The 72,089-nt window shown below is 35.1% G+C and overlaps 1 pseudogene; it reads right to left on the bottom strand.

Annotated features, from left to right (window-relative positions):
- Positions 1 to 41,002: 41,002 nt before the first annotated feature.
- Positions 41,003 to 41,752, bottom strand: LOC104854977 (annotated as a pseudogene).
- Positions 41,753 to 72,089: the final 30,337 nt, after the last annotated feature.

Raw genomic sequence — 72,089 nt, 5'->3', positions numbered from 1 at the left:
TCTGGATTGGGGCACATTTGTCAGCTTGTGTTAGTCCAGTTGTAGGAACAGTTTTGCTGAGTCATTCTAATGGTAATCTTCTATTCTAGGTATCTTATCATCCTTGACTCAGTATTTGGTCAAATTTCTAAAGTCCCTCCCTTGCTATCTGCCATTAGGTGGGGTATAAGGAACACCTCAAGGAGGTGAGTCGCCTCCTCTCACCCATGGATTAGGTTCATTAATTCTCATTGCAGAAAAAGTATTTCAGGAATTTCAGTGTGAGATAGAGGGAGATGTGAAGTAATAAAAAATAAGAGACAAAATAAGAGAAAATAGGAAACTGACTTTGAATTGAGAAACGGAAGGGGATACAGATCTGATGAAGAGAATTAGACTGGCTCATTCACAAAGAAAGAATCCAGGTTTATGCATTTACTGAGGTATACTAGAGTCTGAATGATTACCATCTCAGCTCTATTTTGCAAGGTGGTTCCAAGCCCTTGTTTCTGGACACGGCAATTTGGTCTCCGTGATCTTTGCTTAGGAAGGTCTCAGTCTTGTGGAGGCTGTGCTAGAATTCAAGATAACTGTAGGTTTAGAGCAATGACTAGAGACTTCTGGGAATAGTGAATATATCAGTAACTTTTTACCTTAGTGTCCTCAAAGCCAAAGAAGAATGAGAAAGGTTATGTAAGTTTGGGATTAATCAACTTGGTTTGCTAACTTTTAGAGAGACTGTCCCTAAATAACTAGCATGCTCGTATGAAAGCTGAGCAAAGATCTGACTCAAAGACCTAAGGTAATAAAAGAACCTGATGAAATGTAAGCAAAAGTTTCTTCTGTTTTATTTGCCTATTGGACATTGGTAGACACAAGAGGCATTATTTTCTTAGAAAAAAAAAACCTTAAGCATTTGACTTCCTCAGAAAAAGTGCAAATCACACTCTTGATGAGTATTAGGTTAAGGGCCAAGGAGTTTGCTTGTTCTCTCTCCTCTGTTGGTCTCTGACTCTGTCATAACCACCCTGGCCAGGCTTTGCAGTGTCCTGTTAATTCAGTTTAGCAAGATTTTGCTATCAATCAGTGATGTCTCCTCTTTGTAATTTTCCATCCACTGACCCATCGCTCTGCTCACTGGCTATAACTCTCCATATTTGTCATTGCTGTATTTCAAGTGCAGCTTGATCTTTCTTTTCTCTTGCAATTGTCTTGACACCTGTCACAATGGTCCTAAGTAAATTCTTTCTTATTATTTGAACAAATGTCAGAATAAAGTTTTTTTCTTTAAGAAGACTCACTAGGATTTCAATCAATATGTGTTAGTCACCAATGCAATTAAACTTAGTCGGGAGAAATTCCCCCTAAAGAAATGAATTGTTAGTGTTGTTTATATCCAAGGGAAATTTACTTATCTTTTCCATTTGCTCAGAAAATATTGGTTGAAATGTTTTTCTGTTCGTGTAACTTTTGAAATAGATAATAAAAGGGCCTCCATTAATCAGTCCTACTTTGAAGTAACATTTTTCTTTTTAACTTATCTTTATGTTAATTGGCAAATAGTACTTTTGTACATTCATGGAATGCAATGTGATTTTTGATATATGTATACATTGTGAAATTATTATATCAAGCTAATTAACATACCCATACATATTTATTTATATCAAAAACGTTTAAATATTTCTTCTTACAATTTTCAGTATACATTTCTGTTAACTAAGGTCACCTTGATATGTAATAGATCTTGCAAATCTCTCCTATCTAATCCGTTGTAGCTTTTGCTCAACTTCCTGTCAGCCTTCCTGGCTGCAGCCTTTGGTAAGGACCATTATTCTAGTTTTACTTCTTAATTAAAATATTTTATATTTCACATGTAAGTGAAATCATATTCGTCTTTCTGTACCGGGTTTATTTCATTTATTATAATGTTCTCTCTGGTCACTAATGTTGTCAAGTGAAAAAGTTACTTCTTTCTTTTTATTGAGTTTATTGGTACATTTTAGGTATACAGTACAGTTACATTCATCATTGGGATCTTGTACCTTTACATGATAGGTCCGGGTTTTCATTTTTTCCCCTTGTTCCTGCCCTTCCTTCAGCCCCTTCTCCCCTCCCCATTTACAAACACTTTATTTCAATTTTTTCATTTTCTCATATTTTTTCATTTCCCTTATTACCTTTCCCCTACCCTTCCCACTTCCCCTACACCTTTAGCCCTTTTCTTCCTATTTCACATTGTCATTTATCTCATTAGGATCTTATGTACCTTTATAGTTTTTCACTTATTCAAGAAGGAAGGAGATGAAGTCTAATTATGATTTTTAACTTTCACTTTCCTGATGATTACTGATGTAGAATGTCTCTTTTTTCTGTAAACCTCTTGGCCATTTGTGTGTCTTCTTTGAAGAAATCTATATTCAAGCCCATTATCTATATTTAGATTGAGTTTTTGTCTTGTTACTTAGTTGACTGAGCTTCTTATATATATTTTGGATATTACTCTATCACTAAATGTGCTATTTTCAAATATTTTTCCTCTGTAGGTTTTATTATTCAAGAAGGAAGGAGATGAAGTCTAATTATGATTTTAATTTTCACTTTCCTGATGATTACTGATGTAGAATGTCTCTTTTTTTGTAAATCTCTTGGCCATTTGTGTGTCTTCTTTGAAGAAATCTATCTTCAAGCCCATTATCTATATTTAGATTGAGTTTTTGTCTTGTTACTTAGTTGATTGAGCTTCTTATACATATTTTGGATATTACTCTATCACTAAATGTGCTATTTTCAAATATTTTTCCTCTGTAGGTTTTTCTCTTCATTGTTTTATTGTTTTGTTTTCTTTTCTACACAGACAAATTTTTTCTTTTGGTACTGGGATCGAACTCAGAACCTTATGCTTGCAAGGCAGGTATGGTGTGCCACTGAGCTAAATCCACAGGCCCAGATGACTTTTAATCTGACACAATTAAGCTTTTCTGTTTTTGTTTCTGTTGCTATGGATTTGAGGTCATACCCCAAAAAATCACTTCTTTGGTCAATGTGATAAAGCTTTTCTCCTGGTTTTCCTCTGCAGGTTTTACAGCTGCAGGTCTTACTCTTAACTCTTCACATAGTGTAAAGTTCACATTTGTAAGGTGTAAAAAAGTTCCATTTCATTCTTCTGCCTATAAGAGTCCAGTTTTCCTATCATCATTTATTGAAGAGATTGTTCTCCCTTCTTTGGGCCCATTAATCTTGGACATCAGTTTGATTGGATTAAGAGACTCTTACAGGTGATTGGATTCTGAAGGTGCTGACCTCACTGATGCTTATCCAGCGCGTGGATAAGTGCATAGCTGAGTGGACTATTGGAGGGTGGGGGACATGGTTGTAGCCATGCAGTAGATCATGGCAGCATGAACTTGGCAACTATATTGAGCCCATTCCTCTGTGTTCTTCCATGCCTTCGGCTTCCCAAGTGCCATTGGTTGAGCAGCTGTCTTCTCCCATAAGCTCCACCACCCTACAAGACTGAAACCATGAGCTGAAATAAACTTCTGCTTTCAGTTGTGGGTATTATGTAGATTTTTTTTTCAAAAATGGGAAGCACTAACTAATGCACTTATTATGTTTATAGAGTAGAAACTGACCATAAGTACACGAATTTATTCCTGAACTACTTTATCCATTCCATTGGCCTATGCGTCTCTTTTTGTTACTATTTTGCTGTTTTGGTTATAATAACTTTATAGCATATCTTGAAATCAAATAATATTATGTGTTCTTCTTTGTTTCTTTTGGTACAAAATTTTCTTGGGTAGTTCAGTCCTTTGTGGTTCCACTCAATTTTTATGTTTTCCTGCTTCTTTGAAAGAGTGCACTGCCCATTTTGTGCTGATCACTCACTCGGCTTTTGGGTAGAGAGTGCCTTGGGCTAGTATCTCTGATAGAGCACCATAACTGGGGGGAACATATTTCCTTGTGCAGCTAGTTCTGAGGCCTACTTTCCTTTATAATCAACTCCATGTTGTTTAGCCCAGCTATTGTAACCCCAAAGTTTTCTCTGAGGCATGACAGGACTGAGCCTTCTGGACAGCATCTCAAAATGTTGGGATGCCTGTGCTAGTCTCTGTTTTCTGACTATACAAACCAAGACCCCAGGGTAATTTTCTCTGCTGTGATGCTACACCAGTGGGGCAAAATAGTCAAGTTGGACCATTCCATTTATGCTTTTATGTTTTACTTCATTTCAACTTCACACGGTCCACAAAAGTATCTTAGTCTTATTACCAAGGTTTGAGACCTTCACAAAATTGTTCCTGGTTGAGGATATTTGCTACCTTAGCTATAGGAGGTACTAAAACCTGCAACCTATTTTGCTGACATCAACTGAGGTACCATTTTTTGTTGGGGACTAGGTTATGTGAAGAATTATTGAGGGCTAGATTGTATGACTTATGCCCCACAGTCCTGAGGCTGACGTGACTTGCCTTGGGAAACAGACAAGCATGTGGAAGGCTGTGTACTTTCTGGATGTGGGGAGAATGGTCATAATCACAGTATTTGTATGGCAAGATAACATCTCCTGAGAGTAGTGTGAGGAATGCTAGTTCCTTATTAGCTTGGGCAGGCATCCAGGTATAGGAAAGAACTCCTTCCCCTTTCACACACTCCCCTCATAAAAGTTTAAACTGTTATTTTTCAAAATACCTTTTCAACTTCTACTGGTCCACCAATGACAGAGCTCCCCTTTCCCTATGCTTCTCTCTTGCCTAAAAAAAGTGGGTCCACTTAAGAGACTGTGAAGTCTGTGCATTAGAAGTAGGTTTTTCCTGGTCCCCTTGTACTTTGAATATTGTCTCTGTCTGTCTTTGCTCCCCATCATTTCCCCATCACAGGTGTTCAAGGGTCTGATTTTTAGTGCACATTTTAGAGTCACTTCATTTTCTTTTTCTTTTTTTAGATTTTTACTTTACTAGTCTATGTTTGTAGCACATGAAGTCTATAAAATAATTAACATATATTGATTCTTTTTCCTCTTCCCCTTGCACCTCCTTCCATCTCTAGATCCCTTTCTTCCTATTTTCATATTTATGACGTGTTTGTATTCCTTGTGGATATTTGCTACCTGTAATGGATACATCTTAAATCATTAATACACTGAAAATTCTGTTTCAGAGGCTTCTTTCCTAGTAAAATTTTTATTTCCTTATGTGAGTCTTTGGCTTTGGTAAATGCAATAATAAGACTGCTCAGAACTATGAAACCTGACTTCCAGGAAAGGTGCTCCAAGTCTATATGGCTATGAAAGGTGGTAATTCGTATCAGCTACATCAACTGCTACAACTTCTGTTGGTGTTTCAGAAGCTGTGACCTGGGAAGTATTGAAGGTAATAGATCTGATATTTATTTTACAAGATAATATTTTGCTGGACTTTGACTCCTTCCCAGTGTTGATCACTATGCATTTATTTATACTCTATCTTTTTTTGTTATTCATTTGTGGAACATATTCAATATTTTCTCTATCTGAACTATTTTCTCCTTCTTTCTTGAATACTAATGTCTGTCCGATAAGTATATATATATTTCTCAACTTGGTCTCTTTAATTTTGGATGCATAGAAGGCTAACCCTTAGTGAATCTGAAATCTTTATTTCTGATATTTTTAATTTGTGTTTCATCCCACGTTTGTTTTTCTAACATTCCTCTGGCTTTTGTTCCCTACACAAAAATCTATGAATTTGATGATTCTGGGCTTTACAAATGCAGGAATCTAAGAATCTTGTCTATCTTTGCCTCTCCGGGAACAACGTATCAGGCCTGTATCCTAACAGTATACTATCATCTTTCCTGATTCTACTTCAGTATCTCTCGTGTTCTGCTTTTTTTTTTTTTGAATCCCAAATCCAAACAACCTAAGCATTATCAATAAAGTTAAAGCTGGGCAGGGATTTAGTTCAGTGGTTCTGCCGCCTTCCTTGCAAACACAAAGACCCAAGTTTGATCCCCGGTACCAATAAATAAATAAATAAACAAATAAATAAATGAATAAAGTTAAAGCTATAATACTCACTTCACCTACAATGATTGTGTCAAGTTGGAATTCAAAATTAGTCTTTGTTTTGTGTTGAATATTCTGTCAACACTCTTGAATTTATCCAGATAATCTGTAAACAACTGCCACTCTTCTGTCAATCATAAGGTTCAAAGGCTGACACAAAATCTAAATTTGATCCTATTAGTTGTTAAGATGGGTGGGAGAGGTGAAACATAGCTGGAGTCTCTGAGTTTGTCACTTCAAATGTAAGAAACTTTGCCCTTTTATCCGAGTGTGTTGAAAAAAATGTGTGTTATGCTTTGAGAATGTTTGTGAAGCACTGATTTTCCATTTTCTGGATCCTATTTCCATCTAGTGGAGTCACATTACATTTGTTTGATTTTGCCCTTGTTAGGCCTCATGACCAATTTTTACCTAGTAACAGTCAGAAGAGTTTCACTATTTTCTACTACCTGTAAAAAGAACATCTTGACCTGGCTTAATTTTTTAGCAAGGTGTTAAAGATTCTTTCTTTCTAGTTTAATATTTGCTATTCTCTAATTTATCAATTTTCTCCTAAGATAATTTTCTCCTAGTTTTAACTATTTATCATTAATTTTTTTGTTTTAACTCACTATTTCTGTTTTAAAAATAAAATTTTAAAGGCCAGTCCTTTTACTGTGAAGAGTGATTATTCCTCCTTTGTCTATTACTTTCTCTGGCTGGTTCTAACTCATCAGCTCCTCTTGTGTTGCCCAAGCTTGAATCTTTTAGTGTGTTGATCTATATTTACCTATGATTATAATTATTTCATTGATTGCACTATCTCATCCCCCTCCCCAGGAAATGACAGTTTATGGGAAAGAGCTCTGGAAATGAGAAGAAAGTGGAAGTCAGGAAGGAGAAAATGATGTAAAATTAAGATGTGACATGCATATATACCAATTTCTCAAAATGAATGTAATTACTATGTATCAAAGCTATAACAAAAATATAAAAGTTTCTTTTTTTCTAATGTGTTTAAAAATCTAGCATACTCCTGTGGGTGAAACAAAGATTTGGGTCTCTAAGATCTAAAGCCATTCATCTAAGTGATAAATAAATCCGGCTTTGATTGGAAATGCATGGTATGGGGTGGCTTCTAATGGTATCCATAAGACATGAAATGAAGAAAAACTCTTCTTACTGTCTAAATGCAATTCAAACAATGTGTAAAGAAACTGAATATGTGTATGCCTTATTGCCCTGGCACTAATATAATTATACCTAGTACTTCTGCAATCATAATCTCATAGGCTATATGGAATGTCACACGTTTTCTCATTATAGTAAAAGCAATTATATAAAATTTACCATCTTAACCATTTTTAAATGTAAAGTTCCATAGTGTGAACTATATGCACATTGGTGTGAAACAGAATTCCAGACCTTTTCATTCTGTAAACATTAAACTCTATAACCATGAAATAAAAAATTCTTTTTTCTCTCCCTGAAAGCCCTGACACCCACTGTTGTACTTTGTTTCTATGACTTTAGCTATTTTATTTATCTCATAAAAGTGGAATTATATAGCAAACATCATTTGTTACTGACTTGTTTCACCTAGAATTAAGTCCTCAAGTTTCATCCATATTGAGGCATGTGATGGGGTATTCTTAGATTTGAAAAATTCTCCATTGTATATTTATGGCATGTTTTATTTATTCGTTGTCATGGACATTTACATTGGTTGTACATGACTATTTTGAATACTGCTGCTGTGAATCTGGTGGTACAATTATCTCTTTAAGATCCTGCTTTTGATTCTTGGGGTATATAAATAGAAGTGGTATTGTCAGGTCATGTGGTAATTATGTTTTTAGGACTGTACAATTTCCAAGTTCCATTGCAATTTCACCATTTTATAGAATCTTGAAAATAGTAGAGATACGGGACGAAGGAGGGTTAGAGTGCAGTACAGTAAACCCTTGACTTACCAACATTCGATTTGCAAACTTTCACAGATAATAGCAGACCTCTCATTGTGAACATTCATATATGTGAACAAATCTGGAAATAGCTTCTGTGTCTGCCACACATTGTCACAGTTGTGCTGCTGTGCACTTACTATACAGTGCAATTCAGTGTGAACATTCATATATGTGAACAATAGCTTCTGTGTCTGCCACACATTGTCACAGTTGTGCTGCTGTGCACTTACTATACAGTGCAATAGTGTACTGTTGTACAGAGCCCAGGATTTCCCAAAGCAAGAGGAAAGGGAGTGGCAATGTGGAGGGAACTTCTAGGAAGCACAAAGCAGTAACAGTAGAAACAAAAGTGAAAATAACCAAGAGATTGGACCAAGGCAAAAATAGAGCAGCAGTTGTTCATTTTATCATTTCTATACTGTATATTCAGGCTATTGTACTATACTGTACCATCATTTTAAGTTAACTAAAAGTAAAAATGGTTTAGTTACAGTATTTGTGTGTGTGTTTCTGTGTGCTTTGCACTGTGTATTTGTGTCAAAGATGTATAAAACCCAGTTTGTGAGACTTAAAAATGAATCTAACTTACAAACATTCTCCTGGAATGGTACTTATTCATAGGCCAGGGACTTACTGTAAGCAAAAAATTATGGTTGATTCAAGTCAGAGCTTGATAATCAAAATTTTTATAGAAACATGGTCAGTAAAGGCCAGGCTCATGATGTTTCAATTAGGAAAAAATAAATAAATAAATAAATAAAACTAGAGTAAATGCCTTCTATATTCTAGGGAATTCCCTAGAGGGAATGCATCTTATATTCAAACAAGGAGCTTGCCTGAATTTTGTCTGTATCATAAGACTTTGCAGGAGAGTAGACTAACTAATCTGACAATGGAACATTCAAGACAGCTGAAAATTCAAGCTCTGAAATATGTACTGTTGGCTGTTTTTAGCCAGATTGATAGTGAGACTTTGGGAAAAAATGCAAAGCAGAAAACTTGAAATTCTTAAATTTTGGCCCAAAAGTAATTGCATGTAAAAGTTGGGGAAAGCATTGAGGTAGTTGATGAAGAGATTAGCACCACTAAAGACAGTCAAATATTTTGTATTGAGACAATAGTAAAGATGCTTTGAGTGCATCTCAGGAAATGGCCAAATCATTTTTAAAAAAAGATTTCAGTTTGAGAAGAAAGCCTTGGAATTCCCTGCTCAGTTAGGGCCACTTGGTGGAATGTTTTCCCGAAGTTAGCTCTTCAGGCACTCAAAAGTCTTTATAGTCATGGTTGAAAAGGCAAGCCTTTTGTGCCAGCTGGTAGAAGGCCTGGGCAGCATCCATATATTGATGATGCTTTAGGTATGTAGGAAGCAAGAGTTATGAAGTCATGAAGGCTTCCATTCAAATTTCAAAGAAATGCTTGGAAGGTGAGGCAAGGAGTCCCCAAGAGGACAATGTGTGACACTGTGGGAGTATGGCCACAGGTTCAATGGAAGTACCAGGAAGCAAGAAATCTCAGGAACATGGAATGCCTGCAAAGGAAAGATGCAGGCAGTTAGTGGGGACAGCCCATGAGAGTAGCCATGTGGATTTCAAGTAGATCAAATGAACAGGGCTCCCCGAGTCCTTCTGAATTAACATCTGGCCACAATCTGCCATGTGTACTGAACATAGAGCTACTAGATTTAATGTTTTCCTTCCTGGTTCTCAGTCTTGCTTTGGTCCAATTCCTTTCTCCTTCACTGGCCCCCTTTGGAATAGAAATGCTATCTTGCAAGAGGCTCACATTTAAGATTTTACCTTGGGTCTCAGAGGTGACTCTACAGATGGATCAAATGTGTTTTGTGTAAGATGAACATTAGCTTTTGAGAGCCATGGGTGCAATATTATAGTTTAGATCTGGAATGCATACCCCTAAAATCTCATGCATTTAGAAACATTGTCTTTGGCAGGTACTTGAAAAATGGAAGTGCTATATTCAGCAGTGCATCAATCCATTAATGAGTTCATAAGTAAATATGCTATTGGAATGTTTAACTGGGTGCAAAGAGATAATTCACTACTGATACACCATACACTGTTAGAGGATATAACTACCTCCCTGGTTTACCCCTCTTTTTCTGCTTTCCAGGAAGTGAGCAACATCTTCCAGTATGCACTTCTGCCATGAAGATTCGAACTTGGATCCAGCCAACCATGGACGGAAATGCCCCAAACATGAGCCAAACTAAACTTCTCCTTCTTGAAATTGTAGTTATCAGGTATAGTGTTCCAGAAACTCATTAATACATAGATAACAAAGAGAGAGTGTTACTAGCATTTTGTTTTGTTGCAACTAAACCATCCTCCCACCTTGCCAACATTGCATAACCATATTCCAAAGGAAACCAGAGCTGCTGCTCCTCTAAGGAGGGATTTCCTTTGCAAATGTGTCAGAGAGGATGAATCACTACAAAGATTGATTCCAGATACCCCATTGCTAACTGCATTTGCTAATGCACTCATCGATATACTTGTGTCTATGGAGCATGTCCTTGTCATTATATATATGCCCAATGGCCTCTTTCAAAAGATACAGGGAAAATAATTAGACTGAAAATTCATCCATAAAATAAAAGTACCAGCTACGAAGAACAGGAACCTGAAAAAGAGACTAATTTTTATTAGGATACTTGATGTTCAGCTCAAGTTGTTCACATTTGTGTGGAAGAGATAATGATATTTCATTATTATTTCCAATTCTGCAGTTAGTCAAGAAAGAACTAAAATGAATACTAAATCATTAATATCTGTAGCTATAAATTTTACTCAATAGAAAAATCACCATACTCAATTTAAAAGGCTTAGGAAACAAAAAGATTTTAAAAAATTGAGCCAGACTCTGGAAGCCCTTAAAAGTGCTTGAAAAAGTACACGGAAACCCAAATAAAAACTGTGTCTTACTCTTATAATCTCAACAATCACAATGTAAAAATATAGTATGTAGTTAAAAATAAGTTGTCATTAAGTTTTTAATTTTTATATGTTTTAGTATTTTAACAAAGAAACATTTTTAAGAATGCAGTACATGAATGCATTTTTACCTCCAACTATTAATTACTTATTTCTCACTGCTGAACAGTATGATTTCTGAAATGATGAATCATATTTTATAAAAATGGGATTAGAGTAATGAAAAGTTCTCCATCACTTGACCAAATGATAATGGCCCATTTGGTTGTGCACTGCTTACAAAATTTGAACCCCTTAAGAAAAGATGCTACTGACTTTATTTCCCACAGGGAAAATAGGGTATGTTTTGTTGTAATATATAGAGGAGAGAAAACTAGACAACATTTGGAAAGTGGTTTTACATTCTTCAGTTCATGGCACATGAATAGAGATTTAATATTGACTACTTCATAGTACAATTTTCTTATATATGTAATAGAAAAATGGATGATCGTGTCATCTCTTTATTAATATATACATACATATATATACATATGTATATATATGTATGTATGTATATATGTATATATATACTTGCTAGATAACACCATAATTAGAAGAATAAGGAATATTCAAGAACAAAATCATTAGGTATTTTCTTATGAAAATCTCAACCAGTTTTCACAATCCCCTCCTCATGACCAGGTCTCAAAATTCCAGCTGATTAAAAATGAAGACCACAAAATAATGTTGGCAGCCAGATGTGGTGGTACATGGCTGTAATGCTGGTACTCTGGGAGGCTGAGACAAGAAGCAGATGACTGTGAGTCCAACTGGGGCAACCTTGTGACTTAGTGTGACCCTATCTCAATAAGAAAAGGTCATGGAGTTCACTGCAAGACCCTGGGTTTGATTCCTAGTACAAGTATTAAAAATAAGAAAAACCAAACAGAAACAAAAGAAAACCAGAATGCTGGTAAAGTAAATTTGGCTTAATATATGAAAACATGTTTTTAAAATTTTGCTTGCAGAAATAAATTAATTGGGTTTCATTTGATGTTCTTTATCTTTCACAGCATTTAAATTTTCTACTATCTTTATTTCACATATTGTTGGGTGCTCTTCATTTATGTAAGCATAGGGGCTTATATTTTTCTATGTATGCATGTATATGTATGCATGTATCTATCATGTGATTAATATAGCTATATAAGTGCATTCATTTTTATTTTCATCATGGTAGGTTAATTTTCTGTAAGTTTTTTTCTACTCTGTTCAGGCTCCAAATTAAATGATCATTGAATTGAAATAGTAAAATGCCAAATATAAAATAAAATTATTTTAAAAGTCATAGAATTTTCAGTTTGTCAAATGGATTATTACTTCACACTTCCTATAATAAACTGTTAAATTCAGGATTTTGCCTTAAACTCTGTTAATCAATAAAAATAAATGTTCTTTTCATAGAATGTTCATATAAATCATTTTCTCTCTCCAAAAAGAATTTTGTAGACATAAAACTATAAAAGGGTCATTATATACCTATTAAAATAAGCTCTCAAAAAGTTTAGAAAAATAAGATGGAAATAAATCCTTTTCTAGGATTTATTATGCTAAATCCAAATTAACTCTGCTTTAGGTTTGTAGGGATTACTGGAGATTGTTTCTACTGAAAAACAAGACAAAAGACCTAAAGAAACAAAGGTATACTTTGAAAATGGGTGAGAGCCACAAAGGAAATGTAGTGAAAAAAGTTTTTCTCTAATTTACATATAATGGAGATTCAATTTATATAAAATTTATATAAAGTGGAGATTAGTACTAAGAGATTTAAAGGTTTACAGTTTGAGTGACAAGCAAAATAATAGCATAATGGTTCCCTGCATGAAAAGTGTACCACATTTTCTTGTGAGGTGATTCTCTAGGCCAGCTTGATATACTACCTGAGGCTGAATTATTAAATTTCATTTAATAATCATTCTTGAGAGTGATTTTAGTTTATTAGCACTTGATATTTAGTGGAAGCTGACTGTTGACATACTCACATTGGACCACAGTCCGGCAGTGCTGAACTCTCACATATATAATGTATAAATGTTAAATTTACTTAACAGTAGAAATATAATTATAACCTTATTCGCTCCCATTCCAAACTCAGATTTTTTTCAGTTCAAAATACTCTAACATTCTCACTAACCAGTAAGTTCAGAGTACACACTGTAAGAAAGGACAATTGCGGCTTTTGAGAGAAAATTCCCCTATAGTCTTTCATATGAGTGCTTGTGGTATATTCCATTAGGCTTCCTTCCTTTTTATTGATATCAAAGAAACAACAAGGAAAACAAAATTATTAGGAAACTAAGTTTTGTAGACTTTCACTTTCAAAAGTCAAAATCAACTGAAACTACCCCCAGCTGTATGGCAAGGAAAGTGGAGGATAAAAGTGATCCTGAAAGCAATAGATTTTTAGAAAACAATCCCAGAATACGTATCTTGGTTAAGAAGGTATACTGTAAAGAGCTGAAGAAATGACCTGAATCTATTATAACTGTACAATGAGTTGAAATAAGCAAGGATGAGATGGAGTAGAATGAGTGTGCAGGAGTGAGAGGTCGAGGAGCAAAGAGTATGCAAAGAAACCAGTATCAGCATACATCCAGAAACATCCTGAGAGACATGTAGTCTTGCAGTTCAGTGATTCATCTTGATAATCGTAGTTTACGCCATTTACCATGGTTGTTTTGCATCACAGTGCTAAGGGCACAATGTATCCTAGATACAGTTAGAATCAGAGAATGAGGAAGTGACTTAAACTCTGTCTCTATGCCAGTAGCAAAAACAGAAGTCTCTTTTCAGGTAGCATAAAAGAGTAATCAGGGTGTTGCCTTTGCTGATTCAAAGTAATATCCTGTAAATAGTTGGCCCAGGAAAATCTAATTTATTTAAGGCTGAAGAGCTAAAAACAAACAGATTAAAAAAAAAACTGGCACTACATCCATAGAAAGAATGAAAAGAAATCTTTGGAAAATAAGCCTATGTACAGATTTTTAAATGTACTTAATAGAAAATATGTTGTTTAAAATAGACAAAACATCTCATTTAGCATTTCTCCACATCTTGAAAAATGAAAAAGCAAAAGGAGCTGGGATCTAGCTCAGCAGTTTGGTGGCCTGCCTTGCAAATGCAAGGACTTGAGTTCAACCCCCGGGACCACCCCCCCAAAATTTTTTTTTAAAAACCAATTACTTCTAAGAAGACTACAAACACAAATTCAGAAGCATAGGGAAAATGCTGAGATAGCTTAAGTAGATGTGAATAGTCTTATTACACTAATTAAAAATGCAAATGAAGCCTGAGGATGTGACTCAGTGGTACAAAATCTTCCTAGAAGACCTTGCTCCACTGCTGATAAAAAGTGAATGATTCAAATATAACAGGTGAAAAACAGATATTGTCAGATTCAGTATTTTATTATCTAAATTCATCTCTTTATATGTAAAAATAAACATACAAGAAAGAGAAAAACTCCACCCTGCTAATGCTGTGTAAAAGGAAGATGAAATTATGATATTAATTTCATACAAATTGAACTTCAGAACAAACAACATCATTAGGGAAAAACAGGTGTTTTAAACAATGATAGATGAACTCGTCAAAATATATAACAATTCTAATGCCTTTAACAACCAAGCATCAGAACTGGTGAGGCAAAAAAAAAAAAGAAGGAAAAATAGATAAATGTACTATTATTGCTAAAGATTCCAACACCTTTCTTTCAGTAACTGGTAAGTCAAGCACTCAGAAAATCACTGAGAATTAGTGCATATGAACAGCATCACCAGTCAGCTTGATCTAACTGACAGTCTTACTTCATTCAACAACAGCAAATAAACTTCTCAAATTCACATGTAATATTCTCTAAGAAAAATCACATTATGGAGTATAAAAACATCTGAACAAATTTAAAAGAATAAAAACCCCACAAATTATGTTATTATATCATACTGGAGTTTAAGTAAATAACTAGAAAATTCTCAAGTATTTTGGGGCTAAACAGTATACTTTTAAATAACACAATATCCAGAAATTTTAAAATACTTAAAATATTGTATAAAAAGCAGCAAGCCAGGAATGGTGGTGCATGCTGTAATCCCAGCACTCAGGAGGCTGAGGCAGGAGGATCGCTGTGAATTCGAGACCAACCTGGGCTACATAGTGAGTTCCAGTCTCAACTACATCGTGGGACCCTGTCTCAAAAAACAAAAACAAAAACAAAAAAACAAAAAAGAAATGAAAGGCTAACTATTTAAGCATAAAGTATGAAACAATAAAAATTAGTAAAGATTTAATTGAAGCCAGTAAAACAATAGAGAAAATCAACAAATCAAAAGTTGATTTTATGAAAATCTCTAAAATTGATGTGGTTCTTGGCAGGTTAACTAAGGGGAAAAAAGACACAAGTTACCAATATCAAAAATGAAGGAGAAATTATGAACTATGATTTCTACTGGTTCCATGGACATTAAAAAAAGAAATGTAAAAAAGCATTAGAAACACCTCTAAACCCTCAAAATTGATAACTTAGATTGTAGAACCAATTTCTTTAAAAAACACAGACAAAAACAAATTCACATGAGGAGAAATAAATGACATGAATAAACCAATATCTACTAAAAATAGTTGAATCAATAATTAACAACCTTCCAAAAAGGAAGCACAAAGCATGATGGTTTCGCTAGTGAATTCTTCAAAGCATTTAGCAATAAGTGATGGAAATACCTTATAATGTCATTGAAAATATAAAGAGAATGAACGCTTCTACTGAATTGGATGCCTTTAGTACTATCCAGAAATCAAAGACAGATAAAGACATTGTAACAGAAGGAAATCATTGATCAATATCTCTCATGAAATCGATGCAAAATCACTAACACATACATGCAAATTAAATCTAACAATTTATTGAAATAATTATATGATTTGGGGGTTCAGACTGTTTTGTTCTACTGCATGCCTAACTAAGCTCAATATTAAAAGAAGAATTTTAAGATGTTTTTCTGACTCAAAAGAACCACTTGGCTTGACAGAAAGTTCTAGAAGGGATACAGTAGAAGGAAAATAGGTGCCACTTAATCAACAAAGTAAATGCTACATCTCTGCCACATTCTGAACTAAAATTATTCATTATCTACAAATTCAAGCTTCAAAGGCTAGACAATCAAGTACCTATGGTGTGCTAGACTTTGGTGCAGGCAGTGAGACTGGATGAGTTTTTCAGGTCTAGTAACTGACAGATTAATTCTGCAGAACACTGACCACTGAGAGTCATCACATACAGAAGCTCTTTGCCCTGGAACCCACTAAGATCAGGTTTGGGGATACCCAATTGTCTGGTGTAATACAACCCTGTCTGGACAGGCACATGAATAACCATGCACCCTGTACAGGATGTTCATCACCAACAAAGAGTATATGGTGACTCTGCAATTGAAAGATGAATGAAATAAGAAAATGTCTATCCTAATTCAGAATTGATGAATGAATTTAATTCAGAGCACCCAGTATACTGACATAACTATTAATTTTGGTTCTGGAACAGCTTAGAAATCAAATATAAGAGGCAATTTTAGTCAGAAAGACATTATAAATATAATCTATCATGAAAATATCAAAACAAATCAAGAAACACAATAAAAAGTTTTAGTCATCTGTATGTCATTCCAGCTTATTATCAAATATCTAGATTGACTGATGTTTTAACAGGATTCTCTCTTAACCAAATTTACCAGTTTTCTTTTTACTTTTTTTTGTTTTCATTGTACATTGATCATCATAATCATACAATTTTATATGTAGACTCAAGCAAAAAAGAAAAATAGTAAATTTGACTATAGTTACATTTTCAATTAATTAAAATAGACTACTGTGATTCATCAGTGGCAACAAAGGAAACTATTAGTTCATTGATTAGAATTGTTTTTCTTTTTTAAAAAGTATGATTTTTCTTTTTTACGTTTAGAATGTGTAACATGAGCTCAGAATCTTCAGACATTTTGCCAAAATTTTCATTTAATTCATATTAAAAATGTTAAACTTATTTCAGACATACTGTGACTATTAAGATTCTGTACCCATTTCATTGACTTGGAAGCCAGCTAAGGAAAGCACACCTAGTAAAGCACATTTCTGGTGTATTTGAGTAGGTCATGGAGGCATGACCTTGGGTAGTATATAGGATCTCTGGCCCATTCCTTTCTGATGTTCCTCAGCTCAGCTTTTGACCTCCATGAACTATTCATCGATGCTCTACCATGCATTTTCAGTATGATGTTTCTGCCTCATACCTGGGTGAATATATTCTGAATCTTCTGAATCTGTGAGCCAAATTAAATCTCTCCATCATGAGGTTGTGACTGTATTTTGTATCAGCAATGGGAAAGTGACTAATAGGGAAAACAAGTATCAGGAGTGATGCCACTGTTGTGACTGTAACTGACCACATGGCTTAGGAGGCTTTAAAACTGGTTTTTAAGAGAAGTTTAGAAAATTTTGAAGATATGAGTTAGGGAAGTTTTAGAATGCTATCAAGAGAGACTAATGTCTAATGCTGGTCCAAGCTCAGAAAACTAGAATGCTGATAGAAATGCAGAAAATAAAAGACACACTTACAAAGTTTCAGTGTGGAATAAGGCTCCATTGGTCTTAGAACTTAAAATTGGATTAGAACTCATTTGTTTTATACCCTGGCAAAAAATATTATCTGTATTCTGCCCATGTTTTAAAACTTAGTAGAAGACTAAGATTATGGATGGAGTGACTGATCTGATGGGAGAGATTTCAAGGCAACCCAATACTCAGACTGTAGCATGGATACTATGGCTGCTTTTATCAGGAGTTATAATGAGAACTGGAGGCAACAATTAGAGAAGTAAACTGAAAAACTTTAATTTTACCCCAAAACAATGATGTGTCATGTAGAGGCCAAATGAGGTGTATTTTCTGAGAAAATTAGCACAATTAAAAAGAAACCAATTACTTTGTACAGGAAGAGGAAGAATCATAACTTGAAGGTATTTCAGAAATCAGCAAGATCCCACCCATTCACTCTCAAAACTGCATAGCGTCAACCTTTCATTTGAGAAGAGAGTCCCTGGAAATCCTACTGGAACCTTTCCTAGGGAATTGCTTCCCTTGAATTTATTTAAATGTGGTTAGCTATCCAAGTACTCAAAGGCTTTTGTATCCATGATCCAAGGGAGCTGGCCTATTGTTCCTACTGGAAGCAGATATTGGCATTTTCCACATGATACTTGAACTACAGGCATGCACAATCAAGCATTGTGGGGTCATGGAGACTTTTTCCCAGATTTCAAAGGAAGGTCTAGAAAGTCAGGTAAGGAGCCCCTCAGAGGGTCATGTGTGAAGCTGGGGATTAAGCCAAAGGTGCAGTGGAGACCCCAGGAAGTCAGAGATACCAACAACAGGGACCACCTCCTGAGAAAAGCTGTAAGCCATAAGGGAATCCACCTTGAGAGAGAGAGAGAGAGAGAGAGAGAGAGAGAGAGAGAGAGAGAGAGAGACAGTATGGGCTACAGTTACTAAGGATGTAGGGATGTGGTAACCTGAGTGATTTTGGTGCTCATATTTGACCACCATGCCCTAACTACTAAACATGATGCTACAGAGCTTAATATTTACCTTGCTGGATTTCAATTATTTTCTATCTCTCTATTCCCCTTGGGATGGGAGTATTGCTCCTATCCTATTGTGTCCTGGGAATATGTAATTTGTCTTTGATTCTTACAACAGTTGATAGCTGAAATTTGGCCTTGAGTCTCAGAGAAGAGTTTGGACTTGAACACTTGAGAAATTCTGAAACCATTGATACTTTGGGAAAAGAGTATGGCATTTTCAGGTTCACACAGCACAATTGGATCATGTTGGGTGGAATTACTACCTTACTGTGTTTATTTGGATATTAATCATGATTCAAGGAGAAGTGCTTGGGTGTCAAGTTGACAAGGTATGGAATGTCATATTTAAGATTGTCAACTTCACTGGATTAGGGGCCACCTAGATTAGTAAAGCACAGACATAGGTGTTTCTGCCTGGATTGGAGGCATGACATTGGGTCCCTAGCTCTTTCCTCTCTGGCATATTTGCCTGTTCGCCTTTGTGGTCACCATGAACTAAGCAAATTTTTCTCACCATGCCCTCATACAGCAATGTTCCTGCTTTGGGGCTAGATGAACATGAACTAAAACCTCTGAAAGTGTGGGCTATATTAAGCCACTCTTTTTTGAGTTGTTTGTGTTGAGTATTGTGTCTCAACAATGAGAAAACTGAATAATATATGTTTTTAGATAAAGCATAAGCCATAGAGTATCAGATAAATTATTAGAGGATCAGAATAAAACACAAGAGAATAAATGTTTAGAAGTATTTTTCTGAGCATGTCAGCTTCTACCAATTATCAGTAACTACTACTTGAAGTTACTCAGTAACTTTTTGAAAATCAAGGTGAAATAAAATGTGAACAAACAAGAGATGGCAGCACATTCCTGCCAGACAGCCGGTCTCCATCTCTCCCTCTGTTGAGAATCCCTTTGGATCTTCTTCCCACCTAGCTCTGCTTCCCTTGTTCCCTACCTTCTGCAGCAACCAGCATGGTTGCTCAAGTACAGCACCTTTGGGATTTTGTGGGGGCTAATACTTTTTTGAGGCTCTTTAGTGCACTTCAGGATGTTCAGCAGCATATTCTACCTATAAAAACCTAGACACTAGGAGCAGGACTCCCTGAACCAGGGATGACATTAAAGACAATGCCACATGTCCTGAGGGGAAAACAAATTGCTCTGCTTGAGAACCACTGAGTTAGTTATCCAGATAAATTGTCACTCTGTTTTTACCAGACCCACAAGCCTCTGTCTATGCTTCAATACAAACACATAGACCTGAATCCACTGCAGTTATTCTGTTCGATTCCTCATGTCTGTAAGAATGCTAATGGAAGAGGCAATGACGAAATGTTATATTAGGATGGTCTTTCAAACCTTGGATGTATGCTAGGGCTTTTATTGTATTCACTCACGTTTTTATTATATTACCAACAACTAGGATTCTTGTTTGGTGTTCAAATTTATTCGATTTACATACAACTGCATATAAAGACATGAAGGGAAACAGTGATAAGTTGAAAGCTTTTATATTGAAACAACACATGCAAGCAAATTTTGTGTGATAAGAACATATTGGGTAGTATAGTTCTGTGTATACATACACACACATACTCACATACACTATAATCATTACTGCTGAAGTCAAGAAAGCAAGTCTTATAGCTAAAAGAAATATTTTTAAATAAGAAAATACCAGCAACGTGGTACCTGCAAGAAGCGAGCTTATAATTTCTTTCCTGGGAAAATGGTTCTCTACATACAGCATTTTACCAAAAGCTGAAGGTAAGAAAATACAGTTCTTGGAAAAGTGTCCATCTGCACCCAGAAAGGCTAATCTTTTAGCTTCCAATTGGTGCAGTCTGCTCAGTTGTCCTGAGGGATGATTCCTAGACTCCTCTATTCTGAGACCCATGGTTCCCAGGACATTTTTGGATGTAGAGACAGAGGGAAGTCATTAGCCCTCAGTTCCAAGTCCCATTTGAATTTCCCACTGTAGAGAAACTGAGAGTGGGCACAGACCTTTCTTCCCTTGAAAACAGAAAAATGGCTGAAAAAAAGTCTCAAGATGATGGAACAATTCTGATATCCCCTCAAAAAGGGCATCATAAACAAGACCTGAGAACTCCAGTTCAGTTTCTTTTCCCAACTAATCCTTCAAATACCAGCAAGAAAATTGGGCCAACTTACTGAAAAATATTTTGTTAAAATATTTGAAAAAATAATTAGGTTAAATAGACAGCTATATTGCAAAATAGGTAAATCATGAAATTCAGAGAAAGAATAAAATCTAAGTATATATTTAGGGAAATTTTTTTCTCTTAATTCTTTTATTGGGACATTTTAGGCATATAATACATTTACACTCATCACTGGGAACTTGTACCTTTATGTGATGTGTATTGATTCTTATTTAATCCCCATACCCCTGCCCGAGGGAAATATTTATTTTCAAAATTTCAAGGACACAGCCCTGATAAAAGTTCATATTTAAGCAACTACAGCATATGCATCAGTGTTTTCATTTTCACCATCTGCTTTCCAATTTGATTTATAATTCTAAGATATTAGATGGATGTTATTTCTTTAACAGTTTTATAAATAAAAGTCCCAGTTTAATGATTTTCCCAAAATAAGGAGACTGAGTCCAAAGATAAGTTTGTACTCTTTATAAATGGAAATCTGTGAGAAATTTGAATGCCCTCTTTTCACATTTCTTTAAAGAAAATTCATTTGAAACAGCAGCAAATCACTCTGTACACCAAAGAATGCAGTGTGCAATGCTTGTTAGCAGCAGAATCCCAAAGGCTTTGCTGTATAATGCTGGATTGCTTAACAGTAGACTTAAATGGAGGCAGAAACCCTATACAGATTTTATAGACCCAAAGAGGTGCTTATAGATAAGAGTTACAGTTATTCAGGAACACAAACAGCAACTGAGACTGCAGGATAGAAAATTAGCCCAAAAGAACGGAAAATCTATAGAAAAAAAAATGCCATTTCTGTTACACAGCTGTAGAAGAGAAGCAAAGGTGCTCATGAGTATTTTTAAATGTACACTAAATTTTTAAATGTAAAAATGAAGCTTGAGGTTATCATTGGGCTTCAAAATCACCTTCCTTATATTTAAAACAAGCTCTCTCCTCATCTTGCCAAATTACTTCATTATACCAAATATTATATTTTAAAATAGTGTATTCCCTTAACATTAAATTTTATTTTGATGATTTTCTTAAAGTAATGGTGAACTAATACCAATGATGAATTGGTATCACTTTAATTAACAGAAGTCTGGGAGAAGCTTTTAAATGCTTTCCGATGGTATAGGACGACGGTATAGGACCAGGCAATGACCATAAGATATCTTTGGTAGACCACAGGAATCAAAATTCCCCAAGAGCTTCACTGGCTAAGATGTAAAGCCCATTATTTTGTTTTCCCAGAAGCCTCTTATGCCTCTCATAAGTCTACTAACAACCAGTGAGTAGGGAAGTCAGGATAAGTAAAGATAACAGCAAAGGCAAACTAGGTTTCTTTGATGGTGCTCAGTCTCCTTTGTATGGTGGTCAAAGGCTCCTCCCTTAAACTTTTCTCCCTTTCTTCCAAGTCACATGTCCTTTGGCCATAAACTTTCCCTCCTCATTTTGTCTTACAATATTAAGTAAGAGAAAAGAAAAAAATATGAAAAAAGGAAAAAAATGAAATCAAAGTCTTTGTAAATAGGGAAGGGTGGAGGGGGTGAAGGGAGGGCAGGGGTATGAGGAAAAAACAAGAACCAAGACATCATGTAAAGGTGCAAGATCCCAATAACAAGTGTAATTGTATTGTTTACTTAAAGGTACCAATAAACTTAATGGGGATAAAGAATTTTCCTTTCATTATAATCCAATATCAATGTCTACCCTAGACAAACATAGAAACTCTTTTCTTAAAAAATCACAAATAAGGTTCAAATTGTATAACTGATAATGTGAAATAGGAAGAAAAATGCTAAAAGAGTAGGGCAAGTGGGAATGATAGGGGAAATGAAAGAAGGGAAAATGAAAAATATGAGAAAGAAAAAAAATGGAAGCAAATTCTTTGTAAATAGAGAAGGGTGGAGGGGGTAAAGGGAGGGCATGAGTATGGGGGAAAAATAAGAACAAAGATATGTTGTGTAAAGGCACAAGATGTCAATGATGAAAGTAACTGTATTGTATGCCTAAAATATGCCAATAAACATAATGAAAAAAAAATCATGATAATGGCTTCATGGTCAAATGTTTCTGAAGTTCCAAGGAAAAGCCAAGCAATAATGTGTTATGAATAGTCTGTCTTTCAATGGTCCCTTAAAATTCCTTTCAAAAACGAAGTGACAAAGAAAATGTGATGCAAAAGATAACATGTTCATAATATTTCATTAAATGGAATGCGACTTTATAAAAGTAAAATAATTATTACATTTATATCAACAATGTACAATATCATTCACTGAGTAAAGGTATCGAATCATACTGCACGTTCTTTCCTCTTGTCACTCTTTATAAGCAGTAGCAGGCTAATCACCTTTCTCTTCCCTGGTGGTTGAGTGTTTCTCCATTCAGTATTCTCTTCTGCTCTCTGATTCACTGTGGTGTGATCCTTCCCTTTATTGAGCAATATGCCTCATGACCTTGCTTTTAAAGTGAGCAAAACTGAATTATTCAAACAGAGGATGTAATGAAATGATTCCAAAACCTTTCAAAAACCTGAATCTCTCTTACCACTTTAGTTGATTTTGCAAGATAATGTTTTACACATATTTATTTTTTTAATTGAAGTGGTTGTTAAGTAATTTAAGACACTATTACTGATATAACTTTCATTGTATGGATATTGTAAGTAAGGCAGTGAGGTGACATTATTTAGCCTAGATTTTGCATTCCAACTGAGGACTCTCTGAGTTTGGAGCCCTTATTTGAGTTTGACCCACACTTGGTCATAATTTCCATTTCGTTTACACATAACCTAGTCAGCTGCTTAAGAAAATAAGGAAAGGGAAAGTAATGCTAATGCCAAGGCTCCCTTAATCAGCCATATCTGCCAGAAAGAGGCATGCAAATGATCCCAAAACATTTGCTCATAATTTTCCCAAATGACAGTTATGTTTACACATCTTTTTAAGAGTGTGACTCTCTCAGCTCCTAAGAAGACATGTTTATATTTTTTTCCATAAAGTTTTTGAATACCCTTTCAAATCTTGGGCTTATCAAACGTCTGGCTGAGGTCTTCATCCATGAAACATAATGGCTGAGCATCACTTGTTGCAGGAACAGTATGTAAGTCTTCTCTCTTCTGATGCACAAAATAGAAGATGGCAAGAAAAAATATGTATATGAAAAGAAGATGTGAAGAAAAACTAAAACAGCAGAACTAGGACATTAACCACATCACCTATTTGAGACCATTTCACCATTCCCATTAAAATTCAGTTGGTGTTCGAAGTTAAAAATTGAATGAGTGGTTGTCCTAGTAAGTTTTATATAGTTTAGCCGGGGCATAATTAATACATTATTTCTCTGAAAAGATCCTTTTCCTACAAGTTTAAACAACATTTCTAACCAAGTCTATTTCGTATGTTTTCTTGATTAGTGAACATGTTATAATCTCAATTCTCTCAAAGTTAATGTACAACAAAAACCAGAGGACAAGGTCAAATGGGAGCAAAATGATCTGAAAGATTTTTCTAAATTACGTAAATGGAGCCCATTGTCCAAAACACTCAACAGTACCATGCTGCTTTGAGTTAGATATAATTTGATTGCTACAAAGAGGGGAAGTACTGGTATTAGAGAATTCATATCTTAATATAATATTATTTTTTCTTTCTGGTATACATGTACTTTATCACTTTAAAATAAAACAAGAGGACGAGAAATTATAAAGTTTCATTTTCCCTCAAGTTTTAAATTTTTTGTATGTTCATACTGACTTTCATTTGCTATGGTCATGTGATATTATTATGTTCTAGAAAAATTCCTTCTTATAATGTGATTTGTATCTTTCACTTGTGCCAATAGATGATCCAATTTTGTAGTATCTATTTTAATTTCCAAGCAAGTCATCCTTTAGCCTATTCCATATGCATATTTCTTAGGATATACTAGAGATAAAAAGTAAAATGTAAGAGAAATTAATAATAGAGTCAAAACAAAAATGTTCAAGTTCTTAGTAGCTAAAGAAAAAAGAAGACATCTTTTTTAAACAAGTATATCGATAATCTATATGCAGGAGGCCAAGATTGAGGGCGGTGAAAATAGAAAGTATTTCAAGTCACTTTTTTTTAATTGAGTTTATTGGTACATTTTAGGTATACAGTACAGTTACATTCATCATTGGGATCTTGTACCTTTACATGACAGGTCTTGGTTCTCATTTTTTCCCCTTGTCCCTGCCCTCCCTTCACCCCCTCCTGCCCTCCCCATTTGCAAACACTTTATTTCCATTTTTTCATTTTCTTCTATTTTTTTCTTTTCCTTTATTACCTTTCCCCTACCCTTCCCACTTTCCCTACACCTTTAGCACTTTTCTTCCTATTTCACATGGTCAATTATCTCATTAGGATCTTATGTACTATTATAGTTTTTCAAGTCATTTTTAAGCCCTGCTCTAAGGACATGCTACTGTCACTGAGAAGCCAAAAGCTTTGGCTGAGGTAAGGGCCTTGGAGATGGCGCGCCCTGAATTCTCCTGCTGGATCTCCTCTCGCTGCTCTCTGGAAACAGGTGGGGCTGCTCTAATCATCACTGGAAGGATTCCCACACCGGGTCCATTCGGACCTCATTTCATCTGATATCAATTTCAGCACAGATGTACCTGACTGTAAAAGGCAGGCTTACACCAGCCTCTGAGCTGAAACAGAGCTTGGAAGTACTGATACCTGACTTCCTCAAGGAGAGGAATTCCATCAAATTCTGGAAAATATTTTGATTGGCCAAGAAGACTGACTAATACTTGACAGTTCTAAAGGAAATTAAATACAATCACTCATCACATTGAAGTACACGATGAACTGCTGAATCATGTGGTTTAGATTATATGCTTTCTGCAGCTTCATCAGTAGCAGCAATACTCATAAAAACAGTAATATCGCCTTCAAAAAGGAGGAAATCTTGCCATGTGTAACATGTGTGTGCCTGGGGAACATCAGGCTAAATTAAATAAGCCAGGCACAGAAAGAAAAATGCTGGGTGATTTTACTTATATGTAGACTCTAGCAAGGTGTCACTCACAGTGGCAGAGGATAGAACAGTAGATACCAGAAGCTGAAGGTGAAAAGGGCATGGGGAAATGACCATCAAAGATATGAAATTTCAGTTACATAAAACAGCATGATACATGTAGCAATGACAGTGTATTAAATGTAAAACTACAATGAGAGTAGACATTAAGTGTGCTCATCATAAATAAGGATAAATATATAAAATAATGTATATGTCAATTAGCTCTATTTTCATTCCACAGTGCATATTTCTTTTTTATTTTCTTAGTACATGTTCAAAGTACATAATGATTCTATTTATCATGGGGAATTGGAACATGTACACATTACACATATTTCAAAACAACATGTTGTATGTGATAAGCATACACTTTTTAATCAATGAAAAGTTTAATGTCCAATTCCCCAAAATAAATGTAAACATTATACATCACAAACATATATGAATAAAAATGTTTAATTTCAATTTTAAAATACTAATATTCACTGAATACTTCATATGTTTTTGCTGTACTTCATCACTGAACATTTATAATAAGACTAAGAGATAATTCTCTTATAATCATTCTTTTAGTCTGAATAATATATGCTAAAAGAAGTCCCCTTTTTGTTATTAAACCTGTTACTTGTTTACCTTATAGGGCCTAGTGAAACATTATTAATCTTTGAATGAAGGATCTTTAATGAAGAGATTTTCCTAAATTATCTAGAAGGGCCCAATGTAATCCTTGAAGTCTTTTTAAGAAAGAAGATTAACTTTACAAACCAAGAGATGTGACAATAAAAGCAGAGGTTAGAACAGTAGATACCAAAGGCTGAAGGTGAAAAGGACGTGGGGAACTGACCATCAAAGACATAAAATAAGCTTTGAAGAAGGAAGTGACCGAGGGTCCAGTACTGTCGAGGACAGAGAGAAGCTGGGAAAAGCAAGGATGCAGATTTTCTTGCAGCAGTGATGCTGAACTTCTTAGAAATGGAGAGCCAAAACTGGAACCCCAAACCCACTAATTCATTGCAGTGACAGCACTGCAATTAAACCTGAATACGGAGTTTTTGTTTAGAACAATAAAATTCATATATTAACATCTTTTATCTTAAAAGCAAAACAAATAACTTGCATGCCATAGGTTCACTGACACTGTCAGAATCTCCAGAAGAGATGCAGTTCTGTCCAGCTCTTGTTTTTTGCCAGTAAGACCCATTTTAGATTTCTGACCTCCAGAACTCTTAAGATGACAAATTTGTATTGTCCTAAGTCCCTAAATTTGTGATGATTTGTTATGTTGTCAATAGAAAACTAATTCATCCCTGTTTTACAGGTAAGGAAAGCAAGGAGTAGAAAATTAATTTATTTGACCCATTTTCACAGAATAATGAGGCACAGAGCTGGGCTTGCAGTGATGGTCTCCTGACTTCAAAAGCTATTCACTTACCTTTTGCTCTTTTTCCTTAACTCCTTAGACATCTGTCCTGGTGAGGGAAAAAGAGTGTGTTATATAATTTAGATGGCAAAAATGTTAAGAATAGTTCAAGTTTCAACAGATAGAAAGGGATGAAAGGTCTTCCAAGGGAAGTTCTGGAAAATCAGGAGGCAGAGCTCAGCACTGTAGCATCCCGCCTTGAGACTGATTACAGAAGCCCCAGAGTACACTAGCTTGAGGGTTTGAGGTTATTTTCTCTGGAGGAGAAATTCTCTTTCCCCTGTGTGATAACCCCACATAAAGCTAGATCAGTTAGTGTGACACTCTTGGCCTCTCTCTCCACGTATACCTTCTTTCTTCAGAAATAGCTTTTTTTACTAATAAGTTCAGGAGAGAAAGAGTCTGAATACCTCATGCCCTTATTCATCTCTATTTTTTAGGATTCTGCAGCTTACATATGTAGAGTGTTTCTGTGAATTTCTCTATGACCTAGGTTTTAAAGGGTCCATCTTTTTTAGACAAGACTTCTATTTTTCACTGCTGCTGAAGACTGAAAGTCGAATTTCCCTTAATCTAAAGTGTACTATTAGTGAATCCATTTCAATCTCAGGCACGAAAGTATTTGATATTTTCTTTCCTACCATTTTATCTCTTTCAACTTCTCAGAACCAAAGAGGAAAAGCAGGATTTATGTATCAAACAATATTTTCCACCTGAGTTTTGCACTACATGTCTTCCTGAAGCATCTTTTTTGTTGTAAATAAGCAATCAGGCTCAATTTGTTGGTGCAGATAATAAAGCATTTAGACATCAAGAAACACTAGGGTGCTAACACAATTCAGCCAAGTCATTTGCTGCTTTAGAGCAACCATCATATTTCCTCTAATTTCCAACAATATGTTACTCATCTGAGATCTCCTCATGGTATTTTTTGCCATCCATATTCCAACCAACATTCTGTTTATTAGCACATATAATTCTCTGAGATGAAGGATGTCCCTGTATGTGTCCTCTTTTTCTGAGTCCTCACCTAATCATTTATGATCTATTCACAGAAATGTAGGCTTTTTCTAGGGTGCATCTCAAAACTCTTGGAGGTTTTCTTCTAAAGCCATTTCCACCTCTTAGGTTGTTTGTGATAGAGGCAGTCCTACTCCTCAGCACCAATTTTCTCTCTTAGTCTCTATAGGCTGCTATAATGAAATATCATGAACTGTGCAGTTCTTAAACAGCCAGTGTTTATCACAGCTCTGGAATCTAGGATGTCCAAAATCAAGGTGCCAGCAGGTTTTGTGTCACTTGAGGGACCACTTTCTTGGATCCTAGAAAACACTTTTTTGATTCGTCCTCACATAGAAACAGTGAGGTGTCTCTGCTGGGATTGTTTTATGAGTTCACTAAACCTATCCAAAGGTCCCATCTGCTATTACAGACACAGTAGTGATTAGGTTTTCAGCTTATGGGTGACACAACCATTCTGACCACATCATTGCCCTGTCCTGACAGTCATTCCATGTGAAAGATGATCCTCTGGAGTAACTCCTGGCTTCTCTTCTCTCTTACCTCTGACTTATTCTTCCTAAAGAAATAGTGATTTACTGTATGGAAAGCTGGAAGAAGACTGCTAAGAAAGCTCAGTTCCCTCCCTCTTTGGCGAAGCCTACCTAGGGATCTGATTCTGTCATCGGCTTCTAGGTCACACATTTCACTTGAAAGTTCAGTTATCCAGCAGAGTCTGACAGATTCCAGAGCTGAACAGTGGACATCATTGCCACACGTTCCCAAAGGTCTCACTAACAGAGCTAATGCCTGCTCTTTTGCTGAACGTCCTTGTATTTCATAGAGTAATAGTAATAGCACTAAACTATCCATCTGTGCAATGGGTATCACTAATGAGTTCACTTAACAGAGGATGATAAAATGTTCCTTAAATAGCCTGCATCATGTGACACACCGAGTACATTATAGTCAGTTCTTCAGAGTCTTCCAACTCAGTTCCAGTGCCTATACTTTTCAAACAAGCCATTCTCTTTAGCAGAAATTGTCTTCTAGTATTTTTTTCCCTGTGTAAAGGCTTTCGTCTACTCAGTGGGAACAATTTAGTTGCAGGCCGCATTACCACTGTTAGGGAGGGTGGAGTTTGGTCATGCAAGGTAAATAGCAGGTGGCAGAAAATATCAATAATATGCTGAACAATAATTTATCAATCCTTGTTCCATGAAGATGCATACTCAGAAAGTTGCTTGATACAATCGGACATAATCTAAATTACAACCACCTGTATATCACTGAGTTTAGTGAGCATATTAGTGCTTAACCAAATGATGCACTTTCCTACTTTATGAATTATAGAATTTCCTAAGCAGGACAAAAATTCCTAAATCTTTTTTACTTGTTCTTAGTACCTGCTTTGAGTACATGATGTTACATTTATCTTAAGGAGTGGATATATAACGTATCTTGATTCTTTTTATTCCCCTTCCCCTCCTCATCCATCTCTTTCTCTAGATCTCCTTTCCGTATTATTACTGTCATCATCATCATCATCATCATCATCATCATCATCATCACGACTGCTAGTTCATGTTTGGGATATATAAAGTTTGCACTTTTTATGTCTCCTTTTCTTCCTCTTGACACCCTTCCCCCAGCCTCAATCTCTTGGTCCCTTTCCTATTTGCAAAAGAACTATCTTTCTATTTTATTTTATTGTATTTTATTTTGTTCTTTATTTGAGCTTTGGATGACTCAAATAAAAGAAACTACCTGGTATTTAAGTTTGTTTGCCTGATTTATTTCACTTAGTGCTATGTCTTCAAGGTGCATCCATTTTCCAAGATTTTGAATTTGTCCTTTATAGTTGAACAGTAAGTAGCCCATTTATACATGCTACATACAATTTCTATAAAAATATAATCACTGTGCTATAAAAGGCCTAAGCAAAATCATTTAGTTAACTGTAAGCACTAAATAGCTTTATTTTGAATAGTAATATACTTAAATGTTTTTAGTGTACTAAGAATTTGCTGTGTATATTGACATGTATTATAAATTTTAAATTGAAGATATTGATCCTTTAATAGAATTGTGTGGTATGGATACTTTAATCAATTTTGTTCTGAGAGTAGATACAATAAAAGGAAATTAGAAACCTCAAGTAGTATATATATTCAGTCTAATTATTTAAAATGTTTTAGTCTTTACTTTTTTATATTGTTATGCAATTGAAAAAATAAGCATTTATTAAACACAATATTCAGAATGAAAGATTTGTAAAGTAACAGAAAAATACCCTGATCTCTAGAAAATTTAAATGAGGAAAACCAAAATATTCTACTTTTATATATATTTTATTCTACCTAGTGAAATTTTTTCTATCAAATAGCCCATCAATTTTGCAAAGCTATTTAGCAAGAGAAGACTCTAATAAAAAAGTAAGAACCATAAACTTCTACACTTAATTCATATTTGTTCTTCCTCTCTTTCTCCCCATGATATGGTGTCTGACTGGCTCCAGCCTCCTGAGTAGCTGGGATTGCACAGGCCTAGCTGTATTTAACTCTTTATGTTAGCAGTTACTGTGAAAATAAAATTTTAGTTAAAGTACGCCCTATTTAAACCGTGTTCAGTGATTTGCAAGTACTGTGGTTCCTTGTGCTAACTGAAGATGACTCCAGTAGATGTTTAGTGTGATGGTAGAGATGCTAAATGATAGAAATAACACTTAAATGTGAGTAAATTAAGAAAGAACTATGAATTCAGATCTTGCAACAAGGTATAGGCATAGGTTAGAGAGAAGTATTATAAAATGGGTGAACTAAAAAAAGAATATCCAATTTTTGTGCAGTTCTGGCAGGCAGGAGTCAGAGTGGGCTTTTCTCCTCCCAGGCCTCCTTCCCTGGCTTGTGGGTAGAGGGTCTTCTCCTTATGCTGTCATATCTGTGCAGGTTGTGTCCCAGTTTCTTCACATTGTATTAGGACCCACCTTAATGTTGTCATTTTAATTTTTTTTTAAGATTGTGGTTGCAAGTTTAATCACATTAAGCAATACTGGGGAATTAAGACTTCAGTATATTGATTTGGCAAATAGCATAATTCAGCCCACAACAGATGAATGGATGTGCCCAATAATTAGAGGGAAAATACACTGAATATCTATCTGAGCTTTTAACACATATTTTTAAAGTCTGCCTCTGAAAGGTAGTTTTTATAGTATGAATAATATGAACAGAAAACAATAGAAAACGGGTCCTCCAGCTAAGAAATACTTAGACTGCAGTGTCTACATTTAGAGAACAGAAGAAATTAGATTCTGATAAAATCGCCATTGTTCTGCTTTCACTCATATTTTAAAATCCATTTCCTGCCCCCCAAAAAACAAACAAAACAGTGATTTTCATTTGATGTCTTTCAGGGCATATGTTGTTGAATCGTTGACAAAATGTTCAATGCTTATCTAAGTTACTTCCTCATTTCTGGGATAAAATACCCAACATCCAAAATACTCAACCCCCCCCCAAGAAAAAAGAAAGAAAGAAAGTAAAGGGCCAGGGATTTAACTCAGTGGTTGGGTGCCCTGCCGTGCAAGCCCAAGGACCCGAGTTCAATCCCAGGGAACCAAAAAAAAACCTCAACTCCACCCATTGAAGGAGGGATGATTTATTTTAGCCCCGTTTGTAAAAATTTCAGCCTATACTTGTCTGGCTCTGAAGCAGGGCAGCATGGCAGAGGAGAAACGGTTCATGTCAGGTTATGCAAGAAGCAACTCAGCTCATAGCACAGCAATAATATTTTACTCTTTCTTTCCCTTTTATTCCATCCAAACTACAATCCATTATTCAGACCCAGAACTATGCTAAACCAATCAGCACACTAATTCTGTACAGTACCATGTACCCGTAACCCAGGCATTTTCAATGGCCTCACATCTTGGTACATGAGGTTTTGCGGTGACATTTAGATACAAGATCTAACAATGCTGTGAGGTGAAAAAGAAGGAATGTTCTGAAACATCTGACATTTTTTCTCTTTATTAATGTCATCTTTAAAAAAAACAACTGAGTCATTTTAAGAATATGTCCAGTTCTCTTTAGGTCTACAGGAATTAAAAATGTATTTACTTTCTTGTTTTTCATCTTTTAATAGTCAATAGCTTTGCTCAAGAACAAAAGGTCACAGGTCTAAGGGGAGACATTGATTATTTAGAATACAATAAAAGGAGTCAGTCAAAAACTGTCATGTTATGAACTAAGTCATGAAAGTGAACCCTGAAATATCTACCTTCATTAAAGTGAATTTTATGTCAAATTGTGTGGCATGTGATATAAAGTCAGCACCTCAGCAAGTATCTGTGTATTTCTTCTTCATAAAACCTTTTTACACACTTTCAATATTCCATCTACATTTTCTATATAAAGTGAGCCAGGTTTTCCAAATTGCCTGCTCTGTGTCCCTGAGGAACACAGTTGAAGGCGAATGGCTCCAGCTGTTTTCTGCCAGAGCAGTTGAAAAGTAAGAGGAATCAATCCAAATTGACATCCCAATAGCGGATACAAATTTCCCCTACTTTCTGAAACATTCTTTCCTCCCTGCCTTATGTCACTCATGACTCCACAATTTTCTTCGGTATCAAACCAGATACTTCACCAGATCTTCAATAGCCATTCTTACATGCTGCAGAAAATCATGCACAGGTCCCACATGGAGGGTTTCCCATTGGAGAAACTCCAGATCTACCATCTTTAGAGCATGAAAGACACCATCCTGGGAAAGCCTGGATCACAGGTTTGTGTAACCTACCGGCAGCAGAGACGATAGGGCTAACCAAGATCTACTCGAGAGCATTTTTGTGGAAGCTTTCAAAACAATAGTGTGCAGAGTTCTAAAACCACTTTCTCACCAACCGGCTCTGATACGATGTTGGCTAAGACTTCCAAGGAAATGAACTTGAACCATTTCTCATTTTCCCATTTTCAGCAGAGGCTGTTCTGTTACTGAAGGGACATATTGTATTTAAACAAATATGTGGGTCCTCGTGATGCAAGTTCTTAAACTAATGTAAAGAAAGTCTTTAAGTGGCTCTACATTAGCCTGAACCACTTCATTTAAAGATGACTTGGCTTTGTTATACAAGGAATTTCAGGAGCATACAACCCAAATAAATGTAGCTTTGCCCTTTGGATCACATAGGTTCCACAGCTGTTGGACCTCTGGAATTTTCCTTGATTGTGTTAGAAATGGAATTTGTGAAGCCACTTCACGTGAAGTCCCACCACCAACCTCCACAGAGCTCCACCATTCTCACAACAGTTAGACACAGTGTCACTGCTTCCTTTAGCTTTTGGGAGACACTGGATACCTATGTTATCCTGCAGAAGGGGAGAAGTGATTCATATATTCCTTTCCTCTGAATGGTGTCCTTGAGAATTTCTTTTTAAATGTATTCTTTATTAAATGTTTGCGTAAACACATGCCTTGCATGGTGTTGGGACATGTACATAGCACATCACCGTTCCTCAGTCCATCCCCTTTCTGTCCCCTCCCACCTGCTTCCTCCATCTCTTGATCTCCTCTCCTTCCCATTTGAGAATGATCCCTCTTTATACTTCTTATTATTTCTTCTTTACTTTGTTCTGTATTTATAATTTGTGTTTCCTTTTTTTTTCCTCATTGAGTTTATTGGTACTTTTTAAGTATACAGTACAGTTACATTCATCATTTGGATCTTGCATCCTTATATAACAGATCTTGGTTCTCCTTTTTTCCCCATTCCCCTAACCCTTAACCCCTCCACCATTCCCTATTTACAAAGAGTTTGTTTCCATTTTTTCATTTTCTCAGTTCATATACAAGAGACACTATGCAGTATCTAATCTTGTGTGTCTGACTTCTTATTTCACCTGACGTTATGGTCTCGAGGTGCATTTCCTTATCCATGAGAGCCATATTAATACTGTTTTAGTGACCCCCGCTGCTTTGTTGTCTCCAGTATCAGTGAACAAATCTCTCTTATTTATTATTTGAGTTCAAAAACACTATGCAGGCCATCCATCCTCTGCTCTGGTTGAGAGAAAAGCAGAAACACCACCACTGTAGTTTCAGGTACTAGAAAATGGACTACACCTAGATAGCACAAACTTTTTTAAGGACTAATAACTTGTAATTTTGGAAAATAATGAATGTAGGCACATAATTAAGGTCAGTGTTCTGGGAATAAGACTGGATGATAAAAGAAGTATATCTTCACACTATTTACTTTGTCCTAGATATATTTACATGGATATCTCAAACAAAATATGCTTTTGCTCCCACATATAATAAATCTTTTCACAAATGTAAGTCCCTGACTTACAAATGAGTCCCACTCCAGTGTGGTATTAAATTGGATTCATTTGTAAGTCTGACAAAGAGTTTTACACAAGTTTGACACAAATATTCAAGGTATACAGCTTTGTGCTTCCCAGCAGTCCCCTCCACATCACCACTGCCCTTCCTCCTGCTTCTGGACACCTGGGCTCTGACTGAGTACTGTACTACTGTACACTATCACACTGTACAGTAAGTGCACAGCAGCACAACTATGACAATGTCTGGCAGTCCTCTGGATTTTGTTCACATCTACAAATGTTCATAATGTAATATCCTTTCGTGTTTGTGAAGATTCCCAACTCAAATGTTCCCCAGAATCATGAAATGAATTAAGCCTGTGAACAACAGTGCCACTGTATTTCTTCCTATACAGTATTTGTTGGAGATAGATGGCAATTTTTTGTCATTGTGATCAGAGTTTTAATAACTGGTCATATTTGCTTTATTTTTATCATTGACTAGATGTCAGGTGTCAATTCTTGGTGGTCTTAGCACACCTCCTAGAAATGGAAATGAACTCCACTGCCTTAAAATCCCTCTAGCAGAAGCTTTAAAAACAAAGACCATACTCCCTGCCTTCTGTCCCCAGTGCCAAGCCCAGTGCCAGATTATAGCAAACAATTTATAAGCATAATTGAATTTATTAGTAAGTGCATCTTGTAAAGATAAAGATTACTAGCATCAGTTGTCTTATGTGCTGATACTTTTTCTTTGTTGTGTTTTATATTATTTTCCAGTAGGTTTTTTTTTTACTTTTTCAATTTTATTCATCTTTAAAAATGAGATAAAAATTCATCCTCTATTTCTACAAATAAATGAAGCTATTATAAAACATTTCTGAATGTGACTGGAATGAAAAAGAGGTAGGTTTACAATGATACTTCTGTTTGGACTTGGCACTGACAAAATCACTTGTAATCCCATTTTGATCAAATTATTTTACGCAAAGAATAGCTAGACACCAAAGGTAGGGAAGGAGCTGTTTTAACCTATCATAGGGCTCATTTCTTCACTGATAAGTATTTTAACTTGGTATAATCATTCTGTTTCATAAAAGCAAAAGTCTCTTCAAAAAGTATTCTGAAGTCGTACTTTGAAAGTCTAATATTTTTGTAACACATTTTAAATGTTGGCTTGTATTGTTTAAGATGATTGCAATATTTTCCACCTCATGTGCTTATTAACTTCACAATTAGGAGACTGCGCATATACAATATTTATAAACATGCCAACATATTTATGTATCAATTATCAATTGAATATAGTTAAAATTTTAATATGAAATGTGAATACCTACTTATTTTTTGAAAAAAATTAACAAAAATTCTATGCAAAAATATAATCTCAATTCCAAGTTTTAGAAACCTTTAAAATTGATTTTTACATTTGATTCTTTTATTAAAAAGATAATTATTTTTAGATGAGCATGTCGATGCATGCTTGTAATCCCAGCACTCTGAAGGGTAGAGGCAGGAAGATCAAAAGCTTAAATCCACCCTGGGCAACTTCAGTGACTTAGTGAGACCTGGTCTTAAAAAACAAAAAACTAAAATAATAATAATGATGAAGATGTTGCACTTAGACATTTTATTTTAATTGAAGAGATATAGTTACAAAATTGAAAGCACAGTAAAAGTTAGAGTAGGAGACTTAGGAACCCCATAAGCAGGGATCTTTTCACTTTAATCCAGTAAATAGGTCAATGGTGTATCCCCCTCTTGAAACACCTAAAGCATTAGGCATAAACTTTCCTTGCCAAATGACAGCAAAATCTACCTTCATTCGGATAACCGCTTCTATAGTTAATCCACAAAGTTAGAAAATTCCTAAATATATGAAAAAAAGAACACATAAAAACTCTTTTATTGCTGAGGTTTCCTAACGTTAGAATTGAAAGCTTGTATCTAGAAAACGCAAATAAAATGATATTTTGGACAAATATGTGAAGAAATAAATACATCAAAATAAGATCGTAGGTCTGATGTACCCGTTTATCACAGCTGAAATGCTAGTTTCCTGTCAAATAGACTGATCGTATTCACTGTATCAGTCAGGAAATAGGAAAAGGTTCAAAGCAAAACCCAAACCTTTTTGAGCACACTTGGATAGGCTGATGGACTGTACACCCTCAGTGCATGACTGCAATTTAAGGGAAGAGTGTAAAATAAAAGAAAGAAGAGGCTTGGTGCGGTGTCACACGCCTATAATCCCAACATGTGAGAGGTGGAGGCAGGAGGGTCACCGTGAGTTCCAGGCGATCCTGGGCTACATAGGGAGTTCAAGGCCAACTTGAACTATATAGCAAGGAGACCCTGTCTTAAAAGCAAAACAAACAAACAAAACAAAAAATTCAAAGTTTCCTACAGTTTTCATTTCAAGACGTTAGAATTCTGATGAGTTATGTTTGATGTAACCTAACAGAGACCGAACGAGGAAAGTTTCATAAGCAAAACATAGGGAAATTATTCTTCTCCAAATAACAGTCCAAATGGGGGTCAAAAGTAAAACTATTTTTATGTCCTTTATGAAAAGATAAATTTAATGAAATTGAAGAAGGAATATTCTCCCTACTTAGACTAGACACATTTTTTATTTTTAAAGAATCTTCAATCCTAAGAGATAAAGAAGTTATCTATCTGGAATCAGCATTGGGGTGCTTTGGTAATAACAAGAAAACAAATCTCGAAGACAGATGATGATTGCTGGCACACAAAGAGACTTCACCATTTGGGTGTTTCCAGTATCATCTCAGGTCAGACATCTGGCTTAGCAGAGAAGATAAAAAGTCCTTTAAGGGTCAATTTTATATATAGTCATTTTCACCATATAGATTTTTATTTTGATAAAATAAAAGGCATTCCAGAAATTTTATATCCGATATCCAATAATATATCTCCTTCATCCATAAGAAATGCATTCTTGCTAATTAAGTAAGTATTTTGGAGTTTTATAGCACTAAGTGCCTGGCTGTACCTCATATATTACTGAGGAATCTTATGGTTAAAAGCACCCCAATGTGGTCTCTCTAAGTTGTGCTCCAATTTCCATCCTCACTTTTCATGCACCATATGGTCTTAAATGATGTGATTAAATCTCAAAAATGAAACATGACTTCTGCAGTGGAAATGTTGACAGCTCTCTTTTTCATTGCAATCATTGCAATACCAGATTAGCTCTACACTTAATAATATTTTGTATGGAAGAAAAGATTCTTCAAGTAGGGTGCTTTTGAAGGTTACATGTATTATTTTTAATGCTTTTTAGCTTTTCAGAGCTCTCACATCAACTACTGTAATATAAAATATAGATTTCACAAACAAAAGCAGAAGCTTGGACTCGTTTTTTCTTCTTTTTCTTATTAGTTCTGCCAAATCCTTAATGCCTGCTATATGTGTTTTTCTTGTAAAAGCCATTAGTCCAGTCCAGCTACTCAGAAGCTTTTATTACTCCGTGTACAAGTTCATCATAGGATGAAAGATGCAACTAATATTTCATCAATAATCACATCATAATTTTAAATCATTGTAAATAGATATGTGGAGCTGTGGAATGGAAGAGTGGAAAGTGATACTTTAAAGACTTATTTCTTCAGTGTTTGCTCTTTGAAAACTTAGTGCACCTTTCCTTATTGTTCTTTGTTTCACCTCATCAAGATTCCATCCATCCATCCATCTATTCATTTTTACTTTCGGAACTCATTCATTCATATCTTTTTCATGGTAATTCCAATTTATATGCTATGAAGGCAAAGAAGCTAAAACAATTTTGAAGAGGTCAATGTGATTATTTATAAGAAAAGAGCCAGGCAAAAATGTTCTGCCATAACTCAGGAGATCGATGAGGTCGTCATGGGAGATGGAGGCACATTTTTCTGCATGGTAACAAAAGAGCCACCAAAGCTTCCTTTTGCCTATGTTCAATGATCATCTTTATTCAGTGACACTTAAATATCTTAATAGTTTAGGTGGTCAAAGTAAAAAGGTGATAGTTGTTAAAATGATTCCACACAAACTGAAAGTGTGAGTAGTAACTTAAATATTTCAATAATTGCATGGAAATCATGTTTAAATTAGCATCATGAAATAAATTCAACGTACTTCCTGTGTATCATCACATTATGTTCCTTCCATTAGATAACTGTTGAATAAGAGTTATAATTTCTCAGGACTTCCTAGACATTTAACAAATATTTGGTGAGCGTGAAGGATTGTGCTAGATTCCAACGAAATTGAAAATTGGCATTTGTGTCAAAAGCTTCATGAATTATCAGTTCATAAATATGGTAAATTTCTCCTAAATAATGTAATTTAAATTATGGGAAACAAATATATGAATTTTGTTTTATAGATGCTAATGCCTAAAGACCAATTTGAGGTTTATATTCATTATGTCTATGTAATAATATTTCTCCTTAAACTTTATAGTTCATAAATGTATTTAAGCATTTATGTCTTAAATATTTTATTTTGTGGCTATAGTCTCCTGAACTGATAACTTCTAATTTGACCATTTGGCCTTGTATTTTTCAAATTACTCTATTCACCGTAATAAAGCCAGTAGTACAAAGGTACTAATCTAAATAAACACAGTAGAAGTAACTGTCACTGTGAAATATATTTTTGTATAATTCAGGATAAATGTAGTGGCATATACACAGAGTGGCTAAATTGAGATACTATGAATAAAATGGATATATTATGCTTCAAAGTGTTTATGCTGTATTGTTTTTTAATTGACTTTAAAGGTCATGGATCCAGAGCACATCCCTGTAAGGTGAGGTTGTGTGTGTGTGTGTGTGTGTGTGTGTGTGTGTGTGTTTTCTAAGTGACTTTATATTCCCATTGCCATTACTTCTGGAAAAATAAAGATCATGAATTTACAAAGTTTTTTAAAAGCCAGGTTTAGAAATTTGGCTTGCTCTTTGCTTCTGGGTAGAAACAGAAGATAAAGAGAGGGGAATCCTGTCAGATCCCAAGTGGTTCAGATTTCAAGGAAGGATGATTTGATCTTCCCTGCACTACACAACATATCACCGAATTACAGGTTCAGCAAGAAAGATCAGCTCAAATCTTGCCTTGGCAGTGCTTTGTGGTTGCCATGCAGCCGAAGTCAGTATTTATCATGCTTCTATTTTATTAAAGGCAACACTAGCTTCAGTTTGGCTCTGGGAAGCTGAAGATGGCACAATTCCCATACACAATATTGAGTTTCCAGCCCCAACATCAGAGAGGCACAGCAGTTTGACGGAGACGCCATCTCATCAACCACTCCATGAGCTAAGATTAGGATGCTACAACAGGATGTGGGAGGGGTGGAACTGATGTGAGTGAGCATCGCCCTGGGTTCAGCTAAGGCTCTAAAATATTTATTGAAATGGCCAGGAGAATGAGATATCTTGAATTCAGCTTGTATTTAGCTCAGCCTGTGCAATTCTGAAATAAAAATTCATTTTTAGTTATTTTGCAAAGGTCTGGGATACATGGTTCTTCAATTTCTGTTTGTTCATTTGGTAAGCTTCTGCACAAAACAACAATAGAAAGTTTCATGTTATAGCTTATTCTAATAGTTCCCTCTGGAGTTATGCAAAGCACTACCTGCACAGATCTATTTTATGACCTTGTAAAGTGGCAGAATTTGGCCTTCAGCTTTCTGTGTACTAATTTTTTTTTTATATGCAGTAGTTAATACACCATATATTTTATTTTTAACTTCTTGAGAAATAGCTTAATTCAGTTGCTCGGGATTCCAATTCTACTAATAATAATCTTTCTTTGCAGTTATATAGATCGTTAGAAACACAATAAGGAGAAAACATTCTGGGAAGGAACAATCCAAATTAATTATACATTTGGCCAATGTTGCTGCTTTTTTGTGATAAAACTTATTTTCATTTTCCATTTTCTATCTTTAATTATGTTCTGGTGGCTCTGGAATGCCTAAAAGGATAGATAAATATCTTGTTCCAACTTTGCTGATTAAAATTAAATCAGTTAAGTCTTATATATTTCACAGTATGAAGAAGAGTCAGTAAACATTTACTCAGGTCTAAAACTTTGTCACAAAATGTGTAGAAACTATCTTAAGGAAATTGTTTCTGTCCAAATTTGAAAAGTGGAGTTATACTTAGCAATAAACATTCTGCATTTTCTTATTTATAAATAGCAAGTATCGTTGGAGCTATAATTCAAGTGTTCTGTGGGAATGTGGTCTCATATCTGTATAGAAACTTGGGGGACTTTATATCAACATGCTTTGGTTCTAAGTAGGGGACAACAGTGTGTTGATGAATCTTGTGGTTGTCCTTCATATTAATGGCATATTCCATGTTTTTTGAATTTGATAGAAGAAGCTGGAATTAACCTGGGGGCAGAGAAAAGCATACAATTTACTAACTGACTAGATACTAAATCTACCAGGGTAGATACCTTCATTCATCTGTCTAATAAGTATGTTGATCTGGTAATTCCTATTTCCAGCATCTCTACCTTCCACAAAATGGGTGTTTTTTCCCTTCCTTCTACTTCATGAAGAAGATGATTGGAATGGCTACAGGAAATCACTTGCCTGTTTGTAGCACTTTCCAACAGTACAGATATCGTGCAGATGATGCCATATTAACCAAGAAGTCAAAGAATGAATGAGTTATTTCTCAAGGCAATTTGCTTCATACTGATTTTTCCATAGCCACATTTGTACATTAGTTTGTTTATTGACTTCAGGTTTTGGGACCCCATGGAAGTGTGTTCCCACAATCCTCAACAGGTTAACTGAAGCCTTGTTGAGATTAGCAAAGGTACCATTGATGGCCCAGCAAAGGCTAATGAGCCGCAACACCTTGTAGACTTTTGGGCTCATATCATTGATATCCCTGATCCTGATGACAAATGCCAATTTGTGTTCTGCAGGTATGTAGAACTTGACAGCCTTTTTCACAATTCTAGCCATTCAGATCTCAGTTCTGTACATCTGTCTATACTCATTATGAAAGTTCCTGGCCTTGTCATAGCTTCCTCCTTGCCTTTGGAAGTGTCTTTTGGGCAAACTTCTTTCTCATGCACTTTACTCTCAGTACTATGAATGTCTTTGCTTCTTCTTAAGGGTTTGTGGCATAGCAGGCAACTTTTCCATCTCTTCTTCATCCTCCATTGCTGCAGTTGGAAAAGAGTAAAATTGATAATGAAAAATCTAATTCTGGATTTTCTTTCGCCAAAGATTCCTCTCATTGAAACCCATGGTATTTTTAAGTTAATAGTACCCACATCAATCTCTCTGCTTTCCCTGGGTTTGTTTAATGTGCTTAAGTGAATGACTGTGCATACTCATGATATAAAATTCCTACTTTTCTTCCTTTTTTTTTTTTTTTTGTACCGGGGATTGAACTCAGGTCCTTGTGCTTACAAGGAAGGCACCATAACCACTGAGCTAAATCCCTGGCCCCCATTTTTCTTTTAGATGTGAAAATGGAAGTTAGATATTGCCCTATCATTTGTCCTGTCAGGGAAGCTTCCAGACAATGGTTTTAATGATATTCTTCTCTTTTAATACTTTTTTCTCTAATTTAGGATCATTTTGATCTTTTGAATATCTAACTTGCTTTTCCCTACAGATTAAATAACTCTGCCTTAGGCATTGAAATGTTTTTAATTTTACCTTTTGAGCATTTTCCATTAGTGCTTTTCTGTTCTTCAAAATTCAAGTTATTTTTTTAAGTTAATTTGTAGTAACCTAGAATATGTTAATTAATTTGACTATTTCCTATCAATGCTTTATTAAAATATTATTTTGACCTCTGCCTCTCTGTATGCTTGCAAATATCCCATTTTGAAGTAATTTTTAATACATTTTAAAAATCTTTGGTCCATGCATTTAACCAGTTTATAACCTTTTTACATAACTGACATACATTTGGAAACTAATGACATAACCTAACACATGAAAAAAATCCTATAGAGTATCTGTGAGTGTGTGCAGATCCCTGGGAGCAGTGGTGTGGTCCAGACCAGCAGGGATGTAAGCAGATCCCAGCCAGGGATCAGCCCCAACCTCAGAGGCTCCAGCTAGCCAGCCCAGCCTACACCTGCCAGGAAAGGGCTGCAGAGGCCCACCCCATGGAGTCTGTGAGTGTGCACAGATCTCTGAGAGCAGCAGTATGGTCTAGACCAACAGGGCTGCAGGCAGATCCCAGCCAGGGATCCACACAGCCCCAGAATCCCCAGCAAGCCCACCCATCCTCAGCCTGCCCAGGAAAGAGCTGCAGAAGCAAAAAAGCTTCAGTCAGAGGCCTGCCCCATACCATAGGTGGTTTGAACCCAGGAATTGGTGTACTGGTGAACAGCAGAGAAAAGGCTTCTTGGTGGCTTGGTGAGAACTGAAGACCACTGGGTGACAAAAAGTCATCTCAACAAAGGCACAGCAAGCTGCATTGGTTGAAATGAGAAGACACAGAAACATGTCCCAAAACCAAACTTCCAGATCAACTAAGGCAACCCCAAAGGGAAAAAAGATGGAACAATCTGATACTCAACCACCTGGACTCCCTGAACTGGCAAAAAAGAGAATCTGGAAAAAATGAAGTCACAAATAATTTCTCAGAGAATAGCATAGATTGTGTCCATAATACAAGATATGATTAATTGTGAAATGGGAATAAAAGGGCTAAAGGTGTAGGGAAGGTGGGATGGGTACAGGAAGGGTAATAAGGGAAAAGAAAAAAACGTGAGAAAATGAAAAGATGGAAATAAAGTGTTTGTAAATGGGGAGGGAAGGAGGGGTTAAGGGAGGGCAGGGACAAGGGGAAAAAATGAGAACCAAGACCTGTCATGTAGAGGTGCAAAATCCCAATAATGAATGTAACTGTACTGTACACTTAAAATGTACCAATAAACTCAATTTTAAAAAAGAGAGGATCTGAGAAACATGATGGAACACCAAATTAGGAAATAAATGGAATCCATAAAACAGATGAAAACAGATTTCCTGGAGATTAAAAACTCCTATGCAAGTTTATGCAGCAGAACAAGCCAATGTGGGGACAGCATTTCAGATGTAGAAGATAGGATTGCAATTAGTGGCCAAGAGAAGAAGGGTCTCTTAAAAATAGTGAAGGACCATGAAAGATCAATCCAGCAGCAGTTAAACAATTCAAAGAATAACATAAGACTGATCAGATTCAATGAAAAAAACATGAGAGTGCAGATGACATAAAAAGAAAGAGAACTTTTCACCAAAGTAATTTCAGAAAACTTCCCAAATAGGGGGAAAGAAACTGACATACAGAAAAGTGAGGCTTATAGGACCCCAACAAGCTGTGATTAAAAAAAAATCTACACATGGGCATAGAGTAGTTAAGATTCCAGAAACCTAACAGGAAAACAAAATTTTGCAAGCACTTAGAGAAAAGAAACAAATCATGTACAAAGGAAAACCTATCAGAATCACAGCGGACTTCTCAACACACATCCACAAGGCAAGAAGAGCATGGAGTTACATATTTCAAGCCCTAATAGAAAACAACCTCCAACCCATACTGATGTACCATGAAAAACTGTCTTTCAAAATTGATGGAGAAATAAGATACTTTCCTGACAAAGAGCACTTAGAGAACTTTGTGAATACCAAACCCTCACTCCAAAAACTTTTAAACAATATCCTAGGAAAGGACAACGAGGATCACAACGCCAGGAAGCCCAGCAGAATGAATCCATCAGGAATGACCAAAAATTAAACAAAAAGGTGGAGAATCCAACAAAAAGAAAAAGTCATGACGAGAATAAGTCAATACAAATCAGTTATAACCATTAATAGTAATGGTCTCAATTGACCAATCAAAAGAAATAGAATAGCAGAATGGGTCAAGAAGCAAGGTACAATTCCCTCCATATAAGAAACACACACTATTTAAAGAGAAATTCAGAGACTGATAATTAAAGGGTGGACAACAATACTCCATGTTACAGGGAGTATCCCAAAAAAACAGGAGTAGCTACCCTTTTTGCAGATAAAGTGGATTTCAAACTGATGCTGATTAAGAGAGACAAAGAAAGACACTATATTCTTGTAAACAGAACAATCCAAGATGAAGTGACAATCAGAAATATATATGCACCAAACACAAGTGCACCAACTATATAAAACATATACTAATGGCCATGAAAAATCATATAATCTCTAATACAATAGTAGCGCGAGACCACAATACTCCATTGTCACGAATAGATAGATCAACCAGACAAAAAGTAAACAATGAAATTGTAGAAATTAATCACACTCTTGAACAAATGAATGCAACAGATGTTTGCAGATTATTCCACCCCACAAAATCAGAATACACATTCTTTTCAGCTGCACATGGATTGTTCTCCAAAATAGACCACATACTTGCTCATAGAACATGTCTAAGTAAGTGCAAAGGAATTGAAGTTATCCCCTGTATGTTATCAAAGCACAGTGCAATGGAATTGGAGATCAATAGCAAAATAAACTGCAAGAATTTCATAAACACATGGAAATTGAACAGCACACTTCTGAATAACCAATGAGTCACAGAGGAAATTAAAGAAGAAATCAGACTGTTCCTACTGTTAAATGATGATGACAATACAACATATCAGAATCTATGCGATACAATGAAAGCAGTCTTAGGAGGGAAATTCATAGCAGTGAATATTCATATTAGGAAAACAGAATGAGCTCAAGTACACAACCTGATTCTGAACATCAAGCTTCTAGAAAAAGGAGAGCAGGTCAAGCCCAAAGATCATAGAAGGGAATAAATTACAAAGATTAGGACAGAAATTAATGCAATGGAGACTAAGAAAATACAAAAAAAAATCAATGAAACCAAGAGTTGGTTCTTCAAAAGCATAAACAAAATTGACAAACCCTTAGCCAACCTTACCCCCCCAAAAAAGGAAAGGGCCCAAATCCATGTAATTAGGAATGAAAAGAGTAATATTACAATAGACCCAGCAGAAATCCAGACTATCATCAATACCTACTTTAAGAACCTATATGCCAACAAGATAAAAAATACAGAAGAAATGGACAGATTAATTATTAAAGTTGAATGATGACCTAAGAATTTTAAACAACCTAATATCCATCAATGAAACTGTAATAAAAAAAATTACCAACTAAGAAAAGTCAGGGTCCTGATGGCTTCACTGCTGAATTCTACAAGACATTTAGAGAGGAATTACTACCACTACCTTTTAAACTCTTCAAGGAAATTGAAAGGGAAGAAATACTCCCAAAGTCCTGGAAGCCAGCATCACCTTGATCCCCAAAGCAGAGAAAGACCCAACCAAAAAAGAACTATAAGCCAATCTCACTAATGAACATAGACGCAAAAATCCTTAATGAGATACTCACAACTAGAATGCAAGAAATCATTAAGAAGATCATACACCCTGACCAAGTGGGATTCATCCCAGGGATGCAAGGATGGTCCATCATATGCAAATCAATAAATGTAATGCACTATATTAATAGAGCCAATGACAAAAACCATATGATCATGTCAGTAAATGCATAAAAAGCATTTGACAAAATCCAATACACATTTATGATAAAAACCCTCCAAAAATTGGAATAGATGGTCACTACTTCAATCTGATAAAAGCCATCTATGAAAAGCCAATGGCCAATATTATACTAAATGGTCAAAAACTGAAATCCTTCACACTAAAATCAGGAACAAGACAAAGATGTCCACTATCATCACTCCTGTTCAATATAATTTTGGAAACATTAGCCAAAGCAATTAGACAAGAGAAAGCAACAAAAAGGATGAAAATAGGAAATGAAGAAGTCAAATAGTCATTATTTGCGGATGACAGGTTACTCTACTTGGAAGACCAGAAGAACTCCACCAAAAGTCTTCTAGACTTAATAATGACATTCAGCAAAGTAGCTAGATACAAGGTCAACACACAAAAATCAATAGCTTTCCTGTATATGAAAAAGAGACTCACTGAGAGAGAAGTGGGACAAACAATCCTTTTCACAATAGCATCCAAAAAATTAAAATACCTAGCAATCCACCTAACAAGAGAAATCAAAGACCATTACTCTGAAAACAACAACACTGAAAAAAGGGATCAAAGAGGACATCAGAAAATGGAAAGACATCCCTTGCTCCTGGCTAGGAAGAATCAACATAGTGAAAATAGCCATACTTCCAAAACTGTTATATATATTCATTGTGATCCCCATTGAAATGCCAACAGTATATTTCACAGAACTTGAGAAATCAATCCAAAAATTCATTTGTAATGAGAGACATTGTGTAGCAAAAACAATTCCATGCAATAAAGACAAGGTAAGGGGCATCACATTCCCCTACTTGAAACTATACTACAAAGCTACTATAATGAAAACAACGTGGTACTAGCAAAGAAAGACCTGAGGACCAGTGGAACAGATTAGAAGATACAGAAACAAGTCCAGACACACTCAGCCACCTCATGTTCAACAAAAGAGCCAAACACCTTTCCTGGAGGAAAGAAAGCCTCTTTAATTATGTTGCTGGAAAAACCGAGTTTCAACCTTCCAAAGATTAAAATTAGACCTATATCTCTCACCATGCACTAAACTAAAATCAAAATGGATTAAAGATATAAACATTAAAACAGAAACACTAAACAGGCTGTAAAAGAGGTTTGGTAGAACTCTTGAAGACATCGGTGTAAGGAAAAGATTTTATGAACAAAACCTCCATTGCCTGTGAACTAGTACAAACAATCAACAAGTGGGATCTCTTCTTATTAAAAAGCTTCTGCACAGCAAGAGAAACAACCAATAATGTTAAGAGACAACTCACAATATGAGAAAATATTTTTCACCAGCTCTTTCTCAGACAAAACTCTACTATCTAGAATAAATATATAAAGAACTTTAAAAAAATCAGACCTCCCAAATTTAAAGACCCAATCCCAAAGTGGGCATCTGAAATGAACAGACATTTCTCAAAGAAGTAGAAATAGCAAATAAACATATGAAAAAATATTCAATATCATTGGTCATTTGAGAGATGCAAATAAAAACAATGCTGAGATTCCACCTTACCCCAGAAAGAATGGCTGCTATCAAGAAATCAACCAATGACAAATTCTGGAAGGGCTGTGGGAAAAGGAAAACCCTGCTCCACTGTTGATGGGAGTGTACACTGGTACAACCATTGTGGAAATCAGTGTGAAGAAACCTCAGAGAACTAGAATGGGAGGTCCCTACTATATCCCTGCTGGGTATCTTTCCCAAAGAATTCAAATTATCATACCACAGTGATATATGTGCACCCATGTTCACAGTAGCACAACTCATGATAGCTAATATTGGAAGCAGCCCAATTTCCCATCAGCTGTAGACTGGATAAAGAAAATGTGGTTTTGCTATTAAATAGAGTACTACTCAGCCATAAAGAATGAGAAACTAGAGTCATTTATAGCTAAATGGATGCACATTGAGGCAGTATTTTTAAGTGAAATAAGTAGGACACATACGTGTAAATACCTAATAGTTTCTCTAGTGTGAGAAACCGAATGGGTAAATAAGGACTAAAAGGTATAATAGATAATTTGAAATAGGAAGAAAAGGTGCAAAGTGGAAGGGGAAATGGGAGAGTTAGGGGAAAAGAAAGATGGGGATGTAATTAACATAGGAAAAAGAAAAAATGGAAACAAAGTCTGTAGATAGGAAGGGTGGAGGAGTTGAGGGAAGGCAAGGGAATGGGGAAAACAAGAATTAAGATGGATTATGTAAAGGTCCAAATTTCCAATGATGAATGTTACTATATTGTATACCTTGAATGCCAATAAAATTAATTAATTGAAAAAAAAATTTAAATGTATAATAAAAGCAAAAATCCTTGCCACCAATTTAAATAACAGACCTAGGAAGCTATAAATAGCATTGTTAAAAATCTGCTATGGTGTTTCCTCCTACTGGGAATTTTAGAGGCTTTTGAGTATGTGCCACTGAAATATGAGTCTGTTTTTCACAATCCTACATTCCAGATTATTCTGGCTGTCACTATTGGGAAGGATATATAACTCAAAAATACATTTCTCGAAAGATTAAAGTTGGAATAAAATAAAGCATGATAATTAATCTATTTCCTTTAAAGTTGAAACAATAGAATTCCTTATTTTATATGAATTAAATCATTTTGTTTGCTATCCATAACATTAACAATATTTTTACTTATAGCACAACTTGCTATACATATGCAATTAAGTGTATCACTTAGTACTTTCAATTTCCAAATAATTAAGACAAATATAACAATAATTTTTAACAAGACAGAAAAAGAAATATTTAATGTAGGCAAATCTCTCAGTCTAAAATAGTAATACAGTTTGTTTTTTGTTTTGTCTTTGCTCTGGTCTCATTATATCTGAAGGAAAATTGTTTCTAAGGAAACTGAATTTTTTCCTATTTCTACAATACCAACTTTGAAACAGTCATCTATAGTGTCAAGGGAAGTGGTACCAACAATAGCTACTCACATTTCACTCTTGTCTATTATGGCTTATGCCTAGATGTCCCCCAAAAGCTTCATGCACCAATAGATGGGCCTTGTTCAGAGGTTGCTGGATCTAGTGTGTATGATGCTGGGACTGATCCATGGTGCAATGCTAGGATGAAGGGAACAAGGATTAAGGGTGTGAGTGCTACCTGAACTAAGCAGTCTGGATAAGAACAGAGGAATAGAAAGAGCTGTGGTCATCCCTTGCTTGCTTTCCTACCTTCTTCCCACCATGAACTGTTTCTCCTTTGCTATGCCTTTCTGCCATGCCACCCTTCCTTGGAGCCAGCTGATAATAAAATGAAACCTCTACAAACTGCGAGCTAAATAAAACTTTTCTGTCTTTACTGTCAGGTATTTTGTCCCAGCCATGAGGAAATCAACTAAGACACAGATCCCCCAGGTAAAATTATTGCTTCAGAGAAGCATGACTCCTGCCCAGACTGAAGTTATTCTTTAGTTCCAAAGCTGACTTCCTGGAGTCTCAAGAGAAACAATACTCTTGAAAATATTAAAAAAGAAGTAATTTAAATTTCAAATATTCCTTTTAATAGATCAAGAATCATACCTAGTTAAGTTGAATTGTAGAATTTTATGATAAGGACAATCTTGATTTTTGCCGTTTGTTCATTTATGTCATCTTGCCTAACATTTATTGTTCTTTTCACTTTCAAAAATGTCCCAGTTTTGAGAGGTTAAGAATGGATGGAAAGAAAATGTGAAAGAAATTCCTAAGAAACTCCCTATGAATGGAAAATTGAAAGTTCTTCTCTTGAGAAGAAGAGGAAAGATGTGGTCATCCCTGGTCACAATCTCTCCTGGTGATCAAAATAATGGGAAACTATGGTAGATTTAGCCATAGAGGTGTAGTGGGGAGGAAATAAATGCATGTGTATTTTGCAGTTAGGGCTAAGTGCCAAATTTGCTTTTCCTTTCTTTCCTATATCCTGAGAAAGTTGCTAAATCTTTGGAAAGATTATATGGTAAGTGTATCCCATGTCTGCCTGGTGCGTCCTCCTTTTATATTCAGAGTAGCTGAGAGAGTCCCAGATGCCTGAAAACTTAACTTCTGTGTTGTACACTTCTAAGATACCTACTGGTACATTTAGAAGTGATGAAATAAACCACCAAAATGTATAGGTCAGTAGTAGAACCAGAAAGTCTCTGAGACTAGTAGAGGAATGGAAGATTGGCTATAGAGACCAGAGTTGCTAGACCATGTGACCTGAGATCACAAAATGTCCTTTTGTTTAAGAAGTTCCAAAGTAGAACACTTTAGGATGCAGGGCCCATGCACGTTCTGAGTTGAACATTTTGCACTGAGCCAAACCACAAGAGACACTGTATCATGGAAACTTGTTTGCTCTTGCTGCATTTACAACTGTTGATTCATAAAAATGAATAGAACATATATAGTGACTATTTGCCTCCACTTATCATAATTTGTGCAAAAGAACTTCCACAATTATGAATTAAAACTCTAACCTTTCCTTCTTCCTCTCAGAACACACTCCAGTTACTGCTGTATACTGTGTCTCTCTAGTACTGTGATTCCTCAGTCAATCCCAGATAAACAACTTATGTACAAGCCTGATGTTTGGTTTCATGTCAGAAATGTTGACAACCATGTAAGAGACTTAATATGGACTCGAGATTATTCTTCCATCATGAAAATATAAACTTTCTCTGTCATCCAATCCTCAGAAGGACAAAAGAAAATATTTTTTTAAAGAAAGAGACAGCACTCATGGGGATTTGGTCTTTAATTAAATGATATCCTAATTTTGAGGCTGAAATATTTTTCTTGTACTTTCTCTATAATGTACCTATACATGAATACCCACACATGAAAACACATAACTTTCTTACCATAAGCTTATTTGGTTTCAAAATACACACATGAAATGCTGAAAATACAAAAACTAAGTTAGAAAATATCTAATCTAGTGCATTTTTACTCTACATGGGCAATTGGAAATGATCTAAAAGTTAAGTGGATTGACAACTGTCATATATCTAATAAACATAGAACTAGTGCTTTATCCAAACATTTAATAACCATGCTGGTATTTATTTGTCCATAAAATCATTTTTTCTCCATTACAAATTTAGAACAAGTTTCTTTATTGTATTTTCAGAAAAAGAGCACCATTGTGAATCTTTTTCTTTTTTTAATTTTATTGAGTTTATTGGTACATTTTAGGGATACAGTACAGTTACATTCATTGTTGGGATCATGTACCTTTACATGGCAAGTCTTGATTCTCATTTTTTCCCCTTACCTCTGCCCTCCCTTCACCCCCTCCTCCCCTCCCCATCTACAAACACTTTATTTTCATCTTTTCATTCTCTCACATTTTTTTCTTTTCCCTTTTTGTTCTTCCCCTACGTATCACACCTTCCCTACACCTTTAGCTCCTTTCATCATTTTTTCCCCTTACCTCTGCCCTCCCTTCACCCCCTCCTCCCCTCCCCATCTACAAACACTTTATTTTCATCTTTTCATTCTCTCACATTTTTTTATTTTCCCTTTTTGTTCTTCCCCTACGCATCACACCTTCCCTACACCTTTAGTGCCTTTCTTCAAATTTCTAAATGTCAGTAATCTTATTAGAATCTTATGCATTGTTGCAGAATATTCACACCAGGGAAACTATTTGGTATTTACACATGTGTGACTTATTTATTTCACTTAGGAGTATATCTTCAATACCATTGTGAATCTTTATCACTATGAGCAGTCATGCTCCCTGCCACTAATAGCTCACCATTAATTTGAGAATTGGAAATGCTAGTCATAAATTGAAATTAGGATACATGTCTCCCGGCTTTCATGTTATGGCAGTTTCTACCACCACATGTCACTTAATACTTTCAGTCAGAATTACAGGTAAAGAAGCTTGACAAGCAAAAACTAGTTGAATTATTTAAACACAATTTACTCCCTAAACAAATTATCATTTTCTATCATAAAAATCCATTCATTCATTCATTCAGCTAACGCATCTTAAGCACCTATTACATACCAGGCACCTTCCATCTTAATAGGACATAAAAAGAATTTCTAGGTCATTGGGTGACCAAGAACTTGCAGCTACCTGCAAGTTTTCAGACTGTTTCATAAATTCTTCTATTTTCAGAAGTCTTTTCGGCTGTTGGGATTTTTCTCCCAATGTCCCCATAAGCATAGGAAGTGCAAAGTAGGGCATTCAGATTGGGACCCAGAAGTTCTTTGGCTTACCATTCCTAATATAGTATTAAGTGTATAGGAGATTCAAAACAGCTACTGAAAAAATGATACGTGAAGGTTATTAAATATGACTTCCCTAAAAAGTAGATAAGGTTCTGATTCGTTACACATGATTTTTGGGGAATCGGGCACTTCAATTTCTTGTAATTCAAAAAGATTTTTACATCTTTCTAATTAGTAAAATAATTTTTCCTAGAAAACATAGATTAAGGGCCGGGGATTTAGCTCAGTGGTTCCAGTGCCTGCCTTGCAAGCACAAGGTTCTGAGTTCCATCCCTGTTACCAAAAAAGAAAAAAGAAAATGTAGATTAAATCCAAATGAGAGATGTGAAATGTAATTATTTTATTATACTATGCCATATAGTCTTAATACAGTCCCAGTAAAAATAGATTGTTTTATATGAAATATACAGAGAGCTAGAATAATTTTATATAACACAGCAACTGCTTCTCTAATAGACCTGAAATCAGATGTAATTTAGAATTTAGAATTTCCAGGTTTTGAAAAGATAATGTGGTTTGTACACAGTAGGTTAAACTGTATCTTCTGAAATGTCTAGGACAGAAATTCTAAAATCATTTCTGGGAAATTTTTAATCACAAAATATCTATTCCCACAAAGTGGGAGATGAATATTACAAATTTGTCTTGTGTTGGTTCAAAGCAGCATTTATATTTGCCAAGAGAACTAAAGAGGTTGTTACCAAATGAAAGACAAATTCTGCTTTGGTTTCAGAAATTCTTGGATTTTGGAAATATAGATGAGGACTATGGATCTGCGCTGCCTTTTCTATGTTATTTTTAAAATTTATATCATCTTTCTTTTGTTTTTTATTTTATGAAAATCTAAAATAAAAATTCATAAAAATAATAAGAGAATAATATCATTAATTTACTGTCTAACATTATTTTCAAAGTAATTACTCAAGAGTACAAGGCATGGACTAAAACGATTCTCTATTACAAAGAAGAAGCAAATAGATATTAACACAAGACATTCTTTAAATGAACTAAGAGAAACTGGTAATATAAATGAAGCAAATAAGTATATATATTAAATTATTTTTGAAATATGTATTGAATTTCTATTATAAGAGAAACCATGAAAAATTTAGGCATGTGTCTGTCTTATTTCACTTATGTTCTCAAATTGCATCGATTTACCTGTGAATTCCTCAAGTTTATCTTTCTTTATGGCAGAGTAGTACTCAATAGTTTATGAATACCACATTTTTCTTATCTATTCATCTGTTGATGGGTACACATATGCTGTTTCCAAGATCTAGCTGTATAAACTGTGCTGTTAAAGACTTGAGTGCATGCATCCATGTAATATGGTAATTTTAACTCTTGTGGGAAGATACCTGGAAGAGGAATAGCTGGGTCAAACGGAATTTCTATTTTTAGTTTCCTGAGGAATCTACACACTGATTCCCATGGTGGTTGTCCTAATGTACTTTCCCACAACAACAATGTAGAACAGTTCCTTTTCCCCCATATCTTCTCCTGCATTCATTATTCTCAGATATTTTGGCAATAACTATTATTTCTGTGGTAAGATGGTTTCTCAAAATAGTTTTCATTTGTGTTTCTTTGCTTTTGTTTTGATTTTGCTTTTTGAGACAGATTTTTCACTATGTAGTTCAGGCTGGTCTTGAACTCACTGTGTAGCCCAGGCTGGCTTCCAACTCACTGTGATCCTCCTACCTCAGACTCTCGAATTCTGGTATTACAGGCGTGTGCCACCACGCATGGCAATTAATTTGTATTTCTGTATTTCTGTATTTCCATCCTAATCTCTAGATTGGGAATACAGGCAATTTTGGCCTACCTGGTCAATATTTTCTGAAGTTGCCAAATACAATTAGACTGGAAAACAGGACTGGATAAATGATCACAATTGTTTCTTCTTTGCTGAACTCCTGATATTGCATTGCCTCAGCCTAACATCCATATCAGTAGTGTTCCTGCTCACTCTTCTTAATGACTCACTCATTTTCTTAACTGCTAAGTGTTGCAGAGCTGCAATAATTGTGTTTCCTTTCTTGGAAGGCTCTCTTGGTGATATCAGCTACTCTGAGGGCTTTAAAGCAATATAAGTGTTTTCTAATTTATTCTACATATAAAGTTTCATCTCTGAACTCCAGGCCTATTAATACTGCTGTCTCCTCAGCATCTCCCCCTGAATGACTAATGGTCATCTTAAAGCATAACATGCCAAAACCGTAGTATGCTACAACATCCACTCCCTCTTGCAGCCTTCAAAAACATTCCCGGCACAATAGTTGCTCACTGTCTTCCTCATCTGTAGCAATGTTTATCACTTTATCTTTTTTTTTACATTTTCCTCCAGTAAAATTTGTAGTACTTCTTTATTTTTGCTTGTTTTTTATTAGTTGCATGGATGCTATAAAAAACGAATACTTTCAACTGTAAGGTGTTGAAACATGTACATATCACACCTTAATCCTCTTTTACTTCCTTTTCCTCCCTTCTCCTTCCAAAGGTAGAAATCATGGTTTATAGCGCTGAAGTTTAATCTTGTTTGACATTATTTAAGGTAGAGGGCTTACAGTGGCATGCTCGAACCTAACCAAGATACGGGAACTACTGACACTGAAAAGAATGACCTAACATGGATCATGGTACATTACAGCAATTCTCTTACTTGGAACATTCTCAAAAGGTTCTTCAGAAATCCAGTCCTAAGAAGCCTCTCTTTAAAGATTATTTTATAATAATTTAGATATGGAATAGGCTTCACACATAAAATATCTTCTTTGAAATATTTTTGCACTTTAAAGGTTCTGAAAATACTTTAATAAATTAGTTATTTCGCCTAGGAACAATTATTTGACAGTCGAAGACTTTCTTGAGTGATGTCTACAAGTGTTAGCATATTATTAAAATCTGTATTTCTCCTGATATTTTTTGGAAATATTTTTCTTACCTACTGTTATCTCTTGGAACCTACATAAAGAGATAATGTTCTGGAGAGATTGTTCTTGGAGTAGACAAAGGCCTGACTCAATGCATTGCCTAAGCATTGCCCTTGAGATTTTTGGTGAGCCGCCCAGGCCTGACACAGGAAAGAGACTCTGCAGGCCCTTGAATACTTTGTAAAGGGAAGCAGCAACATTTTCTTCATGGAAATGGACCACACATAGCTGCTACCCTTACTGTGCTAGCTGCTGGCTGAAATTCCAGCCCTTCCTGGGGTTTCTCCAAGGTGCAACAGCCTAGCAGGACATCAGTGAAAGCTGATCCATCCCATGCACCTCCCTCCACTCCAGACCAGGGAAAGTTACTACAGGGTCTTTAAATTCTCATGCCCAGCTCAACAGTACAAACTGAAAGCACCAGGGAAGTTTAGAATGCAGTCATAACAACATGTTCTATTGTTTCATGATTTTTCCCTCTTCAAAAGTCACCCCCAATGCAGTGGTGTCAAGAGGCATACTCTCTAGGAGTTAGGACTCCTATTGCATGAATGGGATTAGGTCCCTTTATAGGAAACCTTGACAGGGAATAGACCATTTTTTGCCCCTTTCATTCTTCTGTCATGTGCGGACACAGTGCTGCTCCTGTCTAGAGGATGCAGCTAAAAAGCATATTCTTGAGAGTGAAGACCAATATTTTTCCCTTGTCCCAAATTTACCTTCTTTTGAAACTTATAATTTAGAATTATCTTTTTAGATAATTTCACCACAACTTTCTAAGCTGTTACTTCAGAAATTCTGCTTCACTATATATAGTTTTTAATCTCACTGCTCTTAGCCTTTCCTTTCCTACTTTTCTCCATTCATGACAGCCTGGATTCCTTGTGTTTACCAATCTATTCAGAAATCCTTTTTCTCTTCCCCTAGCACTGGTTCTGAATCACTAATTATTGAATTCATGTATTACAAATGCTTCTTACACTTTTTCCTCTTGAAAAAATAATTCCTAGTTATTAATAACTTAAATATAAAAGATATTCCATCATACAGACATCAATAGAATATTGGTTTTCAAAACATTTCACCTAGATGCTTCTCCTTTTTGTAAAGAAGGATTTAATATAAGTACATATTTTCATGTTATAAGTATCATTTTGAGTCCCTTTATGTTTTATTGACATTAAGTACTCTAAGGAAACAGACCAGTACCATGTGATCGTTCAGAAGCAGCAACTATCAGGTCTTCTACTCACTGTCTCTTAGTTAGCAACTGCTAGTTGCTTAGTTGACATAAGTTAAAAACTGTATTAGTGATAACGTAAAATAGGAAGAAAAGGGCTAAAAGGAGTAGGGGAAGTAGAAGGGTAGAGGAAAGGAAAGAAGGAAAAAGAAAAAATATGAGAAAAGTAAAAAATGGAAACAAAGTCTTTGTAAATGGGGAGGGGTGGAGAAGGTGTAGGGAGGGCAGGGGTAAGGGGAAAAAATAAGAGCAAAGATACATCATGTAAAGGTACAAGATCATGTAAAGGTACAAGATCCCAATGATGAATGTAACTGTACTGTATACCTAAAATGTACCAATATACTCAATGAAAAAACTATTAGTGAAAAAACAAGTACCTGTGTACTCAAGGGAGTAAAATAGTTTGGAGACATAGAAGAAAACTTACATAAACGTACTTTTAAAAAAATAAGTAAGGTCTATAATCTGAACTTTTATAGAGGCTTGATTTTTAATTGGATTGATGAGTAATTTTGGTTTAAGCAGTTTTCTAATAGCAGGACCATCAACTACAGTGGCAAAATTGTGCCTCTGGAGTGCTATTGTATTTTTCCCATTTGAGCAATTTTATATGATGTGTTATTGTAGCACTTAAAGAGATAGACAAAGTGGAGATTTCACTGAGCTCTTAAAAATGGTTAAAAGATCACCTTAATGTTGGTTTAACAATAAAATATTTGGGTAATAGATGTCTTTGTGATTCATGCAGTTTTTCTCTGGCACTTGCTTTTATTATACCTGGAAGTGATGTTTTGAGAAAAAGCCAATCTTTTCTTCAAACATCTTTGAGGCTTGTCAGTATCTACCAAGAATAACATGAGTTCCAAAAATAAGAGTTGTGAAGACCAAACTGCCTTACGTTGGTGTACAACACCTTAATTTTTGGTTTATATATAAAACAAAAAACCTCTCAAAATTGGCTTATTGTCGGTATTCCATCATCAATCTATCATCACTTTTTTTAGTGGGTGGGAAGAAGAGGAGGAATATTTTCACAAGCATACTTTAAAAGCTTCTAATTTATGAAGTGGTTCTGAGTTTTCTAAAATATATTAATTTTTAAAATGTCAAACTTATTTAAAAAATAAAAAACAAATTATGCATGAAATATATTTGTGGTATAAAACTAGACTGGAAGTCTTTTTAAATTAAACTTTTCATTTGGAAATTCATATTCACTTGTAAGTGAGTGATACTGAGTATACCTATTTTCCTCCAAATGGTAACATCTTGTGAAACTATAACAACAGGATATTGACACTGACAGTGAAGCAATAAAGAAAGAAACAATTGCATCACAACAGATGTCTTTCCTATTCCTTTTTCATAGTCCCAACACTTGATTAACACAGCTCTTCTCCATCCTTAACTGCTGAAAATTGGTAATAGGTTTCCCACCCCTTTATATTATCATTTTAAAATCATATACCAATATGTCACCTTTGGGGCTTGTCTTACTTTCAATCCGAGCTGTATGTATCGCCAATTTGTTTCTTTTCTCTGATGAGTAGTACTCCATATGGCCACAGCACAGCATGTTAAAACTTTCACCTGATGAACAGGGCATCTTAGTTGCTTTCTGTTTTGACTGTTACACATAAAATTGTTAGGAGCATTTCTGTATAGACTTTGTTATGAACAAAAGTGTTCATTTTTTCTAAGATAAATGGCCAAGAGCATAACAGCAAAGTTTTATGATGGCTGTATTGCCCATCTATTAGGAAATTGCCAAAATATTTTCCAAAGCAACTGTACCATTTAAACCCCAGCCAGCAGTGTGAATACATGTTCCCCACACAGTGATCAGCTTTTGATTGTCACTATTTGTTGTTGCTTGAGACAAGGTCTTGCTATGTCATTCAGGCCGGCATTGAACTCACTATGTAGCCTAGGCTTTCCTTGAACTCATGGCAATCTTCCAGCCTCAGTCTCTGAGTACTGAAATTACAGGCAGGGGGCACCACTCCCAACTTCTGCCACTATTTTTTTTTTTTTTTTTTTTTAGCCATTTTGATGGATGTATAATGAGAATATAGTAGTTTTAGTATTCATTTCCCAAAATGAATGATATTTAACACCTTTCACTTGCATATCTACCATCTGTTCATACTCTTCAGTGAAATGTATACTTATGTCTTCTGTCTACATTTTAATTGGCTCATTTGATTTTTACTGTTTGAGTAGATTTTTTTTTTTTTTTTTTTTTTGAGACAGGACCTCACTATGTAGTTCAGACTGCTCTGGAACTTACTGTGTAGCCCAGGCTGGTCCAGAACTCACAGTGATCCTCCTGCCTCAGCCTCCCACATGCTGGGATTACAGGCATGTGCCACCATGCCTGGCAGTAGATTATTTATATATTCTTGATATAGGATTTTGAAAATATTATCTCTCCATCTGAGGTTTGCCTTTTCTTCCTCTTCACAAGCTCTTTCACAGAACAAAATTTATATTTGGAAAAAAAAGAATAATGTAGTAAAAATGAGAGTATCTTGTATAAGACATCAAACAGCTACATTAAACAAGATTATTTAATATCATCAGATGAAATGACACATAGGTCAGTGGTGAAGAATAGAAGACCCACAAATAAACCCATGAAATTACATTTTTTTTTCTTTTATGGGTCATACTTTTTATGTATTTTTTATGTCTAAGAACTCTTTTCTTATCCACAGAACATGAAGAATTTCTTCTGTGTTCTTAAATTGAGGACAGTCTCTTCTATTTTTACTTGGGAGACATTGATCATGAATGAGAGTTAAATTGTGTCAAACCCCCTTCATCATTTGCTGATAATATAAGGAGTTTCTTCTTTATCCTATGAATATTAATTATCCTGATGAATTTTCAATTATTGATTCAAACTTTCATCCTGAAATAAACTGCATTTGACAATTATTTCAAATATGAAAATTTTTGAATTATAAGGTTTGCTTAGGGAAACAATCTATGGAAATTATATCAGCACAATTGTTAGATAAGTTTACATGACCAGAGGTGACAGAGTCCACAGTGGTCATCCAAGTAGCTGTTCAGTCCAAGCAAACGGAAGCCTTATAACAAGAAGTATCATGAATGAAGTCCAGGAAGAGAAGGAAGGCTTCGAAACTTCCCTAAGAAGAACTGGGATAAGCTTCCTTTGAAAGACTGAAGAAACTGAAATCTGATAGCCATAGAGTATGGCAGTAGCAAAAGATGCTTTCTTGAGCCCTCTTGTCATGTAAACTTATCTATGAGTTTCTTTTTCAAATAGGTGTGTTTCTTGTATACAGCATTTTGTTGGATTTTGCTTCTTAATCCATTCTGCCTATTTCTTTCGATTGGTTAATTGAGGCCATTAACATTGGTGGTTATAGCTGATATATATTGATTTACCATTATCATTTTATTTTCCTGTTGTTGGCTCTTTTTATTTTTCTCCCTCTCCCTTTAATTTTCCCACTCCCTTTAATTTTTTGCCTACTGGATTTTCTCTGCTGGGCCTCATGGAGTTGTGACCTTTACTGTCTTTTTCTAGGATGTTTTAAAAATTTGTTTGGAGTGCTGGTTTGATATTAATGAAGTTGCTCAGGTGTTCTTTGTCATGACAGTATCTTATTTCTCCATCAGTTTTGAAAGATAGTTTTACAGGATATAGCAGCCTAGGTTGGAGGTTGTTTTCTTTTAAAGCTTATAATAGCTCACTCCAAGCTTTCCTTCACTTGAGGGTTTGTTTTGAAAAGTCTGCTGTGATTCTGATAGGCTTTCCTTTGTATGTAATTTGCTTCTTTTTTCTAACTGCTTGTAGAATTTTGTACTTCTACTGGGGTTCCAGGATCTTAACTATTATACGTGTAGTTGTAGATTTTGTTTTTTTATCATAACTAGTTGGAGTCCTGTATGCCTCATTTATCCCTATGTCAAGTTCTTCTGCTCTCCTTGGGAAGTTTTCTATCATTAATTTTGTGAATTTTTTTTATGTCATTTGTGCTTTCTCCTGCTTTTTCTTGGATCCTTTCAATCATATTATTCTTCTTTGCATCATCTAGGAGCTGTTGGATTGATTTCTCATGGTTCCTTAGTATTTTTAAGTGATCTCTCATCTCATGGTCACTGACCACCATCCTATCTTCTATAGCTGACATTCTCTTCATAGAGTTCAGATTTTCTTCTTTTATTGTTTCGTCTATGTTTAGAGAGTTTTCTTGAGGTATTCTTTTAGAGTAGGTCTTCTTGTGACATATCTTTGTAGTTTTCTTCAATTGAAAGTGTGTTAATTTTTCTTCATTTCTGAACAGTATTTTCTGGATATAACATTCTTTTTGACAATTTTTTACTTTCAGTATTTCATAAATATGCTAAATTTTTCTAGCCTCAAAGATTTCTTATGAAAAATTACATTTATTTAAATTAGTTTTAGCAATAAGTAAAATGTAGTTTTTCAGCTACTGGTTCTATAATAGTTTGTTTTAGCTCTCCAAAGTTAAGTATAAATAAATTAAAGTTAAATTAAATGCCATATAATAAAACAGAGAAATAGGTCTTTGGAAAAGGGGAAGAAGAAAAAGAGGAGAGCAGGTAAAAGAAGAGAAAGGAAGGAGTTGAAAAAGAATTAATATGTGTTATGTACACTTATGCTTTGTTAACACTACTTCAGCATGAAGTTTAGAGTGTCTTGTAAAAGCATGGTGAAGGTGGACTCCTATTTTCCCTACACAACCTTCACTGAGATGGGGGGGCTTTATTTTTCTACAGCATTTGGTCAGAATAGAGCAGTTATTGTCTAAAATTTTTCACATCACCTGTGCTAACACTTTTCTTGTTCTCTACTTAGAACAAGTAAACTCTTCTTCGAGTTACTTTTGTCTGTACAAGTTAGAGTTTCAAGGTTTCCAGTTCTGCCAAATTCAGTCTGAGAAAAACAAGGCACAAAGCCAAACCAAGAAACTCATTATAGTGTTTTTAGAGTCTCACAGTGCCTGTATGGTAAGCTCCTCTACAGCATGCAGAATAATCCTATATATTTTTATATGTGATTTGCAGGGGTTATAATTGGAAGGAATATTGAGAAGTATGTCCATTCCATCTTCTGGAAGCAAAAGTTCATTAGCAAACTGTTAAGTGTTACTTGAACAGTACAACATAATTGGAAGGAATATTGAAAAGTATGTCCATTTCATTTTCTGCAAGCAAAAGTTCATTAGCAAACTGTTTAAATGTTGCTTGAACAGTACATACTTCTTATAAAAATATAAAGACATTTATATGTATGTATGTGCATGCTAAATTTACTTTATTTGTATGGTTTGGTCTGCTTCCTCAGAAAAAGTTTATAATTTAAATACAACCAAAGATATGAGGAAAAATCTTAGTTTTGTACTCATAGATCCCACCTCATTTTCTTCCAAGGAATATAAATTCTTTTTCTTGACTGTGATACTTTTCATGCTCCTTCTGTGAAGCCATGGTTGTTATTCCTCTTTCATTGCTTATATTATCATCACTACTGTCAGCTCAGAATCAGTGTCCTCTGCTCAATTATTTCTTCCAATCTTCTTTTGATCTTAACCCCCAGTTAAATCTCTTGGGTGAATGTTGGCATTAAATCTGTGTAAGAAATTTCTGTTATGTAGATTCCATTCATCTTATATCCTAAATTTATTTTCCTTTTAAAAAGAATTAAGAGAAAGCTTCAGAGCTGTCCCAAGTAACATTTAAGTGGCACACTAAATGCTCAGCCTAAACAGAATGAGTTTTCCAATTTTTATGGAGATAGACTTTAACATAAATTTATCTTCCAGATAGACAGTATTAACATGGAGAACCATAAAGCTGTAGGGGAAGTGGGAAGGGTAGGGGAAAGGAAATAAGGGAAATTAAAATATGAGAAAATGAAAAAATGGAAACAAAGTTTTTGTAAATAGGGAAGGGTGGAGGGGGCAAAGGGAGGGTGGGGATATGGGAGAAAAAATGAGAACCAAGACCTGTCATAGAAAGGTACAAGATCCCAACGTTGAATGTAACTGTACTGTATACCTAAAAAGTACCAATAAAATCAATGAGAAAAAAAAATTAAGAACCAAAAATAAAAAACACACTTGCCACACAGTGAGTACATAGTTTCTAATATGATAGCTGTATTTTGGGGTAGAGTCCCAAAACTAAGTAAACTTCACAACACAGACATTGGGTTGAAATTAATCGTTAACTAAAAATGTATCTTCTAAGTTTTACATGCTGAAAAGAATAAGGTAAGTTAAATTAAAAAAAAGAATAAGGCAACTTTAGTAATGAAAAGTGAACAGCCAATCAAGTGATTAATGTGTTAAATGAACTAACCTACTATGAATTGACTTATAATGGGAACATCAAGTCACAAGATATAAAATTTGAAAATGTTAGGAATTGCATAAATAAATGAAACTAATATATCTTCATGTCTAGCAGTGGCATATAATGTTTTATGAAATTTTAATAAGAAGAAAATGGTACAAGGATATATCTCTATTATTAGAAAGTTAGAAAATTATATTTTCTGTAATAGACATTGAACAAATGTTAGCTGAATTTCAAAGAGTAATTTGAAAGAGAAATGTAGACAGGAAGTGGCAGTATATGAATTTTTAAATTAAGAAGCCCATAAGCATACAGGCATACTGTTCTAAATAACTGTCTTTGGACAAATGAGGTAATCACAAAGGGTTTCTATAATTGCTTCTCAGAGAACATCAAAACAGTCCTTTTATTTATTTTACATATTCATATTTGACAGTAGTTTTCCTTGGAAGAGAAAATATATCATGTGATTATTATAGATATAAATATATAGAGATATAATATATAGTGATGTATAATCACATTTCAATTTGAAGTTCAAGTAGATTATAAGCTATACTTCCCCACAATTCAGAGACAGATGGAAAAGTGGTTGCAAAGTATATTTTTTGCGTAGTCCTAAGAAGCTAGGGCATTAAATCTCATTGTGTTTTCTCTAAGATGCTATTCCAGCTATTAAATCTCTAAGAAAGTCATTGAAGTTTAAATTTATGTGCAGATTTATCTCATGAAATTGGGGAGATATACAAACATATTCAGTCATACTGCTAAATCCTCCCATATTATGAATTAATTGTGATTCCATTGGAAGATTTACAATACAATTCAGCACACCATTAAAAGTCCCATTTCTCTCACTACAGAGCAAATGCAGATATGTTACAAGCTAAAAACTAATGGAACTTTAAAATACTATTGCGTGTCATACTGGATGTGAAACACACTGAACCAGATCTCTGCCCTGTGCAGTAGATTTTTTTCACCGAATGTGGACCTATGTTCATTTCCTCTTGGCTTTGTTTTTGATGTAACATCATGATCGGGAACTAACACACACATTACTAATTCTTCTGAATAACTTTGTGCTAACTTAACTTTAGAATCTCAGAGTGTATTGTTACAATATAATGTTTAGCAGTAGTTGTTTTTATATGGAACAGAGCAGCAAGAATGCTTATCTCAGCTAGATCTAAGTATAATGTAGATCTCTTTAGAGATATTAAATTCAAGAAAGGTTTTACATTTCATTCCAAAGTCTTTCTCAGTAACAGAAGTACAGCTTATATAATAATTTAAATAATTAATAATAATAAATCTAATTAACTTTGAGTTCATTTTCTATACCAGGCTGGGATAGATGCTTTATGGTCCTTAACTCATTTGATTCACATTACGAGGCTCCAGGATAACTGTTGAGCCAGCTTTTATTGCTGTCACACACTTGCCAGCAAATACCTAGCTTACATAATTTAAAGAAGGAGAATTTTAATTTGACTGATAGTCTCAGAGGTTTCTGCCTATGGCTGACCATCTTCAATGTAGAAACATCATGGAAGAAGGGCTTAAAATTTCTAAATCCACACAAAACAATGTCAGTGAAAGAAACTGACATAGAATAATCTTACCTTCTTGTCTTACATTGTTATTTCAAGAAATATACTAGCCTAAGTTCAGGCAGATAAAAATGATGTACTAATCTGGTTGAGTAGATGCTTTTAACCAATGCCAAATATAGTAAAATATATGAGAGTCTTTCACAAAGCTACAAAGATATAAACAGCATGGTCCTGGCATAAAAATAGACATGCAGATCAATCAAAACAGCATATAGGATGCAGAAACTGATACAGGCAGATTGAGCCATTTGTTCTTCAACAAATGGGCAAAAGCATGTGCTGGAGAAAAGATAACCTCTTTCATAAATAATTCTGAGAAAACTGGTTAACCAGATATAGAATAATTCTAGACTCATATCTCTTACCCTGTATTAATAACAAATCAAAATAGATAAAAGACCTAGATATTAAAACAAAAACAAAGATTCTTCTGGAAAATAAAATAGGTAATAAAACGCTTGAAGACTTAAGCATAGACAAGGACTTTCTGCACAGAACCTAGTTGAACAAGGAGTAACACTAAGAATCAACAATGGCGATCATATTCAATTTTAAAATCATTTGCACACCAAAGGAGCCAACAAATAGGTAAAGAGACAAACAACAAAATGAGAACAAAATTTTTCCAGATACACCTGAGACAGAGAACTAATATCTAGGCTATATAAACCATTCAAAAAATTAGACCTCCAAAATGAACAATAGAAATGCATACACCTTTCTCAGAATTACAAATGGCCAGTAAGTAAATGAAAAAGTATTCCACATCCTTGACCATAAGGGAAATGCAAATTAAAACAACACTGATGGTCTATCTTACTCCAGAAAGAATAGCTATCATCATAAACTCAAAAAACAACAAATTTTGGGGAACACTTCTACACTTTTTGTGGGGATATAAACTACTAAGATCACTATGGATATGACTATGGAAATGACTCCCTCAATAAACTAAAACTAGAAATTCCATTTGAATGAGGTATGCCTCCTCTGAGCATCCTGCCAATAGAGTTAAAGATGTCAACTTATAGTTAAACATTCATACCCTTGTTTATAGCATCACAGTTCACAATGGCTCAATCTTACTATGTAGTTGAGATTGACCTGGAACTCATTATGTAGCCCTGACTGGTCTCAAACTCACAGCGATCCTTCTGCCTCAGCCTCTGGAGTGCAGGGATTACAGACATGTGCCACCACTCCCGGCCAATACTGGCTCAATTTTGAAAACAGCCTGTGTGTGTGTATAGTGTGAGTACATATAGATGGATAGATAGATAGATAGATAGATAGATAGATAGATAGATAGATATTGATAGATATTGATTGTATATTATATATATGTATTATATATAATATATATTGATTGTAAGTGGGTAGTTTTGGCTTGTATGTTCTCATTAAAATGTCTTTCAAAAGAAAATATTTGGGAATATTAAGAATCCTGAGTGAAAGTATCTGTGATCCAAGAATTCTAGAGCAAATCAATTTGTATTTATATGCATAATTTTCATAACCTCAACATTTTAGAAATGGTAAGGCATTGGGCCGGGGATTTTACTCAGTGGTTCCACTGCTTGCCTTGCAAACCCAAGGACCTGAGTTCAATCCCTATACCAAAAAAAAAAAAAAAAAAAAAACCTGTATCTAAGAAATGGTAAGGAATTTAACTGAATCAAAATGCAAATGCTCATGTTATCCATTTAATAAAATATTTTAGCAGCTTCTTTTTTAAGAACAGAAGTAAATCCTAACAAATAATTTGATGTTTTGAGTGAATTCATAAAAAGAATTTCCAAATAATGCTTAGTGAAACCCATTATGCTTAGTGAAACTTCTTATTTCTGAACAGAAAGCTTTACCTCTACTAACCCTATTAGAGCTATTAAAACAATAAAATTTCAAGCGATTTGAAGACAAGCCACAGATGAAGAAAATATTTGTAAAACACAGATTTAATAAAGTGTTGCTATTTAAAATATACAAAATCTGTTAAAGTTCAATGAAAAGTAAACAACCAAATTATACAATGAGAAATTTATGCAAATTGTCACCTCATGAAGATATACAGACTACAAATAAGCACATAAACAGACATTCAACATTGTACATCATTAAGAAATTGCAAATTAAAGCAAGACCACACACACTTACTAGAATGGCCCAAATCCAAAACATGGACAAGGAATGCTAGGGAGAATGCCAATCACCAGGAACTCTCATTCATTGCTGGTAGGATGGAGAAATTGCCTATACACTTCGGAAGGTAGTTTAGTGATTTCTCACAAAATTGAAGATATTATTACTATAGGATCCAGTAACATTGCTCCTATTTACTCAAAGAAATGAAAATTTACGTCCGTATAAAAACTCCTGCTTAGAGTTTTAGAAAAGATTTACCTGTAATTGCCAGTGCTTGGAAGAAACCAAGATGCTCTTTAGCCAGGAATGGATAAACTGTGGTTCTTTTGAACAGGAGAATCTTATTCAGTGCTAAAAGGATATGAAGCTGCAGCCATGAAAGCACATGTAGAAATTTGCATGCATATTGCTAGGTGAAAAGAGCCCAATAAATCTACATACTGTGTGATTCCAACTACATGAAATTCTAGAAAATGTAGCATTTAGAGTGTAGTAAAATGTTCAGTGATTTCCAGGAGTAAGGGCTTCTCCTTGAGATAAACACGCCAAACAGAGAGGATTTTGAAATGTTACTATAATGTACATTTGTCATTGTACATGTGTCAAAATCTATAAATTGTACAGCATCAAGTCTGTGAATGTTCATCAACTGTAAAAAAAAAAAAAAGAATTGCTTTGGTGAAGGATGTTGGTCGTTGGGCAGACTATGCATAGGGTTATATGGAAACTACCCATTCAATTTTCCTGTGAATCTAAAACTTCTCTAAAAAGTAAAATTTATATTTTAAAATTAAGACAAAGCTTGGTTGATATCCATTTCATCTCTCCTCTGAACACTTTCTCTGAGAATATAAATAAGAAATTGCTTTTATTTTAAGAAAGTAATTTTTTTAAAAGTAGGAGGGGATGAGAATCAAAGACTCTATATAATCTAGAATTTGTACCTCAAATCCAGTATAGCTGAAAAATAACTGAAGACAATTGTACGTCAACATGACATTCTATTCTCAGAATAATTGATCCAAAAAATGGGTTATCTGAAGTTAACAGAAATTTTAATAGTTATAAAAATGAAAGTAATGATTATTTTGTCACGTACTGTATATAAGTGCATTAAGTACATTTATTCAATACCTATTGACACTGATGTGCATTATCATGCTCACTATTGAGTTGAGGAAATTGATGAAAAACAAATTAGTATCCCACAGCTAGTTAGGAGTAGAACTAGAATTTTTTACTTAGAATTTTATTTCATGTTCTTTATAGGATTTTTTTTTTCTCATGCAACTCTTTAGGACACATCTATTTCTGATTTTAAGTAATTTTATAAAAGTAATTGTATAAAAGTACAAGTGTTTTAATTTAAGTTAAACATTTGTCATTGTTTGAGTTGTTTTAACAAAATACCATAGCCTAGGTGGCTTAAACATGAGAGAAATTTATTTGCCATGGCTTTAGGTACTGAGTAAGTCCAATACCAAGGTGCCAGCAGAGTTAATTGGTAAAAATAAAAATCATACTTATTCAAGATTTAGTGATAATATGGGCTAGAGCATTTACAACATCATAAGATGAATTTTGCACCTGAGTACATGTGAATGAAAATGTGATTTAATATCTTTGATAATTAACTGATTGTGTCAGCTTTAGTAAGAAATGCCCTATTAGTTGGATTAGTATAGTTCTGGGTGTGGCAAAATTGAATTGCTGAAAAGAGAACACTCACCCTGCGTGTAAGTGGCACCAACCTAATAACTTGTAGCCTGAATGGAAAATAAGGAAATGACAGCCTTCCAAATTAGACCCTTCAGACTCCAGCAGAGACTCTTTATTCTTTCAGCACATTTCCTTCAGCCTTCCATCTCAGACCCTTTTGCCTCTGACAAGGACTTACACAGAACTCTACAGTGAGTGTCAGTCCTTGAAACTTTGACTGGATTATTCAGATCTCCAGATGGCACACAACCCTTTTTCCTTCTTCCACACCTGACTCTGTGAGTGGCCATTGTAAGCTTACCTTGAAAACCCTTCTATATTGGTATATCTTACATTAAATAATTTCTCTAGTGAGCGCTGACTGATACAACATCTCAAAGCATGGAATGTCTCTCTGCATACTTTAAAGGTGACCATGTGCTGAAAAGGGGAAATTTGAACAGAGGCAGTCCAAATTGTAGTGCATGTCCCAGTATATATATAGTTTAATGTCTCATACACTTGAGATGAGGCTTGATGGGAAACTATCTAATAGGATATCAAATGTAGCCAGGGAAATTTTAGCTATAAATTTCCATTCTTTACTGAAAAAAAAAAAGAGAATGATAGCTCATGAAAATAGAAAACAACTACTAGACAGAACTCGGCTAGTTTTGATTATAACTATTCAGTTGATTTGATAAGTATTTTTGGACAATATAATGACATCGTGGTTTTGTGCCAATTTCAATTGGGTTTAGAAAAATCTATATGTGGATTGTTGTCCTTTCTCTCACACATCTCATGGAGAAAAGTGTGCAGTATGTGCAATAATGTCTAGGTTTCTTGCTGTCGTGTTCAACTCCTAAACATTCCTTATCCAGCAGCATCAACTTGGACGATAGGATTTCAATATATGAATTCTGAGGACACCAAAATAGCATTGATATTTGGATTGTTAAGAGTCATTAATATCTGTTGCTCTATGATACTTTGCAATCTTTTCCCCCAAATCTGTCTAACCAATTTAGATTCCCACATTTCTATAATTTCATGCTGAAGTTGTTTTAGTCCAAAATGAATAGTAAAAAATTACTATGATTTGATAAATAGGTAGTCAGAAATCTTTAGTAACTGCTGAAATTATATAGTGTCTTATGCTGCACATTATTGAAACTATTCAATTTGGATTCAGCTTCTGCCTAAGCACATTTATGCCTTGAGAAGAATACTATAACAACATTTGCATAATTAAAAGTAAATAGAATATGAAGCAAAAGGAATGAAAATCTTCTATACCCTTGAAAGCAAAAACAGTTTTAAGATGAGCCCTAAGCTAACAGTTTATCTGACTGGAATGCCCAGCTACTCAGGCTACACATGGCTGCTGATAGCCACATATGCCTGATCACTCTAGAGGGACTACAATTACTACAATTTTAACTATTCCAGTGGGGGTCCACTCAGGCTGGCTTTACATGTAGAAGAAACCAGGTGACACTGTTTGGAGCTAAGTATGAATTATATGCAGTAAGGTAAGAAGGCCTGACAAGGCTCCAACCTACTGTGCTGCAGATATCTATCTATGACAGTGTTTTCCATTTTGAAAAGGAACAAAGGGAAAGAAGGCATTGCCATCTATCCCTCTTGTTCTGTGCCCAATCTAAGGTGTCTCTCAGACTTTATCTGTCCAGTGTCAGTGGTGGCAGACTAGAGGTGCAAGGAAGTGGCCAGAGCCAGGTTAGCTGCTCTTGTTATTCTCTAATTTCCTATGAGCACTGGAAGACAGATAAATCTGGACTAAAACTTATATTTAGTCTTCAAGAGTTTCAAAATTAAGGTTAACCAGTTTTCTATGTGGCCCAGAAATAAGTGAAGGTCAGTTTTAGTTTGGAAGGGTTCTATGAAAGGGAAATTCAGCATTATGGAAGCTTTGTCTCCTAATCCAGCAGGTGCAGAGGAGGGAAGGACTTTGAATTAAATACTGTTAAGAACTGTGTTATATCTCAGAGGCAGGGCAGTGAGAAGGGACAAGAAAAGTATCTTTAAGTATGGCACAATAACTAAATCTTAACTATCTCAGTTGTAGGACAATTAAGATCAGGGAGTTTTTTGGGCTGGGGATTTAGCTCAGTGGTTCCACCACCTGCCTCACAAGTACAAGGGCCCAAGTTCAAACCCTGATACCAAAAAAGATCAGGATGTTTTTCCAGAATGGATCTGAAATCCTTATAAAAACATGTCTCTAGAGACAAAAGCTATGATAGACTTCAATTGCACTGCCAAGTATAAAATCAAATCAATAATTAAAGCCCCTGAGGGCCAGAGATTTAGTTCAATGGTTCTGCAGCCTGCCTCACATGCTCAAGTTCCCTAGATCTATTCCCAGTACGGAAAAAAAAAAAAAAAAAGGAACTGGAATGGCTGCTCTGTGCCTCTTGAAAGAGAATGAAATTATTTTAACTATATTGTTTAGGGATTTTCTTTTTAAATAAATTACTTTGAATCTATAATATTTATGATTTAAATAACCTATTGGGTGTTGAGCTGATCTTGTAGAAACACTCCCAAAGCCATGTTGTACCTTTTATTACCATACAAATTGAAATGGTGTCCTGTAGGTAGGCACTTAGAAATACTGATTTGAGTTTCTGGAATGCAGTCTGGGAACCAGAATGATACCCGGTTTAAAATATGGCTGTCTTTGGGGATTTCTAAGACTGATAGATGGGTCACACAATCTCACTATATCCTATTATCTAAAGGCCAGACAAGCCTGTAATTTCTAGAAATTTCCTTAGCTATTTTAGGGTCTTGGGAGGCGGAGAGGCAAGGTTGATTTAATTCTTTCTTCCCCCAGTCTTTGGGTTCTCTTCAATAAGGCCTAAATATATTACCTCAAGGCTGCAAAGCTGTGCCTTAGACCTAGAAACATTATAACCTCTGTTAGAAAATTCAGCAGAACACAGGTGTCTTGGCTAGAAAGTTCTTCTGAGGAGACACGTAACACTATACCATCTACATATTGCAAGACTGACTTGGGACAAACTTAGTACTTCCTTCTGTTAAATCAGGATCTAGGTATGTCCTCATCCCTTTCTGATAAAGCGTTGACAGCGTAAAATAACTGAAGGTCTTGGTTCTCATATGTCTTAGACCTGTAAGAATACATACCTGACTCTAGAACAGAAACTGACAAAAAAATAGATGACCTCAGGACCATAATAAAAACTATGAAGGCCCAGCATAAGAAAGAAATGGAAACAATGAATGCCCAACATAGGAAAGAAATGGAATCCATAAAACAGTTTCAAACAGATATCCAGGAGATTAAAAACTCTATTGAAAGTGTATGCAACAGAATAAACGACTGCGAAGATAGAATCTCAGATATAGAAGATAGGATAACAGCCAGTGACCCTGAAAAGAGAGGTCTTTTAAAAACAGTAAGGGGTCATGAGAATTCAATCCAATAACTCCTAGATGATGCAAAGAAGAATAACATAAGACTGATAGGAATCCAAGAAGTAGCAGGAGAAAATGCAAATGACTTTAAAAAGCTGTTCACAGAATTAATGACAGAAAACTTCCCAAACAGAGGGGAAGAATTTGACATACAGATAAGTGAGGCATATAGGACTCCAACTAGCCATGATCAAAAAAATCTACACCTAGACATATAATAATCAAGATACCAGAAACCCAACAGAAAAA

Source organism: Fukomys damarensis, unplaced genomic scaffold, assembly GCF_012274545.1.
Source record: "Fukomys damarensis isolate Sample0158 unplaced genomic scaffold, DMR_v1.0_HiC HiC_scaffold_35, whole genome shotgun sequence".
Lineage (NCBI taxonomy): Eukaryota > Metazoa > Chordata > Mammalia > Rodentia > Bathyergidae > Fukomys > Fukomys damarensis.
Note: the sequence above shows the minus strand (reverse complement) of the source record. Positions and strands in the feature narration are given on the sequence as shown.